The sequence below is a fragment of the Lactuca serriola genome, chromosome 3 (assembly GCF_051521515.1).
Source record: "Lactuca serriola cultivar US96UC23 chromosome 3, Lser_US96UC23_V15, whole genome shotgun sequence".
NCBI lineage: Eukaryota > Viridiplantae > Streptophyta > Magnoliopsida > Asterales > Asteraceae > Lactuca > Lactuca serriola.
The window spans coordinates 282,557,572-282,629,660 of record NC_136410.1 but is presented as its reverse complement, the minus strand read 5'-3'; the positions used below and the strand labels follow the sequence as shown (position 1 = coordinate 282,629,660).

The 72,089-nt window shown below is 38.7% G+C and overlaps 2 protein-coding genes and 1 long non-coding RNA gene across 3 annotated transcripts in view; 2 read left to right on the top strand and 1 right to left on the bottom strand.

Annotated features, from left to right (window-relative positions):
* The window catches only part of LOC145094924 (uncharacterized), a 1,636-nt gene extending 1,401 nt beyond the window's left edge, over positions 1 to 235 (bottom strand). Inside the window, exon 1 of the mRNA XM_079032899.1 lies at positions 1 to 235. This exon is cut by the window's left edge and continues 1,401 nt beyond it. Coding sequence (XP_078889025.1) covers positions 1 to 151 — 151 coding nt within the window. The 5' untranslated portion in view covers positions 152 to 235.
* A 21,729-nt stretch (positions 236 to 21,964) lies between these two features.
* On the top strand, positions 21,965 to 32,367 carry LOC145096270 (putative mitochondrial protein AtMg00820). Its single transcript, XM_079034024.1, has 2 exons — positions 21,965 to 22,082; positions 31,997 to 32,367. The coding sequence occupies exons 1-2, from the start codon at positions 21,965 to 21,967 to the stop codon at positions 32,365 to 32,367; spliced, it is 489 nt and encodes a 162-aa protein (XP_078890150.1).
* Positions 32,368 to 56,248: 23,881 nt separating this feature from the next.
* LOC145094024 (uncharacterized) lies at positions 56,249 to 63,752 on the top strand. The gene is made up of 2 exons (XR_013703184.1): positions 56,249 to 57,431; positions 59,456 to 63,752. It is a non-coding gene; the product is annotated as an uncharacterized LOC145094024 (long non-coding RNA).
* Positions 63,753 to 72,089: the final 8,337 nt, after the last annotated feature.

The following is a 72,089-nucleotide window of genomic DNA, read 5'->3' as shown; positions in this document are numbered from 1 at the left end:
CAACACCATGTGCCCTCATATGCCCTCCCAATGCTCTTCCACACAGGAAACCTTTTTTACAAATCCTGCAAAAATGCTTGAAATCTGGTTGTTGATCGTCAGAACAAGCCATGGATGGAACGATGGAGGAGATGAGGAAAGATTCGTGCATGATCTTTGTAGTTGAAGTTGTCCTAGTTTTTAGTAAGAGTAATGGTTTGTGGTATGAGAGAGAGAAAACGGAGTAGGAGTTGAGTGTGCATGACAAGTGGGAGGAGGGTAAGAGTTTCAGAGACTTTTTCTACGACTAGTTTAATGTTTTTCTGGTGGTAATAGTGGCGCGCCGCCAATGGACGGCGGAGAAAGTCGCAAATATCATAAAAATTATACAACCATCACTTTCCCTCCTCTCATATTTGTGCTAGATTTTAAACACCATTTAAACCAATCCATTTGTTGAAGTGGATAGAATTTTATTTTACTTTATTTATTTATTTTATATTTATTTATCTTTTGTTGGTGGAGATTATATATATATATATATATATATATATATATATATATATATATATATATATATTAGTTTATAACCCGTGAGAACTACGGTTACAAAATTAATTAAACTTTAATAGTAAAAACTCAAAGTTATTTATCATTTATTTTAAATAAACCATTAATGAAGTGATTATTTTTTTAGTTATATAAAATTATGATCATTGATTTAAATAAATATGTAAAATTATATCAATTTATAATTTGTATTAAATTTATTTTAATTTTTATTCTAATGTTATTAATTTAATGTAATTAGAGTGAGAAATTTAAAATTTGAAATTTGAAATGAAAAATTAATAGATTGACAAGTGGCATGCATTAATTAGGAGACATAATAGGGTGACAAATGGCAAAAAAAACTAAAATATGCATTAATTATGATGCTTAATATGGTGACACATGTCAAAAGGAGAATAAAACTATTCTTTTATTAGAATAGGGATATATATATATATATATATATATATATATATATATATATATATATATATATATATATATATATATATATATATAAATCTCCACCAACAAAAGATAAACATATATAAAATAAAATTCTATCCACTTCAAGAAATGGATATAAAGTTTGTTGAAGTTCATTACAAATACAATAAAATCATGTCATTCTTATGAACAATACCTAACCAGGGCTACTGTTCATCGGGTTGTTTTAACTAAACCAAGATTTCTTTAATTTGTACACAGATCCACCTCCATCATCAGCTTCTAAAACTCACACTAACACTTCTTGACATTTACTCCACCTTCTCCACCGCTCACCTTCTCCGTTGTGCTTCCTTAACCCTACACACTTTCAGATCGTTGCACCCCGTTCTCATTTGTCTACTCGAGCTTTAAAGTGACCGACGGTGATGAAAAAGAGGTGGAAGAAGCCACCAGTTTCTCCTTGTTTTTGTCGACACAGAGTCACCGTCAGCCGCCCATGGGTTGCCTTCCGCCCTTCTGTTGTACTTTATGACATCCCCATTTTCACGGCCAGAAAAGACCGATTTGTTTATGCTTTGTTTTATAAATCAGAGTGATCGTTTAAAGAAAACGGTTGCGGAATTTGTTCCCAAAATAAAATATGATAACCATTTATCAAAACGTTTCTCAAAGAGAATGTATTTTTATTAAATAATAAAACCTCGGGATGTCATGTTCCGATACAGACCAAAAGCATAAACAATAATAAATAGACCTTACAACAGTTATTCATAACTACTGGCCTATAATCCAAAATCTCTCGTCAAGTCCACCAACTTATACTCTTGTGCCATTACCTGTAATGCAAAGAAAACTGAGTGGGTCAGGCTTGGGAGCCTGGTGAGCATATAGGGTTTTCAACCCACAATAATACAATTATTATATTCAACCATCAAACAATCAACTCAATTATTCATCCCTATTATGTTTCTTAGGATTTTACCCTAGGAATTCAACTACTCGTCATTCCTTCATTCCTAAGGATTGACCTAAGGGATTTACACAAACTTCCATTGCTACATAAGGCGCATCTGCCAACATTATCCTTTAAGCGCCTCTGCCAGGATTACGTCATACACTATGAGGCGCGATTGCCAGGTTTATGACATTCTCTTTTAGGCGCATCCGCCGACATTATCTTATAAGCGCATCTGCCAAGATTACCCTATAAGCGCATCCGCTATTATTATGACAATCTTTATTTGGCGCATCTGCCGACAATATCCTATAAGCGCATCTGCTAGGATCACTCTATAAGCGCATCTGCTTTTATTATGACAATCTCTATTTGGCGCATCTGCCGACATTATCCTATAAGCGCATCTGCTAGGATTACGACATTCACTACTTGGTGCATCTACCGATATTATTCTACAGCACATCTGCCAGTCTTATGACATTCTTTAATTGGTGCATCTACCAATATCATTCTTAATCATCTTTCATACCTCATCATTTCATCACATACCAACTATCTCATCTACCCATGTTCTACCCAACATATTTGTAGATCTAGAATACACATACAGTTTATCTCATTTTAAAACTATATAAAACATTCATGCCATACTCATCTCAAATAAACAACAATATATAACACATAGCACGTATTTTATACCAAATACTTCATATTTATGTGTTAGAAGAAAAATAACTACACCCTCACACTTATAAACAACAATACTCTTAATACACTCAAACCAAACTCGTATTATTATTGTGTTTATGAAAGGTAGTATACACTCACTTGATCAGAAGATGATCGGACAGCACTACGACTTGCAGAAGTAGTAATCCTCAGCAGATCTGGAAGATCTCTTCAAAAATCGAACTTCTCGCGGGCAGAGCTTCGGCTCGGGAACCGCACTTCTCGGGATCTTCGGGATCTCGGGACTTGCTTCGGGGCTTGAGAACAATACCGGGGCTTCGGGGTATTTCTGGCACGCAAACCGATGCAAAATGGGAGAAAGAAGAGGAGAAATTGGCAAAACTATCGGCTGCCTTCGGATTCCTTTTATAGAGGCTGAGCCTCGCACGTACGCGGGGCGTACGCCAGTACGCGGGGCGTACTGGTCCGAAAAACGTCACTGCGTGCGTCATCCGAAGCCACTTGCTGCGAATGTCGACACTTCGGAGTACGCGGGGCGTACTCGAGTACGCGGCGCGTACCTCGGATCAGACCGGTGACTCCTTCGGATAATGTTTCCGAATTAAAGATTAAAAATAAATACAAATTATTTAATAATCTTCGGAAATTCATATCTTCTTCATACGAACTCCGTTTTCGACGTTCTTTATATCCACGCGAAGGTGAGACTACGATCTACAACTTTCGTTTAGACTCCGTCGGCTAATTTTGACTTTATTTTTATTAATTATTTTTAATAGGCCGCGACATAAACTTTCGTTATAAATTCATAACTTCTTCGTTTGACGTCCGTTCTCGCCTAACTTTTTATCGCTTCGATACCAACAATGAGATCTTCGATTCTCATTTAGATTGCTTCGGCTAAATACCGCTCTAACGTAAATTCACTTTTTACGTTGCATTGCGTCGTGCCGGTTCTGTCGCGAAACTTCAACGGGCCATAACTTCTTCGTTATAACTCGGATTTTGGCGTTCTTTATATGCACGGAAACCTTGTGACATATACTACAACTTGGTTAAGATTAATCCTTCTAGATAATCTTCCATCAAAAAGTCATTTTTGACGCTTATTGTTTCTAAATTGACTAGCCCTGATCTACAGGCGTTACATACTTTACGACTTTCGTTTTGTTGAAAATGGAATCTATTGGTGTTTGACTTCGTGTATACTCGACCGTCTAAACCGACCAACGGTCACATCCCTTCTCTAAAATCGAACAATGATGCCCTAGTAAGTGGTAGTTTATCGTTTTCCTACCCTAATTCGTCATATTTTATCTTCTATTCTACCCTAATTCCTCATATGTGATGTTGTTGGCAGTTCACAGTCAAACGATAACAATAACACTGTTAACATGCCGATTAGGTCATTCCGTGTTCATGTTGATATAATGTCTCCAACTGTATTTTTCACCAATCTCAACTCCACGTTTGCTTCACTTAGAAAAGAGCTATCCAAGAAAGGTGTATATTTTGCCATACGCCATAACTTTGGGAATGTAGATTCTATCTATGGTACATCCCAATGCAGGCGCTACCTCTCAGCAACCCAGTGTCTGTCTTGCTTCGAAGTGGGGGTTTCTATATTAACTGCACGATGCACTATACAGAATGGTGCTTATGGTATTGCTAATAACTGTTTCATTAGGTGAGTTCTTATTATGCTTTATTAATCTGACACTTTCAATCTTACTACTTCCACACCCATAAATTTCTTTTCAAACTAATATTAGCCAAACATCAAAGGTAACCAAGATTGAGAATTGAGATGCCAATTATAATGAAAATTTATTGCTTTTCTTTCAACTTTTTATGGTAAAGGTGGGTTTGATAGACATCGATATCATAGACTGATATTTAATGGAAAGCAGATTGACATTAAGGTTTCTTAATTAGGAATAAATTCTAAATCTGATAAATGCTCCCAAACCATACACACAAACAAATGCCTTGATTTTTGATGGCTATGGATACAAATTGGTGCCATAGCTAGGTAGGCTGTTAGTATAGGAACTTTGATAGTCTTGTGATAGTACTTGACACACAAAACTTCAATCCAAACTAGTGAAGGTAACTATGATATGCGGATCTGCTGATCTAATATGCAAGCTATCACTCATTTATATGGATTATTGATACAGGATAATCTACTAAAATGGTGTTCCTTTTTCAATATGTTTGAAAATGGGATTAAGACCATCAAAATAAAAAATTTCATTTTCGAAACAAATATATTATATTTTATTCAACTTTTGTCCCTTCTTGTATTTAGTTTACATATTAAAAATTAATTACTTTGTAGAGTATGTTAAATAAAAATATAAATTGTTTCTACATAATATATCACTACAAAGATCTTAAGGCTTTTAAATTAGGCCAACGTTGAATATAATATTTTTTAACAACTAACCATACATATCATATTAGAAACCACAGGCAAGGAGCTTCAAAAAGCACAAATACAATTCGTAAGAAAACAAAAAATAAAATCCAAAGAACCTAAGCAAATGTAACATCCCGACTCCCAGGTATTTCTTTTATTTATTTATTTGGGGTTTCATGAGTGACTCAACGAGTTATGAGCCTAACTCGTTGAGTAGAGTCTGATTTGGTCATGTAGGTTTAATGACCGACTCGATGAGTCTGAGAGCTGACTCACTGACTAGGCGCTGTGAGGTGAAACACTAAATCCCCGGGTTTGGGGCCTATAAAAGAGAACTTATGTCCTCATTTCTGCCTCAACAGCTGACCAACACCCCTGAGTGAAACCCTAAATGTGTGTAGTGAGATAAGAGAGTTACAGAGTTAATCTTTGAGTATTCTAGTGCATATTTTGAAGAGAAGAGGAGATTATCTAGCAAGGAACAAGGAGGAACTGTTGGATTTAGTGCTATATCGACCAAGAGCTTATGTGGAAGGTAAAAAGCCTACACCTTTCTCATCTTATGGGATAGATCTCATGAATATGGAAGATTAGGGCTTTTACCACCTTTTATTGAGACATTGAGTGCATTGAGTCTAACAGGAGGTCTAGACTTCATATCTGGACCTTGTGAGATCCATAGAGTCCAAAGGTCCTAGCTTTATGTAGCCATATAAGAGTATTTGTACTTAAACACCCTTGTTAGAGTTTTATTGGCATTTTGGAAAAAATATGTCACGCATTAACGTAAAGATCAAAGCTTTACATGACATTCGAGCCTTGGGAGCTTAGATCTAGAGTGTGGAGTAGTAGATATGCCTTGAAACGTCTGAATGAGAATTCAGACTGAAGGGACTCGCCAAGTCAACGAGCTGACTCGACGAGTCGGCTAAGGTTTTCCCCGATGAGTCTGGACATGGGTAACTCGGCGAGTTGACGTGACAAATTGACGAATTGAGTTGGGTTTTCGCAAGGTTCTGAAGGAACAAAGGGGACTCGACGAGTCACATAGATGCACTCGGTGAGTCGGGTCAACATGGACAGTTGACGCGAGTGTTGACTTTTGTTGACTTTAGGGTTTGGTCAAGGCAGGGAGTATGGGATCCGTGGAGTGGTAAAATGGTCTTTTACCAATTCCATGAGTATGAGAGAGAGATTTACGTAGTTTATTTTGAGTCGTGATTTAAGTGTTGATTAGAGATTATTATCTTATATGTTAGGCGGAGGCTAGTTCGAGATTCGTGTACGAGATTATTAATTACTTGATTACGAGGTGAGTCTTCTCACTATACTTACCGTGAGTGGTATCTATGTGTGACCGAATGGTCTTAAGTGTTATATTGAGTATTTTGATATATCATGCATTATGTCTTTGTGATTTATGCTGAGTATTATTAGTATGAGCTTGTTGAGTTAGGAAAGGAGGGTCCACCCGAGTTGTAGGACCGGAGGGTCTCCACTGAGACACATTGACCAGAGGGTCGTATTGATTTATCCTTGAGTGGCTAATGTGATGTGTGTGGTATTTTGGGGAACTCACAAAGCTTTTTTGCTTATCGTGTTTTGTGTTATGTGTTTCAGGTACCTCTCAGGATCACGGGAAGGCATCGACTTAATTGTACACACAGTTGAGTTGGAGATATGTTTTTGGAGGATCCTGGATTCGTGTTATAAACAGTTTTGGAACATGTGTTTTAATAACTTGATGTTTGTGGAATCTGTGGTTTTGAAATGAGATAATTGGGTTTTTAAATGAAAATTTTTGTTTGAAAATTTACGGCGTTACAAGTTGGTATTAGAGCCTTGGTTTGAGGGATTTAGATGTACCTCCGGGTGTGTATGGACTCAAACTGAGGATTTGAGAAAAAATTTCAAAAGAAATGATTTTTTTTTTCTAAAACGAGAAAGAGTTTTAAGAGAAAACGAGTTGGAGCAGTGTGTACAATCAACCAGAGACCGAACGATGATTTCCTAAAATACCCTTACTTATTTATGTTATGAGATATTTATAAGATATTAGGAATGCATGCTAGAGAATAGGCTAGGTATTTCATATTCTAGGGCTAGAGTTGCCTGATTTGTGATGCCTTAGCCTACGAGATGCTATTGATCAGTGTTGTCTGTTATTTGTCCTGAGCATGTGTTGAGTTCTGAGTTGAGAATTAATTTAGGAGAGATACTTAGATGAGCATGCGAGTAGCATACTGAGAGAGTAGTCTGGTATTTGTGAGATATAGAGCACTTGTGAATTAGAATCCTAGGAAAAGGATGTGGAAGGTAGTATTGGGCCTGTACTATTGAAAGCACCAGATCGGTATGCCATGCAAGTAAGAATCCTTAGGATGCTAAGGAACAAGTAGGGATGAGTGGTCGAGTGTGATTATGCTCGAGCGAGTCTCTGATGATTTTTGTGTTGTGTTATAGAGACATCATGGTGGGTACTTGCCACAACCCCGAGAGCAGTGGGACTAGCGATGATGAGATTCGCAGGATGATTCATGATGAGGTGGTCGCAACCATTCGAGAGGCGATTCCTGAGATGTTTGGTTCTATTAAGACCACCCTGATCGAGACATTTGATGAGCGATATGTTGCTATTACTGAGGCGGCTGCTGCGGCAGCCACCGCAGCTGACGCTGCTGCAAGGCCACATGGAGGTGACTCGTTGTTGTATCGGGAGTTCAGCAACACGAAGCCACCAGAGTTTGATGGGACACAAGATCCGATTGCTGCTATAAGGTGGATCTCTGATATTGAGGGATGTTTTTACACATGTTCTTGCCCAAAACATTTGAGGGTCCGGTTCATATTGAACCAGCTTTGCTTGGGAGCGAAGGACTGGTGGAAGTTTGTGACAGCCAGTTTTACTCTTGCAGAGAATACTGTAGTGACTTGGGAGAGGTTTACTTTGATGTACCGAGATGAGTATGTTCCCCCGGTGGAGAGGTAACGGTTGGCCCAGGAGTTTCTGTCTCTCAAGCAAAAGACATAGTCGGTGACTGAGATTACACGGATGTTTCACAAGAGGGTGTTGTTCTGCCCTGAGCATGTGTCGACTAAGCAGGCACACATGAGCCGATATTTGAGCATTCCGAGGAGGGATATTCGAGAGTTCGTGGCGAACTTGTCTTATCGGACATTTTTTGAGCTTCAGGAAAATGGCAGGAGGAGGGAGATCGAGTTGGAGACTTAGGCTAGGGAGGAGGCAGAGTCTCAGGGGAGAGACCGGAGGCCGGTGCAGTCGCAACCGACAGCAAAGTGGGCTAAGCCCGCTGATACGAGGACCGAGGGCCAGAAGGGCCACACTTGTGGAAAGTGTGGCAAGAGTCACGAGGGGTCGTGCCAAGCGGGGATTTGCTATATATGTTGTAAAGAGGGGCATATGGCAAAGGATTGCCCAAGGGGTTTGCAGTTTGCTTCAACTGCAAGCAGACCGACCATTGGAAGGCCAGGTGCCCCCAACTTCTTCCGGGATCAGCACATATATCTGCACCTTCTGCTTTGCATGCTACTGATAGTTAGCCGGTGAAGGCCGAGGTTCCGAGGGCTCGTGGGAGAGCTTTTCAGCTGACAGCGGAGGAGGTCTGTGCAACACCTGATGTCATGGATGGTATGTATTTCCTTATTTATTTATTTTTAGATTTATTGTGTGCATTCTGTGTTGCATTTAGGTACATTTCTTGTGAGTTATGTACCTTCTTTGGTGTTATTTGACTCGGGTGCGAGTCGATCCTTTATGTCTTTAGCTTTTATTCGTCACATCAGTATCCGACGTGAGACATTGACTCGACCTCCGAGGGTCTCTATAGCTGACTAACATGCGGTTTTTGCTACTGATGTATTTTGAGGATGTGTGTTGGAGATTTTTGGTGTCGATTTTCCGATTGACCTAGTACCCATTGCGATGGGTGATGTATGTGTCATCGTGGGCGTGGATTGGTTGAGCCGTTTTGGAGTAGTGATCGACTGTGAGCGTCAGTTGGTGACTATACGAGACCCCAATGGGGGAGTGCTTACAGTGTCTGGCAAGGGTGCCAGATCTGGTCAGCCTTTTGCTCTGTTGCCAGGGCGAGGTAGAGTTTACAGTAGGGTTGTATAGGATTCTTGGCCTACGTGATGGATACACGGGTTGTTTTAGAGAGGCTGAGTTCTATCTTCGAGGTCCCGATAGCGTGCGACTTTCCGGATGTATTCCCCGAGGAGTTACCACGTGTGCCTCCCGAGAGGCAGGTGGAGTTTTGAATTGATTTAGTTTCGGGCTCAGCGCCAATTGCGAAGGCACCTTATCGCCTTGCGCCACCAGAGATGCAGGAGGTATCGTCACAGCTCCTTGAGCTGCTGGGGAAGAGATTTATCAAAAAGAGTAGCTCGCCGTGGGGAGCAACTGTGACATCCCCAAAATCACGGCCAGAAAAGACCGGTTTGTTTATGCTTTGTTTAAAAATCAGAGTTACATTTTAAATGAAAGTGTTGCGGAATTTGTCCCAAAACAAATATATGATAAAGATTTATCAAAAGCATTTCCATAGAAATGTATTTCATTAAAAGACTTGGGATGTCATGTTCGTACAGATCAAAAGCATAAACAGTACAATATAAGCCTTACTACATTATTTCATATCTACAGGCCTATATCCGTCCCTCGTCCAAAACATCACACCTATGCTCATGCGCCACTACCTGTAATACAAGAAACTGAGTGGGTCAGGCTTGGGAGCCTGGTGAGCACATAGGGTTTTCAACCCACAATAAATAAGTTTATTAATTTCATCAATCAACAATAACCCGATTACCCGTTCCCGTTATCCTCACTTTACGTCCCTAAACACCTATCATAAGGGACCTAGCCTAAGGATCATCATCGGGACGGACACTACTGCTAAGGGGATTCCTTAACAATAAATGTCTTAAAGGCAACCATGTGGGGGATGGAGTACACCGGTGAACACATCGTTCACAAACACCTACAGGTTGTGAGCCTGCTAGTGTTCCACTAGACTGTCTAGAAGAGTCCGTGGTCGTCATCCATACTCCGCTAGATGACAGAAACAACAACATCAACATCGAGGCCTCTCATCATTTTATCACACATCACCTATTACATCTACCCATGTTTTACCCCAACATTTTCGTAGATATAAAATACATATACAGTTTAAATCATTGAAAACATGTATAACAATGTTCATCCGGCATAGATAGCAAGTATTCAGATAATATGCACACATAGCACGTAATTTATATAAAATACTTCATATCTATGTGTAAGTTGAAAGGGACCATGCACTCACTTGATTAGGTGGTGACTCAGCACTCGGACAGCGCTTCGATACTCTCAAAACGATATTCCTTCGATAAAACCTAGTACCAACACCACTAGGGTTTAGTCTAACGATAACCGCGATTAATTAATATTCTAGCTATTATTATTATTATATAAGCGTTAAACGGTACTTATATAACCCATAATAATAGCCCAAGTACTTATTATAAGGTCCTAATAACATTACTATATTAAAACGTAAGCTAAACTAAAGATCGGTTAGGCGTAGCTCACTTACAGCGGGTTTTCTCGAAAACCGGGCTTCGCTGGAGCCGCGTTCCCGAGCCGAAAGGCTCTTTCTCGGGACTCCAGGATCCTCGGGGCTTCCTTCGGGTGCTAGGGGGTTTACCTAGGCTTTAGGGGGCTTAAGGAGGCTTAGAGAGAGAGTGTAGAGAGAGAAAGAAGAGGGTTGAGGTGTGAAGAGAAGTGAATGCCCGACACCTCTATTTATAGTGCAAAAATCTGATGGACTCGCCGAGTAAGGGGGACCTACTCGCCGAGTTGGTCCATGTGGTGACCTTCTGGTGGTGCCACGTGTCCAATTCTGGTGGTTCCACGCCACCCCCTATCGCGTATCAGCCTTCGAACTTAGAAAAATCATAACTTTCGCATACGAGCTCCGTTTTCGACGTTCTTTATATCCACGCATAGGTAAAATCAAGATCTACAACTTTCATTTAGACTCTGTCGGCTAATTCTCGACCGATCTCTAATTTAGCAGTAGGAGGCATTTAGACTGTTAAATGACCGCGAAGAATTCGTAACTCCTTCATACGAACTCCGTTTTCGTCCATCTTTTTACCATTGAGTTCCTATTAATGAGATATTCAACTCTCATTTAGGTCGCGTAAGCCAAAAACCGCTCGAACTAAAATTCGAGTTTCGGGTCGTGCACTACTAAGCCGAATTTTAGAAAAATCATAACTTCCTCATACGAAGTCAGATTTGGGCGTTCTTTTTATCGACGTTCTTAGTTTAACATATTCTACAACTTTCGTTTAGGTTGCTAAGGCTAGATCTCACTCTATCGTAAATTCACTATTTACGCTTCCCAATGCCGTGCCGGTTTTGCCGTAAAACTTCGACGGGCCATAACTTCTTCGTTGTAACTCGGATTTCGGCGTTCTTTATATGTACGAAAACCTTGAGACATATTCTACAACTTTATGTAGAGATATAGGGCTTATCTCACAGTTTAATTTTGACGCTTATTTTTATATATACATTGATAATTAAATAATAAACACATAAACACACATAATTCACATAATACTCAAATATTTCATCTTTTATTACTTCAAAAAGAGTTACAAGAGTTGACCTAGACTATTACATTGACAAAAATGCTTACCCCTGAAAACCCGGGTGTTACAATTCTCTCCCCCTTAGGATGATTCCGTCCCGGAATCATGCATCAGCAAACAGATGTGGATAGCGACTCATCATGTCATCCTCTGTTTCCCAAGTGAGATTCGGCCCATTCGAATGTTTCCATCGGACTAGCACTAAGTCGACCATCTTACGTCGTAACTTCTTAGTCTTACGGTCAACAATTGCCTCAGGCTCTTCGATCAGCTTTTTGTTCTCATCCATCCTTAACTCTGAGATTGGAATTATGTCGGGAACATCTCCCGTGAATTTCCTCAGATAACACACATGGAAGGTGTTATGAATACCATTGAGTTCTTCGGGCAATTCTAGCTTGTAAGCTTGGTTCCCAATCTTCTGAAGAACTTTGAACGGTCCAATAAACCTTGGACTCAACTTTCCTCGTTTCCCAAATCGTATAAGTCCCTTCCACGGTGAGACTTTAAGCAAAACGGAATCCCCAACTTCGAAGGTTATCGGTCGTCTTTTCTTGTCAGCATAGCTCTTCTGACGATCCTGAGCTGCTAACATTCTTTCCCTAATCACCTTCAACTTCTCAGCAGTCTCATGGACTATCTCGGGGTCCATAAACTGCTTCTCTCCGGCTTCAAGCCAACAAGACGGCGTACGACACTTCTGTCCATACAAGGCTTGATAAGGTGCCATCTTGATGCTCGAGTGAAAAATATTGTTGTAGGAGAATTCTACCAGAGGTAAGTGCTCGTCCCAATTCCCTTGGAACTCGAGGGTACATGCTCTCAGCATATCTTCCAGTGTCTGAATCGTTCTTTCGCTCTGGCCATCGGTTTGCGGATGGTAAGCAGTACTCAAACATAACTTTGTACCCAACTCCTCTTGTAGACTCCTCCAAAACCTTGACGTGAAACGACTATCACGATCTGATACAATCATAAGAGGGACACCGTGAAGTCTTACAATTTCCTTCACGTAAGCATTTCCGAGCTTATCCATAGACCACTTCTCGTTGGCTGCTATGAAGTGTGCACTCTTGGTGAAACGATCCACGACTACCCAAATCATGTCGTGACCGTTCTTCGTCTTGGGCAGTTTAGTCACAAAATCCATGGTGATGTCTTCCCATTTACCCATGGGTATAGGTAAAGGTTCTAAACTCCCATACGGTTTCTAATGTTGTGCCTTAACGCTCGCACATGTTACGCACTCGGCCACATACTTCGCAACATCGAGCTTCATCGTCGGCCACCAGTAGTAGGGTTTTAGGTCCCTATACATTTTAGTGCTACCGGGATGAATCGAGTACATGGTCTTGTGTGCTTCTTCCATCAGAAGATCTCTTATTCCTCCCGTCTTAGGTACCCAAATTCGATCTTGGAATACCTTCAGTCCTCGACTGTTTGTACCAAACACTAACGTTCTTCCTAAACGTTCTTCCTTTCGGTCATTTTTCTCTAAAGCTTCTTCTTGAGCTTTCCTGATACTTTCCACAATCATCGAGACGACTTTAATTCTTAACGCTCTTGGCCTTTTCCTTTCAAGATTGACTTTCCGACTGAGAGCATCAGCAACAATATTTGCTTTACCTAGGTGGTAAAGTATCTCACAGTCGTAGTCCTTGAGAAGTTCTAGCCAGCATCGTTGCCTCATGTTCAACTCCTTCTGATTAAAGAGATACTGGAGACTCTTATGATCAGTGAAGAGCTTGCACTTCGTGCCGTAGAGGTAATGCCTCCATATCTTTAAGGAAAAAACTACCGCTGCCAACTCCAGATCATGAGTGGGGTAGTTTTTTTCGTGCTCTTTCAATTGTCGAGATGCGTATGCTATCACCTTTTCTCTTTGGGTCAGAACACAACCCAACCCGACTCCAGAAGCATCACTATAAACCGCGAAATCTTCGACTCCATCGGGTAGAGAAAGTATCGGTGCTTCACATAACTTCTTCTTTAGCTTCTCGAATGCCTCATCGTGTTTCTCACTCCACGTATACGTAGCTCCTTTATGAGTCAAAGCTGTTAATGGAGCAGCTATCGAAGAAAAGCCTTGGATAAATCATCGATAATATCCGGCTAATCCTAGAAAGCTTCGAATCTCCGTGGGACTCTTTGGACGTTCCCACTTCATCACAGCCTCGATCTTTGCAGGGTCAACCATTATTCCCTCCTGGTTAACAACATGACCCAAGAATTGAACTTCCCGTATCCAAAAGTCGCATTTGGAGAACTTTGCAAAAAGCTTCTCCTTCTTCAACACTTCTAATACTTCCCGTAGATGCTTGCCATGCTCCTCTTGGCTTTTCGAGTAGATGAGAATGTCGTCGATGAACACTATCACAAATTTATCGAGGAATGGTTTACAAACCCTATTCATCAAATCCATGAATGCTGCAGGAGCATTGGTTAGCCCAAATGACATAACCAAGAACTCATAATGTCCATATCTCGTTCTGAATGCAGTCTTCTCAATATCATGCTTTCTCACCTTTAGCTGATGATATCCTGACCTAAGATCGATCTTTGAGAAGTAGCTCGAACCTTGCAGCTGATCGAATAGGTCATCAATCCTCGACAATGGATACTTGTTCTTCACCGTTGCCTTGTTCAGCTCTCGGTAGTCTATACACATTCTCATACTTCCGTCCTTCTTCTTCACGAATAACACCGGAGCTCCCCAGGGTGATGAACTAGGTCAAATGAAACCGTTGTCCAACAGCTCCTGAAGTTGCGTCATGAGCTCCTTCATCTCCGCCGGTGCTAATCGGTAAGGTGCTTTTGCTATCGGTGTCGTTCCTGGTAACAAGTCTATACGAAACTCCATTTGTCTATCAAGTGGTAATCCGGGAAGATCTTCGGGAAAGACTTCCGGATAATCACACATAACCGGTATATTCTGCACCTCTTTCTTCTCCTTCTTGGCATCGATTACGAATGCCAAGTATGATGCACATCCCTTTGACAAACATTTCTTGGCTTTAATCAGGGAGATGATTCCAGAATTCACTCTGCGTTTGTCCCCGTACACCATAAATGATTCTTTTCCGGGTGGGTTTACCTTTACTATCTTCTTTCGGCATTGAATCTCAGCATCGTTGGCGCTAAGCCAATCCATACCCAAAACGATGTCGAAACCGTTTAACTCTATGGGTAATAGCTCTTCGTGGAATTCGTTTCCGTTTAGGTCAATGACGATGTTCCTAATACGATTACTAACAGGTACGAATTTGCCACTGGCAACTTCTACAATCAGGGCATCATCTAGTTTTTCTACAGGCAATGCTAATTTCCCACCAAATTTATGCGACACAAAGGAGTAGTTGGCTCCAGAATCAAATAGTATATTTGCAGGCAAACCATTTACAAGAAAGGTACCTGAAGCGACGTCTGCTGCCTCCTTTGCAGCCTCGAGCGTCATCTGGAAGGCTCTCGCCTTCGGCTTCGGTGGTATGTTGGGTCTTCCCGTCTCCTTCTTCTCCGGGCAATCCCTTGAAATGTGCCCCTCCTCGTTGCACTCATAAGAGAACTTCTTAGTGAACGTGCATTCATTGGCATAGTGCCCAAGCTTTCCGCATTTGTAACAAGTGACCCCTCCGTCACACTTCCCAGAGTGCTTTTTCTTGCACTTGTCACACCACTTCGCTTCTGATCCTCCTCCTCTCGAACCAGACTTCGAGAATCTACCCTTCTTACCGGACCTTGAGGATCCGTCAAATTTCCTTTTCTCGCCAACCTCGACTTTGCTGGCAGCTCCTCCGTTAATCATATCCTCCACAGACTTGGTAGCCCAGATAGCTGCCTCCAAAGTAGGTGCCTGACGCACTGGCACCGCGTACTCCCATGGTAATCCCTTTGCGTACTTATCAATTTTCGTCAGCTCATCCGGAACAAGACGCAAGGCAAATTCCATCTTTTCAGTGAAGTTGTTCGTGTATTCATCGATTGACATGCTCCCCTTCTTTAGGGTTAGAAACTGGTTCTCTAGCTCGAGCAGGTTTTGAGCTGAGCAGTACTTTCGTTTGAATTGTACCAGAAATTCTGCCCATGTCAGTTCCAGGGGTTTGTTGGGGCTTAAAGTCTTCCCCAAAGTATTCCACCAACGTACAGCGCCTCCTCGAAACTGACGCACTGCAAACGTGGTCTGTAGCTTCCCTCTGCAACCGCATGTCATGAAAGCTAACTCCATCTCCGAGATCCAATCCATGACTCCGATTGGATCTTCCTTTCCCGTGAAAGTCGATGGCTTGCAAGTCTGAAAATCCTTGTACTTGCATCCATTTCTCTCGAATCCGTCATCTTGGTTATTTTCTTGAACTATTGGTTGGTTGACTTGACCAACAGTTCCACTGTAGTCTCCTTCCTCAGTCTGCCCTTCGTTCAACTCGGGCTGTTCGATTTGAATAGTGCCTTCCTCTCGATTTTGCTGGAGCAAACGTCTAGTTTCCTCCATTTGACGATCCAACATAGCCTGGATCATCGCTTGCACTCCGGCCATCGTGACTGGCTCAGGTGCAACTTCTTCTACAACAGGTATTTGTTGAACCACTGGGGGTTGGTTCCTATCTTCATTCGCGTTCACGTTTCCGCTACGGGTCCTTGCCATCTTGATCTATACACCAAATAAGGTGAATTTAGATCTTTATTTAGGATAGACGTTTAAATCGTCCTTATCACTCCGAAACGTTTACATGCTAGTTCTAATATCGTAGTCGTACGTTTAGAATCCAAAACACATAAGGTTTCCAGATCCGGTCGGCAAAAGACCATAGATCCGAACAAATAACAGCATATCATGCACAAAGCATTTAGCACATAAGGGCATTTTAGGCAGAGTTCCTAAAATAAGCTAGTGCTCACACCTCACAATCATCGCTTAGCATTCTAAGTTTAAGTCTAGAAATCCTACAAATTCCTAGTTCGCTTAAACTAATGCTCTGATACCAACTGTGACATCCCCAAAATCACGGCCAGAAAAAGACCGGTTTGTTTATGCTTTGTTTAAAAATCAGAGTTACATTTTAAATGAAAGTGTTGCGGAATTTGTCCCAAAACAAATATATGATAAAGATTTATCAAAAGCATTTCCATAGAAATGTATTTCATTAAAAGACTTGGGATGTCATGTTCGTACAGATCAAAAGCATAAACAGTACAATATAAGCCTTACTACATTATTTCATATCTACAGGCCTATATCCGTCCCTCGTCCAAAACATCACACCTATGCTCATGCGCCACTACCTGTAATACAAGAAACTGAGTGGGTCAGGCTTGGGAGCCTGGTGAGCACATAGGGTTTTCAACCCACAATAAATAAGTTTATTAATTTCATCAATCAACAATAACCCGATTACCCGTTCCCGTTATCCTCACTTTACGTCCCTAAACACCTATCATAAGGGACCTAGCCTAAGGATCATCATCGGGACGGACACTACTGCTAAGGGGATTCCTTAACAATAAATGTCTTAAAGGCAACCATGTGGGGGATGGAGTACACCGGTGAACACATCGTTCACAAACACCTACAGGTTGCGAGCCTGCTAGTGTTCCACTAGACTGTCTAGAAGAGTCCGTGGTCGTCATCCATACTCCGCTAGATGACAGAAACAACAACATCAACATCGAGACCTCTCATCATTTTATCACACATCACCTATTACATCTACCCATGTTTTACCCCAACATTTTCGTAGATATAAAATACATATACAGTTTAAATCATTGAAAACATGTATAACAATGTTCATCCGGCATAGATAGCAAGTATTCAGATAATATGCACACATAGCACGTAATTTATATAAAATACTTCATATCTATGTGTAAGTTGAAAGGGACCATGCACTCACCTGATTAGGTGGCGACTCAGCACTCGGACAGCGCTTCGATACTCTCAAAACGATATTCCTTCGATAAAACCTAGTACCAACACCACTAGGGTTTAGTCTAACGATAACCGCGATGAATTAATATTCTAGCTATTATTATTATTATATAAGCGTTAAACGGTACTTATATAACCCATAATAATAGCCCAAGTACTTATTATAAGGTCCTAATAACATTACTATATTAAAACGTAAGCTAAACTAAAGATAGGTTAGGCGTAGCTCACTTACAGCGGGTTTTCTCAAAAACCGGGCTTCGCTGGAGCCGCGTTCTCGAGCCGAAAAGCTCTTTCTCGGGACTCCAAGAGCCTCGGGGCTTCCTTCGGGTGCTAGGGGGTTTACCTAGGCTTTAGGGGGCTTAAGGAGGCTTAGAGAGAGAGTGTAGAGAGAGAAAGAAGAGGGTTGAGGTGTGAAGAGAAGTGAATGCCCGACACCTCTATTTATAGTGCAAAAATCTGATGGACTCGCCGAGTAGGGGGGACCTACTCGCCGAGTTGGTCCATGTGGTGACCTTCTGGTGGTGCCACGTGTCCAATTCTGGTGGTTCCACGCCACCCCCTATCGCGTATCAGCCTTCGAACTTAGAAAAATCATAACATTCGCATACGAGCTCCGTTTTCGACGTTCTTTATATCCACGCGTAGGTAAAATCAAGATCTACAACTTTCATTTAGACTCCGTCGACTAATTCATGACCGATCTCAAATTTAACAGTAGGAGGCATTTAGACTGTTAAATGACCGCGAAGAATTCGTAACTCCTTCATACGAACTCCGTTTTCGTCCATCTTTTTACCGTTGAGTTCCTATTAATGAGATATTCAACTCTCATTTAGGTCACGTAAGCCAAAAACCGCTCGAACTAAAATTCGAGTTTCGGGCCGTGCACTGCCAAGCCGAATCTTAGAAAAATCATAACTTCCTCATACGAAGTCAGATTTGGGCGTTCTTTTTATCGACATTCTTAGTTTAACATATTCTACAACTTTCGTTTAGATTTCTAAGGCTAAATCTCACTCTATCGTAAATTCACTATTTACGCTTCCCGGTGCCGTGCCGGTTTTGCCGTAAAACTTCGACGGGCCATAACTTCTTCGTTGTAACTCGGATTTCGGCGTTCTTTATATGTACGAAAACCTTGAGACATATTCTACAACTTTATGTAGAGATATAGGGCTTATCTCACAGTTTAATTTTGACGCTTATTTTTATATATATATTTATAATTAAATAATAAACACATAAACACACATAATTCACATAATACTCAAATATTTCATCTTTTATTACTTCAAAAAGAGTTACAAGAGTTGACCTAGACTATTACATTGACAAAAATGCTTAGCCCTGAAAACCCGGGCGTTACAGCACCGATCCTTTTTGTCAAGAAAAAGGATGGTTCACACCGGATGTGTATAGATTACCGGGAGTTGAACAAGGTGACGGTCAAGAACCGTTATTCACTTCCGAGGATCGATGATTTATTCGATCAGTTGCAAGGGGCATCTTGGTTTTCCAAGATTGATTTTACATATGGATATCACCAGAGGAGAGTATGCAGGGAGGATATTCAAAAGTCGGCCTTTAGAACTCATTATGGGCATTACGAGTTTGTGGTGATTCCTTTCGGGCTCACCAACGCACCGGCATTGTTCATGGATCTCATGAACCGAGTGTGTAGGTCTATGTTGGATCGGTCGGTGATCGTGTTCATCGACGACAACTTGGTGTATTCGAGGTCCAGAGAGCAGCATGAAGAGCATCGACAAGAGGTTCTTGGGGTTTTGAGGTCAGAGAGGCTTTGCGTCAAATTCTCCAAGTGTGATTTCTAGTTACGAGAGGTCCAGTTCTTGGGACACCTCGTTAGTCAGAATGGGATCTTGGTCGATCCGGCCATGATTGAGGCAGTTATGCGATGGGAGGTGCCAAGATCCCTATCCGAGATCAGGAGTTTTCTGGGGTTGGCCGTTTACAATCGGAGATTTATCAAGGATTTCTCCAAGATTGCAGTTCCTCTCACCCGATTGACCCAGAAGGGTGTTACTTTTGTCTGGGGGCCCGATCAGCAAGTATCATTTAAGACTCTTCGCTAGAGGTTGTACGAATCTCCAGTGTTATCCCTTCCATAGGGAGTAGAGGACTTCGTGGTCTATTGCGATGCGTTTATTTCAGGGATGGGTGTGGTGTTGATGCAGAGGGGTCACGTGATAGCATATGCATTGAGACAGTTAAAGCCTCACGAGACGAGGTATCCCAACCATGATTTGGTGTTGGGGGCGGTGGTGTTCGCCCTCAAGATTTGGCGCCACTATCTTTATGGCGTCCGGTGTACCATTTATGCAGACCATAAGAGCCTGAAGTACCTGATGGATCAACTCAACTTGAATATGAGATAAAGCAGATGGTTGGATGTAGTGAAGGACTATGACTGTGAGATCTTATACCACCCAGGCAAGGCTAATGTGGTAGCCGATGCCTTGAGTCACAGTGCCGAGAGCGCTCTGATCCGAGATATGTGTATGAGGATGACAGTGATGACTCCATTCTTAGAGACCATCCAAAAGGATCAAGTGGTGGCTGTGAGACCGGAGAACCATAAGAGAGAGCATGTGATTGGGCAGGTTTTCGAGTTTGTGACAGACAGTCGTCAGCTTATGACTTTCCATGGGCGGATTTGGGTGTCGTATACAGGTGGAGCTTGTCGTATATTGTTGGAGGAGGCACATAGATTGAGATTCTCGATCCACCCAGGGGCCACTAAGATGTATTTGGACCTGAAGAGAGATTATTGGTGGCCCTGTATGAAGAGGGACGTGTCATGGGTTGTAGAGAGGTGCTTGAGCTGTCGATGGGTTAAGGCGGAGCACCAGCGTCCACATGGTCCTTTGTAGCCTTTAGAGATCCCTCAGTGGAAGTCAGAGCATATTTCTATGGAATTTATCACCAAGTTGCTAAGAATTGCGCGTGGGGTTGATGCGATGTGGGTGATTATGGATCGACTGACGAAGAGTGCTCACTTCCTCGCTATCAGTGAGAGCTCTTCTGCAAAGACACTGGCCGAGATTTATGTGAGGGAAGTGGTAGCTCGACATGGAGTGCCAACCTCGATAGTGTCATACCGAGATATGCACTTTACTTCTAGGTTCTGGAAGAAATTTCATGAGGAATTGGGTAACCGGTTGCATTTCAGCACCCCGTACCATCCGCAAACAGATGAACAGAGTGAGCGGATGATTCAGACGCTTGAGGACATTCTACGTGCATGTGTTATGGACTTCGGGGGAAGTTGGGACACTTATTTTCCCTTGGTTGAGTTTTCTTACAACAACAACCATCATTCGAGTATTGGTATGCCTCCCTTTGAGCTTCTATATGGGAAGAGGTGTCGGACTCCCATTTGCTGGGGAGAGGTAGGGTAGCGAGTGATGGGTGGCACTAACATAGTGCTAAAGACGAATGAGCAGATTCAGCAAGTCAGGCAGAGGTTACTGACAACCCATAGTCGCCAAAAGCGTTATACAAATCAGCGACGATCCGAGCTAGAGTTCCAGGTTGGAGATTTTTTCCTCCTAAAGGTATCCCCATGGACATGGGTGATTCGATTCAGGAAACGGAGCAAGCTGGGGCTCGGATACATTTTTCCTTTCAGAGTGATCGCTGGAGTAGGTAGAGTGGCCTACTTGTTAGAGCTAACATCAAAGTTGATCCAGTTCATAACACTTTCCATGTGTCTCAGTTGAGGAAGTGTGTAGCCGATGAGATGGTAGTGGTACCCTTAGAGGACATTCAGGTGGATGCGAGCCTGAATTATATCGAGAGGCCAATTGCGATTTTGGATCGGAAGGTGAAGCTTTTGAGAAACAATGAGGTGCCCCTGGTTCAGGTCCATTGGCAACATTAGAGGGGATCCGAGTATACTTGGGAGCCGGAGTCTGAGATGGGCGAGTAGTATCCAGAGTTGTTTCCGGAGCCTCACTTCGAGGGCGAAGTCTGATGATTCTAGTGGGGGAGAATTGTAACATCCCGACTCCCATGTATTTCTTTTATTTATTTATTTATTTATTTATTTATTTGGAGTTTCATGAGTGAGTCAACGAGTTATGAGTCTAACTCGTCGAGTAGAGTCTGATTTGGTCATGTGGGTTTAATGACCGACTCGACGAGTCAGAGAGCTGATTCGCTGAGTAGGTGCTGTGAGGTGAAACCCTATATCTCTGGGGTTGGGGCCTATTTAAGATAACTTACAACCTCATTTCTACCTCATCAGCTGCTTAACACCCCTGAGTGAAACCCTAAATGTGTGTAGTGAGCTAAGAGAGTTATGGGGCTAATCTTTGAGTATTCTATTGCATCTTTTGAGGAAAAGAGGAGATTATCCAGCAAGGAACGAGGAGGAACTGTTGGATCTAGTGCTATATCGACCAGAGCTTCTGTGGAAGGTAAAAATCCTACACCTTTCTCATCTTATGGGTTAGATCTCATGATTATGGAAGATTATGGCTTTTACCACCATTTATTGGGATATTGAGTGCATTGAGTCTAACAGGAGGTCTAGACTTAAGATATGGACCTTGTGAGGTCCATAGAGTCCAAAGGTCCCACCTTTATGGAGCCATATAAGAGTATTTGTACTAAAACACCCTTGTTAGAGTTGTATTGGCATTTTAGAGGAAAATATGACATGCATGAACGTAAAGATCGAAGCTTTACGTGACATTCGAGCCTTGGGAGCCTAGATCTAGAGTGTGGAGTAGTAGATCTGCCTTGAAACGACTGAATGAGAATTCAGACTGAAGGGACTCGCCGAGTCAACGAGTCGGCTAGGGTTTTCCCCGATGAGTCTGTACATGGGTAACTCAACAAGTTGATGAGACAACTCGACGAGTTGAGTTGGGTTTTCGCGAGGTTTTGAAGGAACAAGGGGGACTCGGCGAGTCACATAGATGCACTCGGCGAGTCGAGTCAGCATGGACAATTGACACGAGTGTTGACTTTAGGGTTTGGTCAAGGCAGGGAGTATGGGGACCGTGGAGGGGTAAAATGGTCTTTTACCCATTCCATAAGTTTGAGAGAGAGATTTACCTAGTTTATTTCAAGTTGTGATTTAAGTGTTGATTAGAGATTATTATCTTATGTGTTAGGTGGAGGCTAGTTCGAGATTCGTGTATGAGATTATTAGTTACTTGATTATGAGGTGAGTTTTCTCACTATACTTACCATGAGTGGTATCTATGTGTGACCGGAGGGTCTTATGTGTTATATTGAGTATTTTGATATATCATGCATTATGTCTTTGTGATTTATGCTGAGTATTATTAGTATGAGCTTGTTGAGTTAGGACAGGAGGGTCCACCCGAGTTGTAGGACAGGAGGGTCTCCACTGATACACATTGGCCAAAGGGTCGTATTGAGTTAGCCTCGAGTGGCTAATGTGATGTGTGTGGTATTTTGGGGAAGTCACTAAGCTTTGTGCTTACCTTGTTATGTGTTATGTGTTTTAGGTACCTCTTAGGATAACGGCAAAGCACCGACTTGATTGTACACACGCTTCAGTTGGAGATATGTTTTTGGAGGATCCTGGATTTGTGTTAGAAACAGTTTTGGAACATGTGTTTTGATAACTTGATGTTTGTGGAATATGTGGTTTTGAAATGAGATAATTGGGTTTTTAAATGAAAAATTTTATTTTTAAAATTTTTGGTGTTACAACAAAGGTCAAAGAGAAACATGGAGTACTATAGTCTAGCTAAAGACTTAACCTAAGCTAAAGATCCTCAAACCTAACTTAAAAAAAAATAACTCAAATTACCTTGGTGACAACTTATCTGTGGTACTGATTTACATATACATAATACATATATTCTAGACTTTAGGAGTTTTTTATTGTCATAATGCTAAACTCTAATTAATCATGTGTCACAATGCGTTGTGATTCATTGGTATAGTTAGATCTTGAAATCGTTCCATGCTATAGCACCGAGTGATGTCTGTCCTGTTATTGTATATGTAAACGCACTTATGTAAACGTATTTATGTAAACGTACTCATATAAGCATAATCATCTAAACGTAATCATGTAAACGTATTTATGTAAACGTACTCATGTAAACGTATCTATGTAATTGTATAGTAGTGTACTGTAATGTTCTGCGTGTGCTAGCCGTAACGTGTATTCTCTCTCTATCTAGCATGTATAGTAATGTATTGAGTGTACTAGCTGTAATGTGTGTTCTCGCTCTATCTAGCATGTATAGACTCATGAATGAACTGACTCGTGGTATGATTTCGCATTCTAGTAATATAACTAGTACGTATCAACATGGAAGTATACCCTTGCTACCCAAGGGTATTTGAACTGACTGGAAGAACCTTTATGACTATGTATGTACACATGATTTATATAACTAATATTTATACGACCTTCGGACGGATACCCGATACCTTACCAGACCACATCCCAACGGGGAAAAGGAAATAAAGCGACTAGCCTTCCTAAGTCCTTTAAACATTTCTTATATAACTATACATACATAGGCATGCAATTGACAATATCAAAGCATAAAATAAGTTTTGTAAAGCCTTTGAACATGATTACTATCCAAGAAAAGATCGACTTGATGTCAATCTATGAAACGGGTTGAAAGCATTTGTTTGATAAAACAGTTTAAGTATAAAGAAACATTTGTTTGAAACACAATTGTAAATGAGTTTGAAGTGAAACATATAGTGTATAATGAACAGTTTAATAAGGAGTTTTAAACATATAAAACGTTTATGAAACTCATTTGAATACAACTGTTTGGTAAAACGGCAAATGAGTAGTAAATCATTTGAATGCTGCTTATTAATCACATCTGATTGATATAATAACTAGCATGATTCTACTTGTATCCCCCCATAAAACATTTAAAAACATTTAAAACATTGATTAAGGGGTATGAACTCACCTGTAGTGAGTGGTACGGATGAACTGAAGATGTAGGATTGCTAGGTGTCAAGTGAAGTCTTGAACACACTCTATGATCCTAGTTAACATATAATATCACATATATGTATCCAATTAGTCTTTAAACAATTAATAAACAAGTCAAGACACCCTAGGACATGCTAAACACCTTTTACAAGTGTTATAAGTCTCAAGGATTGCATCTAAGTGTTGTAGGGAAAGGCTAGTGTGTTTGGGGTTCAAGGAACACTCCATTAGGGAGTTTACAGTTTTGTGGTCACTAGCAAAAGGGTTTATGGTTGTAAACCCTTGGGTTTACGATTGTAAGCTCACCCCCTTTGTGACCATTTGTTGTTTGAAGCTTTAAGAGTCCCTAGAAGCTTTTCTACTTGATGTATGTGACCATGGAAGGAACTTAGGGCACCATTCCACTCCTAAATGGATTTTAGGGTCCTATTACCATTTTCCTTTGAGTTTACTACCGTAAACTCCTAAGGTTTATCGAATTTGGGGGTTTTCAAGTCCTTAGCTCATCATGGTAATAGTCTAGGTTAGGTTCTAGGCATAAGGAATAAATATGGGACATTTATACACCATTTTGGGGTGTTTACGGTTGTGGGAGATCCCCAAACTGTAAACACATATAAATGAGGGTTTTCTTGTTCTTTTAGGTGATAAACACTTCAAGAAATGATCTAGGCAAGTCCCTAAGGCATTGTGAAGCATCTAGGCACCCTAAGGTACCCCTTTGCACCTTACTTGGTGTTTACGGTTTTGGGAGGCTCCCAAAACCATGAAAACCTTGTTCTTGGTGTTCTTGGGACATTTCCTTGATATTAAGATGTATAGCAAGCTTTAAATGACTCTAGTATAGAAGTACTTACTTTGTGGAAGCTTGAAACGAACTAAAAGTCCAAGAACACTAGTGTGTGTTCTTGGTGTTTTGGAAATCTAATCAAAAACACAAAAATGGATGGATGAAAATATGTATAATCACTAGTAGTTATGATACATCAACTAATCAAGCCAAGAAGTACTTAAGTTTTCGGGAAATCGGTTGAAAATCGGGATGATAGTTGAGAGTGTTTTGGAGTTTACTCTTTAGAATGAAAATGAGAAGTGATGCACTTTGGGGAGTAAACTCATGCTTAAGGCATGAGTTTACGGTTTTTGAAGAAATTTTTGGCCCAAACATAAAAGTTTGGCCGTGAACTTCTAAGCTACGTGGTATTCGCGGTTTTGAAATTTCAAGACTCGAGACGGCACATTCTTTCACCCGATCGTTTAAAGAATAATTATTATAATAGTCAAACGAACTTTAAATTTGTTAAAAACAAATAGAAATGAAATTGACTTATAATATGAAGTGATTGACTTTTAGGGTTTGACCGAATGAAAATTTCAGGTTCTCACACAGGATTACCTCCGCAACGTCAAGTCGAGTTCCAATTCGACTTAGTTCCAGAGGCTACCCCCATAGCCAAATCGCCCTATCGTCTAGCACCTGCAGAGATGCAAGAACTGTCCGGTCAACTTAACGAACTGCTCAGCAAGGGATTTATAAGACCAAGCTTCTCACCCTTGGGAGCTCTAGTCTTGTTCGTAAAGAAGAAAGACGGATCGTTTCGTATGTGCATCGACTACATGGAGCTCAACAAGCTGACCATCAAAAGTCGTTATCCGTTGCCTCGTATCGACGATTTATTTGACCAACTTCAAGGGGCGAACTTCTTTTCAAAAATCGACTTGAGATCTGGATATCACAAACTACGAGTGCTAGGGGAGGATGTTCCAAAGATAGCCTTCCGAACTCGTTATGGGCACTATGAATTTGTTGTGATGCCTTTCGGATTGACAATGCGCCCGCTGTATTCATGGACTTAATGAATAGGGTGTGTCGTCCTTACTTGGATCAGTTCGACATCGTCTTCATCGATGACATACTTATCTACTCTTGTAGTAAGGAGGAGCATAGTCAACATCTGCGACAAGTCCTTGAAACATTATGTTCGGAGAAGCTCTACGCGAAGTTCTCAAAATGCAAATTTTGGATTCGATGAGTCGAATTCTTAGGGCATGTGGTTAGCGAATACGGTATACACGTGGACCCTTCCAAAATTAAAGCCATTGATAACTGGTCAGCACCGAAGATGCCTACAGAAATTTGTCAATTTCTAGGCCTCGCTGGCTACTATCGTAGGTTCATTCAGAACTTCTCCCACATAGCAAAACCTCTTACAACACTGACCCAGAAGGGCGTGGCCTTTGACTAGGAAGAGAAACAGGAAAGAGCATTTCAAACGCTCAAACACGCCTTGTGCACCGCACCAATACTATCCCTTCCCGAAGGAATAGAAGACTTCGTTGTCTATTGCGACGCGTCAAATCAAGGACTCGGATGTGCTCTGATGCAGCGAGGTAAGGTCATTGCCTATGCCTTGAGACAACTGAAGACACATGAGGTCAACTACACGACCCACGATCTTGAGCTAGGAGCAGTTGTGTTTGCTCTGAAGATCTGGAGACATTAATTGTACGGAACGAAAAGCACTATCTTTACAGACCACAAGAGCTTACAACACATATTCGACCAGAAGCAGCTCAACATGAGACAACAATGGTGGGTCGAGCAACTCAGTGATTACGAATGCGAAATTCGTTATCATCCGGGTAAAGCCAATGTAGTAGCTGACGCCCTGATTCGGAAGGAATATTTTGGTCATAGAGTCAAATAATTGACTATGACTATCCATTCACACTTGTCCACACAAATTAAGGCAGCTTAGCTTGACGCTTTGAAGCCTAAAAAAGTGGCGGGTGAATCCCTAAGAGGGACGGATAAGAACTTGGAGGTTAAGGGTGGCAGAGCTTACTATTTCATGGACCGGATCTGGACCCCAAAACTCGGTGGTTTCAGAGACTTGGTCATGAATGAGGCGCACCACACTCGTTATTCCGTGCACCTGGGTTCAGATAAGATGTATCTGGATCTCAAAAATCTTTATTGGTGGCCTAACATGAAAGCAGAGATTGCTACCTTCGTGAGTAAATGCCTTACTTGCACAAAGGTCAAGGTCGAATACCAGAAACCCTCCGGTCTACTACAATAGCCTGAGATACCGGAATGGAAGTGGGAGCGGATAACTATGGATTTCATAACCAATTTGCCCAAGACGACGGGTGGACTTGATTCCATATGGGTCATCGTCGATAGACTGACCAAGTCTGCACACTTCCTGCCGATCAAAGAAACAGACAAGATGGAGAAACTTACAAGAACTTACATTAGGGAGATTGTAAGACTGCACATTATTCCCTTATCCATTATCTCGGACAGAGATAATAGATTGACTTCGAGGTTCTGGCAGTCCTTACAAAGTTCCCTAGGAACTAGGCTGGACATGAGTACAGCCTACCGTCCACAGACCGACGGGCAAAGTGAGAGAGCTATCCAAACCTTGGAAGATATGTTGCGAGCCTGTGTGATAGACTTCGGGAAATCATAGGATACTCATTTACCCCTTGTCGAATTTTCCTACAACAACAGTTATCACACGAGCATAAAGGCTGCTCCATTCGAGGCCCTCTATGGCCGAAATTGCAGATCCCCTTTGTGCTGGGCTGAGGTGGGTGATACCCAGTTAGCTAAAGGACGAGTTCCTAAAAGCACTCTCATAGGTCCGGAAATCATACGGGAAACGATGGAGAAGATCGTTCAGATCCGCGAACGATTGAAAGCTTCCAGAGACCGATAGAAAAGCTATGCTGATAAACGTAGGAAACTGTTGGAATTCCAGGTGGGTGACCATATTCTATTGAAGGTCTCATCCTGGAAGGGCTTGATACGCTTCGGAAAGCTTGGAAAGCTAAATCCAAGGTACATTGGGCCTTTTGAGATTCTCGCAAGAATCGGCCCTGTAGCTTACAAACTTAACTTACCGCGCGAACTTAGTAACGTACATTGTACCTTCCACATATCGAACTTGAAAAAGTGTCTGTCCGACGAGACTCTTGTTATTCCACTCGACGAGATCGAGATCAACGAGAGCCTCAACTTCGTGGAGGAACCAGTAGAGATCATGGACCGAGAGGTCAAGCAAACGAAACAAAGTCGTATCCCGATAGTGAAGGTTCGCTGGAACGCCAAGCGAGGACCGAAATTCACTTGGGAGCGCGAGGATCAGATGAATCTGAAATATCCTCATCTATTCGCTTAGTTATTTGTAAATACTTTATTGGCTTAGACTTTAATTTCGGGACGAAATTCCCTTTAACAGGGGATGATGTGACAATCCGAAATTTTCATTTGGTCAAACCCTAAAAGTCAATCACTTCATATTATAAGTCAATTTCAGTTCTATTTGTTTTTTTTAACAAATTTAAGGTTCGTTTGACTATTATAATATTTATTCTTTGAACGAACGGGTGAAAGGATGTGCCGTCTCGGGTCTTGAAATTTCAAAACCGCGAATACCACATAGCTTAGAAGTTCACGGCCAAACTTTTATGTTTGGTCCATAAACTACCCCAAAAACCGTAAACTCATGCTTCAGCATGAGTTTACTCCTCAAATCACATCACTTCTCATTTTCACCCTAAAGAGTAAACTCCAAACACTCTCAATTATCATCCTGGTTTTCACCCGATTTCCCGAAAACGTAAGCACTTCTTGGCTTGATTAGTTGATGTATCATAACTACTAGTGATTATACATCTTTTCATCCATCAATTTTTGTGTTTTGATTAGATTTCCAAAACACCAAGAATACACACTAGTGTTCTTGGACTTTTAGTTCATTTCAAGCTTCCACAAAGTAAGTACTTCTATCCTAGAGTCATTTAAAGCTTGCTATACATCTTAATATCAAGGAAAAGTCCCAAGAACACCACGAACAAGGTGTTCACGGTTTTGGGAGGCTCCCAAAACCGTAAACACCAAGTAAGGTGCAAAGGGGTACCTTAGGGTGCCTAGATGCTTCACAATGCCTTAGGGACTTGTCTAGATCCATCCTTGATGAGTTTATCACACAAAAAGCACAAAAAACTCACATTTATGTGTGTTTATGGTTTGGGGATCTCCCAAAACCGTAAACACCCCAAAAGGTGTATAAATGTCCCATACTCCTTCCTTTTGCCTAGAATCTAACGTAGGCTATTACCTTGAAGTGTTTAGGACTTGAAAACATAAAAATACCTTAGTCCATAAGAGTTTACGGTAGTAAACTCATGGAGAAATGGTCCATGGATCATAAACTCCATTTAGGAATGTATAGATGCCACAAAACACTTCCTAAGGCTTAAACATGAAGTAGGAATGCTTGGATTAGCTTAGAAGGCTTCAAACAACAAATGGTCACAAAGAGGGTGATCTTACGACCGTAAACCCAAGGATTTACGACCGTAAACCCTTTTGGTTATGACCACAAAACCGTAAACTCCCTAATGGAGTGTTCCTTGAATCCCAATCACACTAGCCTTTCCCTACAACACTTAGATGCAATCCTTGAGACTTATAACACTTGTAAAAGGTGTTTAGCATGTCCTAGGGTGTCTTGACTTGTTTATTATATGTTTAAAGACTAATTGGATACATATATGTGATATTATATGTTAACTAGGATCATTGAGTGTGTTCAAGATTTCACTTGACACCTAGCAATCCTACATCTTCAGTTCATCCGTACCACTCACTACAGGTGAGTTCATACCCCTAATCAATGTTTTAAATGTTTTTAAATTCTTTTATGGGTGGGAATACAAGTCGAATACTTATAGTTATTACATCAATCACATGTGATTAATAACAACAAAGCCAGTGATTTTCTTACTGTTCAAACTGTTTATCAAACTGTTTTGCTTCAAACTGTTTTACAAATTCTTATACTTATCAAATATGTTTACTTAAGCTCTGTTATACTCATTATCAAATGCATGCCTATGTATGTATACTTATATAAGCAATGTTTAAAAGGCTTAGGAAGGCCAGCTCACTTTATTTCCTTTTCCCCGTTGGGATGTGGTCTGGTAAGGTATCGGGTATCCGTCCGAAGGTCGTTTAAATATTAGTTATATATCATGTGTACATATATAGTCATAAAGGTTCTTCCAGTCCATTTAATACCCTTGGGTAGCAAGGGTATACTTCCATGTTCATACGTACCAGTTACATCACTAGTAACTTACCATAGGTGTAGCACAAGAGGATAGCAATACTATTACTAGAACAATGAAACATACAATGATTCAGTTCATTCATGAGTCAGTACATTACTATACATGCTAGATAGAGAGAGAATATACATTACAGCTAGCACACGCAGAACATTTCAGTACATACAGGCTAGACAGAGAAAGAGTAAACTTTTCAGTTAGCACATTCATTACATGTATATTCATGCAGTTATGTGAACCATCAGACGGGTCATGGCACTTCCTGCCATGACCGTTTTTGTATCCCGAATCTCCTTAACTGGGGAGCGTATGAGTTTGCATATAGATCTATACTAGATTGACTATCCTACACCTTGCTGCTCGCTACAGTGGGACTTGCAAGTCTACGGGTGCCAAATGTCATTTCTTACGTTGTCTTACATCGTCGTTTTACTAGAGTCGGTAGCAGGATACAGGTCGATCACATGTTACTTTGAACACCTTTTGTTTTAAGGTAGTTAGTACAACGGTAGTCACTTATTACAAATACTACAGTACTATAATATTTTCCCATTACATTCACTTCGTGAATATTCACACGATGCACGGTAATGTAAAAACTATATTTTTGGTTAATGATAGTCGGAATTGGGAAAACACACACTCTAACAAGAGACACACGCACAGACACTAGATGCCGTGGTAGAAAGCTACAGTTAGTAGGAAACATAGGGCTTTCTAGGAGAGTTCAATCATTTTACAAAACATTATACAAAACATCTTACAGAACATCTTACAAATGCCTTCATACAAACACAAACATTAATATACTTATGATTTCACCAGCTTTAAGCTGATACTCGCTTTCAAAATAACTTGTATTCTCAGGTGACCAATAGACAGGTGCAGGTGACAAGATTTTGAGAAGATGGAGTTCGTTCAAGACTCATATTTTATTTTGATATGTATATTTTTGTGTCTATATAACTTGACAGAACACACATGTATGAATTTATATTATTAATGCAATGGATGATGTTGTTGCTTGTTACTATTATTCATTGTTGTGATACTGTACATGACGTCCTCCGCCCCAGAACGTTTCCGCCGTTCATGGTTTTGGGGTGTGACAACTTGGTAATCCTAATTTTGGTGTGTTAACAAGAGGACAAGTTAGAGAAAGAAATGGAGTTCTTAATGTTCACCAAGAGTTTTTCATATTCAATGCTTTTATTTCTAAAATTGAACAAAAAATAGTCAAGACTGCATTTGAACATCCTGATTGGGTTGTTGCAGTGCAATTTGAATTAATTGAATTTGAAACTAACAAAGTTTGGAGGTTAATTCCTAAACTAGATGATGTTTTTGTGGTTGGTTTAAAATGGATTTTCAAAAACAAAGTTGATAAAGAAGGAAATGTGGTTCACAATAAGGCAAGGTTAGCTGTAAAAGGTTATTTTAAACAAGAAGGAATTTATTATGATGAAACTTTTGCTCATGTTGAAATATTCAAATCAATGCGGATTTTTCTTGTGTATGCAACTCACAAGAACTTTAATGTGTACCAAATGGACGTGAAGTGTGCATTCCTTAATGGTGTACTCGAAAAGGATGACTATGTTGACTAACAACCTGGACTTGTGTATGATAAGTTTCCTAATCATTTTTATATCCTTGACAAAGTTGTTTATAGGTTAAAAGAAACACCTAATTCTTGGTATGCAACTTTGACTAATTTTTTGAAAATCACTAAATGTAAGAAAGGATCAATTGATCCCACGTTATTTCAAAAGAGAGTTAGAGATCATCTCATGTTTGTACACATTTATGTTGATATAATTTTTTTTCTACCGACCCTTCATTGTCAAAGGAAGTTGAAGAATTAAAGAAAATTCAGTTCGATATGAGTATGATGGGTAAGATTAACTACTTTTTGGGACTGAACATTTTCAAAAGCAAAGAAGGAATTTTTATAAATCAAGAAAATTATATGAACAGCTTGCTTGAGCGCTTTTGTATAACTACTTGTTCAGATGTTAAGGTTCCCATGACATGTGGCACACACATAAGTCCTTCGTTGGAGAATCCTACAAGTGATTTGAAGACATATAGAAGCATGATAGGTTCCTTGTTGTATTTATATTCAAGTCGACCTAATATTTTGTTTTCGGTTTGTAATTATGCCAGGTACCAACCAAACCTAAGAGAACCAAATATCATAGTTGCAAAATATATATTTCAATATTTACATCGCACTCCAACTTTAGGATTGTGGTATCTATAAAATACAAAAGATTCTTTATTTAAGCATTTTCAGATGCGGATTTAGTGGGTTTCCAATTGGATAGGAAGAGTACAATTGGAGGTTGTAAATTTATTGATGGGAAGCTTGTGAGTTGGTAGTCAAAGAAGCAAACAAGTGTATTGATATCTACAATGGAGGCTAAGTATATTGATGATGTTGTATGTACTCGCAAGTGATCTATATTCAAAGTCATTTGTGTGACTATGCGATTAACATGAACATAATCCTTTATTTTGTGATTCTCTAAGTGAAATTTGCATTTGTCATAATCCAATTAAATATTCTAAAACAAAACATATTGCACTTCGATACTATTTCATCAAAGATCATGTGACATCCCCAATTTCATGGCCAGAAAAGACCGATTTGTTTATGCTTTGTTTTTTTAAAATCAGAGTAATCGTTTAAAGAAAATTGTTGCGGAATTTGTCCCCAAAATAAAAAAAAAATATGATAAGAATTTATCAAAGCATTTCTTAAAGAAAAGTATTTTCATTATATAACAAAATCTCGGGATGTCATGTTCCGATACAGACACATAAGCATAAACATAACTTACATTTATTTACACTAATGATTTACATCTTCTTTATTCTCTCAGTGAAATATGTCTTCGTATTGATACCTATGATACAAAGAAAACTGAGTGGGTCAGGCTTGGGAGCCTGGTGATCATATAGGGTTTTCAACCCACAATAATACATTTATTATATTCAATTATCAACAATCAACCCAAATACCCATCCCCATTATCTTCTTTATTTATTAAGGTTTTACCCTAAGAATCGATTATACTTTCTTCATTCATTCCTAAGGGTTTACCTAAGGTACTGACACACAATCCATTTGCTACCACGGTTTATACAACAGGCACTACGTCGCATAGTCACCAGGGTTCATACAATTGGCACTACGTCTCATAGTCACCAGGGTTTACACAATAGGCACTACGTCTCATAGTCACCTGGGTTTACACCAAAAGGCACGAAGTCACATCGTCACCAAGGTTTATCAAATAGGCACGAAGTCGCATCGTCACCAAGGCTTACTCAATAGGTACGAAGTCGCATCGTCACCAACTATTCCATCTACCCATGTTCTACCCAACATTTTTGTAGATATAAATACAAACACAATTTAAATCATTTAACACCCGTATAAAAACATCAATTCCAAATCCATCTCAAATAGATAATTAATATATAACACATAGCACGTATTTTATAAAATACTTCATATTTATGTGTAAGATGAAAGTGACTATACACTCACTTGATCAGAAGATGATCGGGCAGCACTACGGCTTGCAGAAGTAATGTTTCTCCGTAGATTTGGAAGATCTTCACAAAAACCGGCTCCTCGCGGGCAGCGCTTCGGCTCGGGAATAACGCTCTTCGAAATCCTTGGGGCTTCGGATCTTGCTTCGGGGCTCGGAAATATTACCGGGGCTTCGGGGTATAAACGGCATGCAAAACGAGGCAAAAACTAGAGAGAAGAAAGAGTTTGAACAAGAGAAAATGGCTGATTTCGAGTTCTATTTATAGGATGAGGGTCTGGGATTACGCGGGGCGTACTCGAGTTACAGAGGGCGTACTTTGACGTCATTGCGTGCGTCGACTGGTGACACTCGAGTATTGGTCAGACAAGTTGCACCCCTTTGAGTACGCTGGGCGTACTCAAATTACGCAGGGCGTAATTTGACTCGTCGAACTTCTAAATTGTGTAACTTTTGCATACGAACTCCGTTTTCGACTTTCTTTATATCCACGCGTAGGTGAGACTACGCTCTACAACTTTCGTTTAGACTCCGTTGGCTAATTTTGACTTTATTTTTATTATATTATTTTTAGTAGGCCGGGACTAGAAAACTCCGTTATAAATTCATAGCTTCTTCATCTGACGTCCGTTTTCGCCTATCTTTTTATCGTTTCACTACAATTGACAAGATATTCGATTCTCGTTAAGATTGTTTTGGCTAAAAACCGCTCGATCTCAAATCGAGTATTCGGGCTGCATACTGCTAAGCTGAAACTTAGAAAAATCATAACTTCCTCATACGAAGTCAGATTTGGACGTTCTTTTTATGCACGCTCACGCTTTAACGAACTCTACAAATTTCGTTTAGATCACTAAGGCTAAATATCGCTCTAACATAAATTCACTTTTTACGTCGCGCTGTGTCGTGCTGGTTCTGTCGCGAAACTTCGACAGGTCATAACTTCTTCGTTATAACTCAGATTTTGGCGTTCTTTATATGCACGAAAACCTTGTAACATATACTATAACTTAGTTAAGATTATTCATTCTAAATAATCTTTCATCAAAAATTCATTTTTGACGCCTATCGTCTCTAAATTGACTAGCCCTGATCTACGGGCGTTACAATTATCTCCCCTTAGGATGATTACGTCCCGGAATCATCAATGAAAATAGAACTTGTATAATGATTCCATACGCTATCTCTTCATCCTAGGTAATAACCGTAAATTCTATGTTTCCTCGAAAGAGTATTTAACTCTATGGATTTCTTGATCGCAAACGATGCTCAATCTTGCCTCTGCTTATCGTACTATGTTGTACTTTCAATCGCAACCTTCGAGTTACCAAATAAGTAGTTATTATGGACTCCTTCTTCTTCTCAGGATAAATACTTTCCTTTATCTATTGTAACAAACCGATGGGTCGTGCTCTACTGACCTCTCATCGAATGATGTAATGCTTAGACTCGGGTCTCTTAGAGTTAAATTCCAAAATGGAATATACCTTCCTTCATATTCTAATGTGATATAATCACATTTCAGCATGTAGCATTTCTGCCTACAAACTTCTTTTAACAACGAGCGCGACACTATCAATCGCATTAACTTCAACCTTCTGACTTAAGTCAGATGTTACATCTAACTTGGTCCTCTAGACCACGTAACATACTCCTCGTAGTCGAACTCAAATTTAAACATGACCACTAGGGTCAGAACAAGAACCATCTTACTAGTCATTACCGAAACAATGGTAATGACATACCAGAATAAAATGGAATCAATCACTAACTTCTTGGTAACCTTGTGACTTTCCCTGATCCAAGTGCGAGTCCTGTGCTTCTGGTAGTATATGCATCTACTACCTTTCACACCTACCCATACTCGTCCCAAGTATTGTCTCTCAGTCGAACCAAGTCACTATACAAAAATCACACAATCATTTAACACATCAGGTATTAAAACCATAAATATCACATAAATATCAAAACCAAGGTTTACATTATAACTTGAAATGATTACACAAAAGTTCAAGTTCTCCCTATACTATGCCTTTAATTGGCTACATCATAAGTTGATCCTTGGATATAAATTCCTCATCCTTGATTCGCTTCGTCGAGGATCATGTGGAATGCCCTTGGCTGTGGCAGTGCGTTTTTCTTTAGGCAGTCTCTAGAAATATGCCCTTCCTCGTTATATCCGTAGCACACCTTTTTGTTGGATGTGCACTTGTTGGCGTAATGCCCCGTCTTCCCACATTTGTAGCAAGTCATATCCTCGCTACACTTCCCGAAATGTTTCTTTTTACACTTCTCGCACCACTTAGCTTCATCTCTTCCTCCAGATTTCGAGAATTTGGTTTCTTTGTTGATTATTGAAGACCCTTCATGTTTCATCTTCTCTCCAACTTCAGCTCTCTCCAGACCCTTTTCTTTTATTTGGGTTTCAACATTTTTGGCTGCCCAGATGGTGGCTTTCAAAGTGGTTGCTTGCTTGACTATCAGACCAAAGTCCGCTGGTAATCCATTGGCAAACTTGTTGACCTTGGAAAGTTCAGTTGGAAGTAGGTATGGAATAAGCTTTGATGAGTTTAAAACAACCTTTAATCTATGAAGATCGATTAGATCTTGAACAAGTATGTAAATATAAAACTGTAAGAACGCAATAATAAGAACAAGACAAGATAGAATCAAACGAGTCGAATGATTAAACAAAATCCTCAGAAGAGCTCGATTAAGAACATCAACTGTAGAGGATTGGTAGGTTACAAGAACGATTAAAGAAACCTGTTGTGCTCTAGATGAATCGCTATTTCGTTAATCTCTAAATCGTTAACCTAATATGCATGCAAGCATAAACTTATATACAAAACATAAAAGGCTCTCGGTTGGACAGGCCCAAACCGGAAAACAAAATAACTTATACTATCGAGCCCAAAAGACGCAATCTTCAAAATAATCTTCAGCCCAACAATCTCCCCCTTTGCGTCAATCTGAAGCGAGACCTTTACCGGTTACTTGGGCCAGCAGCTGAAGCAGGTACCTTCTTCTTCACGGTGCTAAACAGACATTTGGTGATGGAGAGAATGGTCTGTCTAAACCGGATGTACCAATTGATCATGTCGTTGAAGTACTTGATGTCATCAGCTGAGTTCTCTTTACACCGTTTGATAATCGATAACACATGCTCCAAACAAGCTGTGGTGTAAAGGTGTTTGTCCGCTAAAGCAAAGAGACATTTCTGTCCTTTTGCTCTAGTGAACATAACCGAGTTGCGTCTCGGGTCGATCTTGCCCATTTGCATTTGGTTGAGATCACTGGCCGATCCCACAGGAGCAATCTTCGGTTTCTTCTTGAAGACTGTGGCGACCTCCTGATCCATAAGGGCAACCTCCATGATGTAGCAGGCTAACATCCTTTTGACATGGTCTATAATGGGACCATATTCGGCTTCATTAGTCAAAAGGATATTATACAGGACAATCCAATCATGAGGATTTAGATTCGGTAGATCTGCTAGGGAGGTACTGGGGACGAGCAGCCGCCAGATAGTTCACAATCTTCTGGGCGTTTATAATGGGACCATATCCCCGAATCAACTTGAACCGAACGTTTATAAAACGACCTTCGGTGTAAGGTTTCAGCACCCGAACGTTCACAATCTTCTGGGCGCTCCAAGTGAGGTACTGGGGACGAGCAGCCGCCAGATAGAAGTCAATGAGCTCCCTGTCAAGCTCAGCGTTCGGGTGAGGGACTTCAAATATGTTAGAGAAGGCGTGGAAGATGAACGCCTTTCGAGTCAGCGGCATGTCGAACTGCGAATCGACAGTGTTGTTGCAGTCGAACAAGATAACCGGCTCGAGCCATAATATGCTGGGAGTTTCTATGGCCTCTTTAATCATACGCTCCCTGGTCCAGGCAGGGAAGAGAGTCTTCCGGCTTTCAAGGAGATCGTGGGCTTCCTTTTACTTGCGTTCGGCTTCTTCAGCCTCTCGCGCCACACGACTGGCATCATCATCAGCATTGCGACTGTTCTTTCGTTTTAACATGTCAGCAATGGTCTCCTTGTCTTCATCTTCATCTTCTTCCTCAGCTATGTTTTTGCCTTTGTTCTTCACACCCGAACCCGAAGCTTGACCAGTCGGAGGTGGTTCGGTTGTGTGAGTAGCTTTGGAGGAAGGAGGTGGTTTCGATCCAGTCTTCTCATCTCCCCCTTGTTTCGGAATGGACACGAAACTCGGTAGGCCTTCGATTTTGCTGAGAAGGTCCATGGCCGGAGAGAGTTTTTCAGCGAGGGTACGCCTCACCGAATGGTTAAGAATGGGATCGTGTGCTTCCAGGATGTTGGATAATGCTGCGTGGACATCCGAAACACACGTTTTGATCACCTCCCTTTCGGATCGAAGAGCTTCCATTTCTTGTTGGGAGTTGGAAAGTTGCGTGCTCTTGACCTTGAGGGCGGTTGTTTTGCTCGCCAGAACGTCCATCAAAGAATTCTCAGCTGCTAGATCCTCTTGTAGCTTAGCGAGGCGGGCATCGATGGAGGCACGAAGTGCCGAGTTGTCGTCGCTGATATTTTGTCGTAGTGTAGCGAACGAAGTCAACTCCGTTGAGACGAACTTGGCCAATTGCTGAACAATTGGTTCCAAAGTTGTCTTGGTGGCGTCGGCGCTTTCCTGCAAGGACTTCAGCAGGACGGAAGCATCGGAGAATAGTTTATCGACTTTTTCGGTCGCGGCCTCACAGGCTCTGGTGGAGGCGTCAATCGCAGCAGTTGCTGAGGCCACCGAATCATGTTGAGCCCTGGAGAAGGCGTCAACAATTTTCTGAAGGGCAGCTTCAGAGAGAGAGGACTGCTGGTTGGAAGAGGAGGCAAGAAGTAGGTCAACCTTCTCGTTAAGCTCTTTGAGATGCTTCTTCGTCACTGGAGCATCATCCTCCTCGTCACTCTGAACTTGAAACGGACTGTAGTAGACCGAATCAAAGTTCATGTTTTCACCACCAAGGTAAGGGTTTTCGCCATCAAAGGCATTTGCAGGAGATGGAGGGGGTGGTGAAGTTAGGGGTGTTGTGGGTTTGGTAGGTTCAGGTTGAGTGGGTGTTGGTTTAAATTTGGGTGGTGGTTGAGTATGGGTAGTTTCGGTTGTATGGGTTTCGGTTTGTGGTGGTTCGGTTACGGGGGGTGTTTCGGTTACTGGTGGTGTTTCGGTTGCAGTGGTGAAAATGGGTGGAGGTATAGGGAAAGATGTTGGGGGAATAGTGGGGTTTATGGTCGGAATGGAAGTAGGAATGGTTGGTGGAGGTGAAGGAACTGGGGAATTATGAAGTTCCATCTCTGGGGTAGGGGACCGAGGTGGTGTGTTGCCTCGTTGAGGAGATTCGTCTCCTTGAGAGCCGTCAGAACCCGAACTCTCACCCTCAGAGTCACTGGAAGAAGAGGGAATTACAAGCTTTCGCTTCTATTGAGTCTTCCTCCTCTTCGGCTGTGGGGACTGTGCAGCCTTCGGTTGTTTCCTCTTTTTGGGAGAAGGTCCCTTTGGAGCTTTGGACGCTTGCTTCCCTTTTTCTGCCTTTTTGCTTTTGCCCACCGGTTTGTCTGCATCGTGAATCGACCTAAGCATATCCGGTGTCAGTTCCCTAGGACCAGTTGGCCTAAACTCCTTGATCGTCCGAATTAATCTACTGTCAGATGGCACGTCGCCATACATTGTCTCCGGGATGGAGCCAATGAAGGAAAATTTCGATGCATCTGAGACAATGATCTTCTTGGTATGGAACGTACCAACAGAAGACATCGATGCATCGTCAGTAGTGGGAACATCAAACTTGTCCATGGCCCATCTTGTAATCAAGATCCAGAACCGGGCCAACGACACCTCAGAGTGTCGGGATGATGAAGATAGGCTCTGGATGAGTTGTTGCCATAGGACCAACCCATAGTCCAGGTTAATCCCGTTGTAGACCCCGTACATTATTGACAGGAAGAGACGACTTGCACCGTCGGATCCTGAGCTCCTTTCCGACAAGCCCTTGAAAAGGACTGTAAATAGGCCATTCCACTGTGGCGGCAGGCAAGACTTCTTAAACTTAGCGACAGAGGTGAGAACCTCTGTGTATCCCATGTTGTAAAACATGTTATACAGATGGCCAACTGGAATCGTCTCCGGATGGACTCTTGAAGGATCAACGGCAAACCCCAACATGGTGCAGAAACGTTGACGAGAAACTGAGGTCTTGTGTTCTGCAAGTTCGAAAAACACCCGGTCGACTGCCTTGTCGTAGTAGGCAGTCGCGAAAACCTGCGATAGGGCCACCATTGGCACAGATTCAATTCTTGAGAGAGCCGGAGCAAGTTGGGAGTACTTCAAACATTCTATGACCGGCGACATGTACGAGTCGTACGCCAATGGGTTAAGATCAATAACCAGACATTGTTGTGGGCGGATAGGGAGGATCTGTGAAGTAGCATGAACGGAAGAGGATTCAGCCATTTTTGCAGGTATGAAAAAGATGATGAACAGGAAACTGTTTGGGAGTATTTGCTCTTTGAAAATTTTGGAGGCAGTAAAGAGGTAAAAGGTGGTGTAGACGACTTTTTATAGTGGGTGATAGGAGAGAGAAAAATCGTTTCAAATCTCTTATGGAAATACGAAACGGGTTCTTGAGTGACAGATGGATGACAGTTGAGGCATGCGATGATCACGTAGGAGAGAGAGTGTCAGGTTCCTAGGATCACGCCGCCCAACAGGTGCCGTTTCAGAGAGAAAACCGTTTCCATTTCCACACGCGCCTTTAATGCCAGAATGAGGACGCTTGGATTTCGCACACGCGTCCACAAGTGTCAGTAAAAGCACGGCCGTTTCAAATTCACACGCGCCCACTTTTACTGTCGTTTGAATTTCAATCCTTTTAACCCCCGCCGAGTCAGCAACCTTTCGTCTTATCCTTTTAAACGGCATTTTTAGAAGTAAGTAACCACGTGGATTGTTTTTGACCACAACTTCATAATTAACCACCAAGTAATAATACAGCCTGTAAATAATTAGCAACGGAATTTGTGAAAATCAAAGATTTTCGTGCAAAGAGTGTAAAAGAAAAAGAAATAAAGCAACTCTTTTAAGGATATTCTGTGATGTCAATAATGACACGAAACTAATGATCCCGGGCACGAATCTCTTCCTTCAAGGTCAAGAGAGACCTTAAAGTGTTAGTGTGGATTCCCGTTGAATTACGATCAAACACTTATTAGGAAATGTTGAAAGGTTTTCTTTTAAGTAGGCTTAATAGGGGTGGCTTTCGCTTTGATTCATCAATTCTATGCTTGAAATAAGAAAGAAAGTGAACAAAGTACTTGTGAGACCGGTGTAGCCTGTTGAACAAGTAGGAAGGAATTCATTTTAGATTGGCTTGGAAAAATATAAAATCTCAGAAGAAAATTAAAAACTGGATCCCAAGGGAAGAAATGTTATGGTGTTTAACAATTTCATAGGAATCACACAAAAGAAAATTTGAGATTTCATTAGGGTACTTTCGTCGATCCTTTAGTGAAAACTTGAGCAATTTAATTGTTCACCGTCAATTCATTAGGTGTTGAATTTTGGGTTTCACTCAGCTCGTAGTGACACGAAACTAAGATCATAAACACAGATGTTGTGTAACCATAAACCTCAGTGGTAATTGCTGAAAGTCTCAAGGGTTACGATGATGAAACGAATGTAATGGAGAAGTAAAATGGAAACCGAACCCGAACGTTCGGTTGGTTTCGGTTGGGAAAAAGTTGAAACACCGAACCCGAGCGTTCGGTTGGTTTCGGTTCTAGAAAATTTTGAAAAACCGAACCCGAACCTTCGGTTGGTTTCGGTTTAGGAAAATTTTGAAAAACCGAACCCAAACCTTCGGTTGGTTTCGGTTTAACAAAATTTTGAAAAACCGAACCCGAACCTTCGGTAGGTTTCGGTTTTGAAAATTTTTGAGAAACCAAGGAATTTAGACATGCAAGTGAAAAATATTTGTAACACAAAGAAAAACAAAATTGTACAAGAAATATATAACAGAGAAAAACTACCTTTGAAGTAATGAGCGAGTCAGATGGTTGAACCGAACCCGAACGTTCGGTTGGTTTCGCTTCTTACGTTTGAGGTTGAGAGGTAGTGTGAGGTACTGACTCTGATTCCATCATACCTAGCCCTTGCAATATTTTATTGAATGATGCTTCAGGAAGAGCTTTGGTAAAGACGTCAGCCAGTTGATCAGTGGTTCATACGAAGTGAACTTCGACGTTTCCATCTTCCACATGATCTTTGATGAAGTGATACCTCAGTGCTATGTGTTTGGTTTTAGAGTGTTGCACTGGGTTATGACAGATCCTAATTGCACTTTCAGAGTCACAATATAGTGGGATCTTCTTCATATTGAGCCTATAGTCTCGAAGTTGACTCTGGATCCAAATCACTTGTGATGTGCAGGATGCAGCGGCAATGTATTCCGCTTCGGCAGTAGACAATGACACACACGTTTGTTTCTTGGACTGCCAGCTGACCAACTTCCCATCAAGGAATTGACAGCCACCCATAGTGCTTTTTCGGTCGAGTCCACATCCTCCAAGGTCAGCATCAGAATAAGCTTGAACGAAGAAGCCTGAGTTGGACGGATACCATAGACCTAAGGAGGTGGTTCGCTTGAGATAGCGTAAGATGTTCTTTACTGCAAGCATGTGGGGTTCGCATGGGTTTGCCTGAAATCGAGCACAATAACACACAGAAAACATGATATCAGGTCTGCTAGCAGTTAGATACATCAGTGAGCCTATCATTTGACGATAGAGCGTGATCTCGACAGCCGGTTTGTCTAGAGATGGAGTAAGCTTGGTACCGAATGCCATTGGGATTTTGACTTTTGAGTCTCCCATCATGCCAAACTTTGCTAAGAGAGTCTTCGTGTAAGCTTCCTGATTAATAAAGATGCCTTCGGGTCCCTGTCTTATGTTTAAACCAAGGAAAAAGTTAATAGGACCCATTGAGCTCATTTCAAACTTAGTCTCCATCAGCTTTCTGAATTCAGCTGTTAAGCTGGGATTCGTGGAGCCAAAGATGATGTCATCGACATAAATTTGAACTATCATAAGGTGGTTACCTTCCTTTTTGCGAAAGAAGGTTGGGTCAACCGAACCTTGTTTAAATTTAGACATCTTTAAAAGTTTTGTAAGCGTTTCATACCAGGCTCTCGGAGCTTGTTTGAGGCCGTACACAGCTTTATCCAGAATATAGCAATGATTTGGATACTTTTCGTTCACGAACCCAGGAGGTTGCTCCACATACACAGTTTCTTCGAGTTCTCCATTGAGAAATGCACACTTGACGTCTATTTGGAAAACCTCAAAGTTTTTGTGAGCAGCATAAGCCAGAAATATTCTAATAGATTCTAGCCTAGCTACTGGAGCGAAAGTCTCTTCATAGTCTATCCCTTCTTCCTGACAGTATCCCTTTACCACCAAACGAGCTTTGTTCGTTATAACATTACCTTCCTTGTCCATTTTGTTCCAAAAAACCCATTTGAGACCAACGACCGAAGCATCTGTAGGAGTTGGAATGAGGCGCCAGACTTTGTTCCTTTCAAACTCATTTAGTTCGTCTTGCATTGCTTGAACCCAATCAGAGTGATTGAGGGCAGTGTTAACTGTCTTCGGTTCAACTTTTGATACGAATGAGTTAAACATACAAAACTCAACCTTTGAAAATAAGGATGTCTGTTTTGCCTTCAGTTGTGATCGGGTTAGAACCTTTTCAGATACATCACCAACTACTTGAAAGATAGGATGATCTCTGGTCCATTTGGTAAGAGGAGGATAATTCGGATCAAAGGTTGGGTCTAATTCAGCATTGATCATTTCTTCTGGCTCAGATTGGCTATCGTAATCAAGTGTTATATCATCATGCTTCCCCTCAATTGATGAGTTTTAAGAAACATGAGGTTCAGGGGTTTCTTGTGGTGCTGGAATTTCATGCGTTGAAGCACCTTCGTTTGGAGAGGCATCTTCGGTTGGAGAAGCACCTTCGGTTGGTGAAGGACCTTCGGTTGAAGTTGTAGAACTTGGCTCCCCCTGGACTTGTGAGCTTGGCTCCCCCTGGACATTTGAGCTTGGCTCCCCCTCGATTGAAGCATTGTTGGATGGAGAGTCATCAGTGGTCGATCCTCCTTTATGCATTCTCCTTGCAGCATCTTCGACAATCCGCTTCATATGATCAACTTTGTTGTCTGCTGCACCTGCTTCGGAGAATGAAGCTTTCTCCGGTTCGTCAAAGAGCTCCAGAAATTTCTCGTATAAATTGGCGATCGAGACTGTGACTTGGCCAGTTTGAGGAAAGATTTCCCCAGCGGTGTCTTCTTTGGCCTGTAGCTTCTTGACATAGCTATCGTCAAAGGTCACATAGTATGTCTCTTCAATCCTTCTCGAACGCTTGTTTAGGACCCTGTACGCCTTGGATGTGAGCGAGTAACCCAGAAAAATTCCCTCGTCGGCTTTAACATCAAACTTGTTGCGGTGTTCTTTAGAGTTAAAGATGAAACACCTTGAGCTGAACACATGGAAAAACTTCACATTGGGCTTTCTGTTGTTTAGTATCTCATAAGGTGTGAGCTTGAATCGCTTGTTGAGATAAGACCTGTTCTGTGTAAAACAAGCAGCAGAAATAGCGTCAGCCCAAAAATAAAGAGGTAAGGAAGCGAAACTTAGCATAGTTCGGGCAGCTTCACACAAAGATCGGTTTCGTCTTTTGACTATTCCGTTTTGTTGTGGTGTGTAGGGAGCTGAGAAATTGTGACTAATTCCCTTATCTGCAAGAAACTCTTCAAACTCCCTGTTCTTGAATTCAAGACCATTGTCGCTCCTGATGTTGCGAACAACCTGCTTGAGCTGTACTTCAATTTGCTTGATAAACACTTTCAGCTTTTGAGTCGCTTCAGATTTGAGCTTTAGAAAGAACACCCATGTAAATCGTGAAAAGTCATCAACAATAACAAGAATATACTTGCTACCACCGATGCTTTCGATAGATGAAGGACCACACAAATCGATATGAAGTAATTCGAGTGGTTCAACAACTTTTGTGTTGATTACAGATGGGTGACTTTGACGACTCTGCTTCCCCATTTCGCATGCAGCACACAAATGCTCTCTGTCAAACTTGAGCAATGGAAGACCCCTAACATGACCTCCAATGACAAGTCGGTTGATATCTTTAAAGTTGAGATGAGAGAGTCTTCGGTGCCACAACCAGCTTTTGTCGGATTGAGCTTTTGATAACAAGCATATAGCTGGGTTTCCTTTGATGGGTTTAAGGTTTAAGGGAAACATTTCACCCTTTCGCTCTGACTTGAGAATTACTTTCTTTGTCTTTTTCTCTATGATTTCAGAACCTTCATCATCGAATGAGACTTTGAGACCTGTACCTCCAACAAGCTGAGATACACTAATGAGGTTGTGTTGGAGTCCTTCCACATAAGCCACCTTCCTTATAGTAAAGTCCCCATTGGTTATCATCCCGTATCCCTTTATGGTGCCGAAAGAATTATTTCCAAACTTGACGTTGCCACCATTTGCAAGAGATCTGTATTCCCTGAGCTCCTCTTTCCTCCCTGTCATGTGACGTGAGCAGCCACTATCGATGTACCATTCTTCGTCGAACTGCTCGTCACTTATAACCTGCAAAAATTAAGCAGATTTAGGAACCCAAAGTTTCTTGGGTCCATGTGAGCTTTTCATGGGAACAGGAACAGTAAGAGAGATGTCAACTAGATATGTTCGTTTTATAAGAGTTGTTTCATCTTTCTTTTTAATGGTAAAAACTTTTATTTTGTTAGGATTAGGTGCGTTTGATTTGGACTCTGGTTTGGATTCATTAACCTTCTGTTTGCCCTTTTGTTCAGCTGACAAATGAGATTTTTGAGAACAAACAGAATTAGCTTTAGAGCAAGATGGAGATGAATTGGTGAAAGTAGAAGAATTAGAAGAACGAGAAGAATTAGAATGAGTGGATTTGGATTGAGAGGACTTCCTGGCTGGAGATTCTAAGTGACCCTTTTGCTTTTGATCATTGGAGGAACTGACCTGAGAGTCTTGTTCTCTTTTGACTTCAGAACCGAACCTTTGCGTTTGGTTGGAGTTGTTCTCAGAACCGAACTTTTGGTTTCGGTTAAAGTCTTTTTCAGAACCGAACCTTTGCTTTCGGTTGTTGTGACTTTCAGGCTTTCCTACAGGATTGTTTTCATACTTCAGATTTTTGTCTTGGTGTGTGAAGTATGCATTCTGGGATTGCCAGAATTGTTTCCTTTCAGAAAGGTTCTTCCTGTATCTTTGGTTCCTTTCTCTCTTCCTATTCCTCATCTGCTTAGGTTGATGATGAACATTCGCTTTCGTTTTCTGAGTCTCCTTGGCTGGTTCTTTTTGAGTTGTAGGAGTTTTACTTTGAGCCGAGGGAGCAGAGGGAATATCTGAAGAAGTTCCACTTTGAGCTGAGGGAGAGAGAATGTCTCCTTTTGCCGAACGATCATCCCCCTGAGGAATATCTTTCGTACCACTGGTGCTTGGCTCATCGAAATTATCCGGTTTATTCAAGGGTTCAGGTATGTATCTTCCTTTACTCATTCAGGAGGTTCTTTCAGATAAGCCAACAGTTTCGTTTGCATTATCTATTGGAGCTTCCCAGAAGTACTCATCGTAGCCATCAGCATTGTCTTCGTTTACAATAGCTGTGAGTTCAGCTGTTTGATGTTCGGTTACTCCAGTCACCTTGTATACTTGATTCGGAGTGGTCCTGACCTTTTGATACACAACTGCTTTCTCAACTAAAATCGGGGACTTTTGTTGGGACAATCGAGCGAACTCCACTGAATTTTCAGAAATAAGATTCTTGTGGTTTTCAGGTTCGCTTCTAATAAATTCTGAGCAGTCAACCATGTCCTCTACAGAAATTTCACTCATGTTTTCATCCTCGTTAAGCTCAGATGCATTTTCAATAGCAATTTTGTTTTCTGAGCTTACGTTGGCGTTTAAAGAGTCAAATTTTTGCATGGTTTCGGTTCTCAGTTTAAGTCTGTCATTTTCATCCAAAAGATTTTTAAGCATGTCCTTGTGGTCCTTGGATTTAATGAAGGACTCAATTTTGTCCAGTCCATACATGTAGGTCGGATTGACATCATCAGACGATATCACACTCTCACAATTGTAGGCTTCGGCATCGATTTCATCCTCCTTAAACTCTAGGAAGGGCAAAATCATGCGATGGATCTTTTGGCCTATTTCACAATCCAAGTGAAGCTGAGTAATATTAGAGTATAAACGTTTAGCAATTAAACAAAAAACATTCCGCTGTTTTAACAATTTTAAATTGTCTCTTTGCAAATAAATGTTTTCGTCTTTAACTTTAACTAATTCCGACTCCTTTAACTCGATCCACATTCTCCGCTCCTCACTCTTCGACGCCACCCTGCTTAATTGATCAGTTAGGTTAGTATTGGTGACTCGAGTTTGAGTTAAGCTACTATCTAGATGAGAAATTCTTGTATTAACGTTTTTTAGTTCTTTCTCATATGAGGATGGTGGTACTTTAGATGAAATAAAAACCGATTGTACCTTCTTTATCAGTTCATCGAGCTCATTGAACTGCTGGCTGAGTGGTTTGGCCGTAAAGCACATGTCCTCCTGCACCTTCGGTCCATCGCTTCCACCATCGGTGTTGTATCCCCTCATTTGAGATGCGTCAGTCACCATGAAGCATCTTCCTCCACTGCTTTCCTCCTTGGCAACATAAGCCTTTCCATGGGTAGGCTTCCTCACTTCATCGTCTTCTGAGTCGGTAGACCAAACTTCTGTGCTACCGAATTCGTCATCATTAACCGAACCCTGCACAATAAGAGAATTAATAGAAGGGTTAGCGGTAGACTTCTTCTTTCTCAACTCATCCGATCTTTTCTGCAACACAGCTTCCTCATCATTTCCATCATCCTTTTCAGCCATCTTCTTAAGGACACAGTCCTTAGCATAATGGTTTTTCCCACCACAGTAGAAACAGCTTACTCCGGAATCGCCATCCACCTTCGGTTCCTTCTTGGGCTCCTCAACCTTCGGTTCATTGTTCACCTTTTTAGAGCTGTAACTCCCCTGCCAGTTTCGGTTTTTATTGCTGGGGAATCTCTTCTTTATGAACCTTTTGGGATTGGACACCATCATGGCATAATCGTCAGACGTGAGGTCATACTCCTCCAAGTTGAGGTCTTCATCCTCCATCACAGCTTTATTTTTTGATAGGAGGGCCAACGAACCAAGACTTGAAACGACGTTCTTCTCTTGCAGCACAATCTTCTCTTGGGACTTGAGAATGCCCACCAGTTTCGCCAAAGAGTATGATTTAAACTGCTCATGGGCTTTGACTGTGGAAACCACTGCTCTCCATTCAGACCTCAGTCCATTCAAGAAAGTAACCTTCTGTTCGATAAGCTTCCTTTCAATATCATGTTTGATCATCTTGCTGAGAAGATGATTGAAGCGATCGAACGTCTGGGTCACCGTTTCTTCGGCCCCTTGCCTAAATTCTCCAAACTCAGATAAAAGCAAAGTTTGGATAGAATGTTCAAGATCCTCGTTTGTAGAATACAGTTCACGAAGTCTATCCCAAACTTCCTTTGCCGTCGTGCATGAGCTGACCAACCTGAATGTGTCGGACTGAAGGGCGAATCTGATCAACCTTAACGCCTTAATATTGCACTGGAATTTGTCCTTTTCATCTTGTGCAATATCCTTCACATCCTTTAGCAGATCATTGTACTCCTTTTGTGTCTTTATAATCCTGGACGTTGCAGAATGAGAAAACGGCCCATTGATGATGGCTTCCCATATGAGGTACCCATTATCCTCCGATCCAATCACGTAGTCTTCAAAGTGATGCGCCCATACTTCATAGTCATGGGTGTACAAGATTGGAATCTTTGTCGTCGAACCGATGCTGTTGGAACTATTAATAGGGTTTGATTGCGTCGCGTCCATTATGATCGTAAAAACCTGTTCAAAGATCAGACTTGTAATAAAGCAGATTAGGGCAAAACAATAAATATCAAGATACGTCAATAAAGAGATGACGGCTCAATAAATATCGATAGTTGCGGAAAAACCCTAATGGAAATCTTTTTCACAGAAAAGATGTGTATTGATTACACAGCCTCCTGCTCTGATACCAATTGATGAGTTTAAAACAACCTTTAATCTATGAAGATCGATTAGATCTTGAACAAGTATGTAAATATAAAACTGTAAGAACGCAATAATAAGAACAAGACAAGATAGAATCAAACGAGTCGAATGATTAAACAAAATCCTCAGAAGAGCTCGATTAAGAACATCAACTGTAGAGGATTGGTAGGTTACAAGAACGATTAAAGAAACCTGTTGTGCTCTAGATGAATCGCTATTTCGTTAATCTCTAAATCGTTAACCTAATATGCATGCAAGCATAAACTTATATACAAAACATAAAAGGCTCTCGGTTGGACAGGCCCAAACTGGAAAACAAAATAACTTATACTATCGAGCCCAAAAGATGCAATCTTCAAAATAATCTTCAGCCCAACAAGCTTCATCTTTTCCGTAAAGCTTGTGGCGTATTCTGTGATGCTCAATTTTCCCTTCTTCAGATTCTGGAACTCATTGTTGATTTCCAGGAGATCCTGCTCAGAGCAATATTGCATTTCCAATTGTACCACGAACTCTTCCCAAGACATCTTGCTAGCTTCCCCCTTGGGAATCGAACCGGCCAGTAACTTCCACCAGCTCAGTACTCCAGATTTTAATAGAGGAATTGCAAAAGCGGTCTTGTGTCTGTTACTACACTCGCAATTTTCAAACATTGTCTCCATCTCGGAGATCCAGTCCATGACTTGCACCGGCGTCGGGCTCCCAGATAGACACGGTGGTTTGGATGCCATGAAATCCTTGTATTTACATCCTCTTCCATCATTTCCTCCATCACAATTGTTTTGTCTAACAATTGGTGGGTTGGCTTGACCAACGGTACCACTGAAGTTTCCACCTTTTGATGGCCCTCCATTCACTTCGGGCTCTTCAACTTGGATTGAAAGTTCTTCACGATTTTGTTGAAGCAGACGTCTAGTTTCTTCCATCTGATGATCCAACATCGTCTGAATCATCAATTGTACACCAACCATTGTTATCGGCTCAGGTGCTGCTGCTACGACAGGTATTTGCTCAATCACGGGTGGTTGATTCCTGTTTTCATCAGCATTTCCAACTCCACTTCTTGTTCTCACCATTTTTTATCTACACACCGAATAAGGTGAAATTAGATCCTCATTCACGATAGATATTCAAATCGTCCTTATCACTTCGAAACGTTTATATGCTAGTTCTAATATCGTACCCATACGCTTAGAATCCTAAACACATAAGGTTTCCAGATCTGGTCTGCAACAGACCATAGATCCGAACAAATAATAGCATCAATATAGCTATCACACAAAACATTTTGCACATAAAAGCATTTTAGGCATCATTCCTAAAATAAACTAGTGCTTGTGTCAATTTAGGTGTACCACCTAACATATTTTAGACACACTCCTCACAATAATTACTTAGCATTCTAAGTTTAAGTCTAGAAATTTCCTACAAATTCCTAGTTCGCTTAAACTAATGCTCTGATACCAACTGTGACATCCCCAATTTCATGGCCATAAAAGACCGATTTGTTTATGCTTTGTTTTTTTAAAATCAGAGTAATCGTTTAAAGAAAATTGTTGCGGAATTTGTCCCCAAAATAAAAAAAAATATGATAAGAATTTATCAAAGCATTTCTTAAAGAAAAATATTTTCATTATATAACAAAATCTCGGGATGTCATGTTCCGATACAAACACATAAGCATAAACAGAACTTACATTTATTTACACTAATGATTTACATCTTCTTTATTCTCTCAGTGAAATATGTCTTCGTATTGATACCTGTGATACAAAGAAAACTGAGTGGGTCAGGCTTGGGAGTCTGGTGAGCATATAGGGTTTTCAACCCACAATAATACATTTATTATATTCAATTATCAACAATCAACCCAAATACCCATCCCCATTATCTTCTTTATTTATTAAGGTTTTACCCTAAGAATCAATTATACTTTCTTCATCATTCCTAAGGGTTTACCTAAGGAACTGGCACACAATCCATTTGCTACCACAGTTTATACAACAGGCACTACGTCGCATAAGTCACCAGGGTTCATACAATTGGCACTACGTCTCATAGTCACCAGGGTTTACACAATAGGCACTACGTCTCATAGTCACCTGGGTTTACACCAAAAGGCACGAAGTCACATCGTCACCAAAGTTTATCAAATAGGCACGAAGTCGCATCGTCACCAAGGCTTACTCAATAGGTACGAAGTCGCATCGTCACCAACTATTCCATCTACCCATGTTCTACCCAATATTTTTGTAGATATAAATACAAACACAATTTAAATCATTTAACACCCGTATAAAAACATCAATTTCAAATCCATCTCAAATAGATAATTAATATATAACACATAGCACGTATTTTATAAAATACTTCATATTTATGTGTAAGATGAAAGTGACTATACACTCACTTGATTAGAAGATGATCAGGCAACACTACGGCTTGCAGAAGTAATGTTTCTCCGTAGATCTAGAAGATCTTCATAAAAACCGGCTCCTCGCGGGCAGCGCTTCGGCTCGGGAATAACGCTCTTCGGGATCCTCGGGGCTTCGAATCTTGCTTCGAGGCTCGGGTTCTATTTATAGGCTGAGGGTCTGGGATTACGCGGGGCGTACTCAGTATGCGGGGCGTACTAGAGTTACGCAAGGCGTACCTTGACGTCATTGCGTGCATCGACTGGTGGCACTCGAGTATTGGTCAGACAAGTTGCACCCCTTTGAGTACGCTGGGCGTACTCAAATTACGCAGGGCGTAATTTGACTCGTCAAACTTCTAAATTGCGTAACTTTCGCATACGAAGTCCGTTTTCGACGTTCTTTATATCCACGCGTAGGTGAGACTATGCTCTACAACTTTCGTTTAGACTCTGTTGGCTAATTTTGACTTTATTTTTATTATATTATTTTTAGTAGGCCGGGACTGGAAAACTCCGTTATAAATTCATAGCTTCTTCATCCGACGTCCGTTTTCGCCTATCTTTTTATCGTTTCACTACAATTGACGAGATCTTCGATTCTCGTTTAGATTGTCTTGGCTAAAAACAGCTCGATCTCAAATCGAGTATTCGGGTTGCATACTGCTAAGCTGAAACTTAGAAAAATCATAACTTCCTCATACGAAGTCAGATTTGGACGTTCTTTTTATGCACGCTCACGGTTTAATGAACTCTACAAATTTCATTTAGATCACTAAGGCTAAATATCGCTCTAACATAAATTCACTTTTTACGTCGCACTGTGTCGTGCTGGTTCTGTCGCGAAACTTCGACAGGTCATAACTTCTTCGTTATTACTCGGATTTCGGCGTTATTTATATGCACGAAAACCTTGTAACATATACTATAACTTAGTTAAGATTATTCATTCTAAATAATCTTTCATCAAAAATTCATTTTTGACGCCTATCGTCTCTAAATTGACTAGCCCTGATCTACGGGCGTTACAGATCATGTTGAGGATAGGAATATCAAAGTTCATTTTGTTAAAACCACAGATCAACTGGCAGATATTTTTACTAAACCACTTGATGAAAAATATTTTTTGAGAATCTTAAATGGATTAGGAATGATGGAAGCTTGTTATGTTCCAACCTCTAACTAATTTGTCTTTTCTTTAATAATCGAAGGTTTGCACTAAACCTTCCTATTGATACAATTTCATTTAGAGATTACTGTTCATGTTTAGAGCTTCAGTACTCTTCATTTTCGACATTTGCTCTGAATTGATCATCGATTGTTGCTAACAAGACAAGGAGTAGCGAAGGTAAATTTTATGTTCTAGCGAAGGAGTAGCGAAGGCCTACCAAAGGATCTTTTGAAGAACTAGCAAAGTCATAATTGAAGGACTAGCATAGGTATTATTTTGTTTGTTTTCATTGAAAAATTCTAAAATCCAGAAAGATTTTCTTTATTTTTGTCTTTTATTCCTAAAATCAAAAAGCCAAAAGATTTTCTTTATTTTTTTCTTTTATTTCTAAAATTCAAAAATCTCAAAAATATTTTTTTACTTTTGATTTTTTTTATTTTAGTATCTTGTTGGATATTTCATTGTAACACATGTTGTACATAAGCATGAACAAGCGAAGCTCAAAATGGATAAGGTATTATTCGATACTCATTGAGTAGTTAAGTGTCCCAGGAAGCATGTTGCAACATGTTGTCTAAAGCCTCTCTGACTCATTATTTGCAAAGCCTTAATGAAAATTTTCTTCCCGGTAGGCTGTATTAACGACAGTTCTCGAGCTACCATTCTCTTCTCAGTTTAAGTTAAGAGATGATTGCATTTTCATATTTTTCGCAGAGGTACAATGAATTCTTTTATCCAATATTTTTCACTCAAAATTTCTTACACATTGCACACATAATGAAACATGTCACAAGAAATCTCTAGTAAAAAACAACTAGGATGTAGGTATGCCAAAATTTTGTGTTTATGATCTCAAATAATTTCTCCATGATGAGAGTGAGACCCAACAAACATTTCACCTTTAAGAAATTGACAGTGAACAATTTATTGTTAAAGAATTTTTACAAAGAATTGACGAACGAAGCCTCATGTTTCAATGTACCTTTTCAAATGTTCAAAATCTCATTTTCAGTTCTTATGTGTGATCTAAATGAAATGTACTAATCCCAAGTCATTTATTCCCAATAAGATCCAATTCATTATTTTCTATGAGATTAGATTTTCATTTGAACATTTACTTCGATCTTTATTCGCTTACAATTTTTCCAAGGCTTACTTTGATAATAATTACACTAATCACTCAATTATTTTCTTACAATGATTTCTTCTTATGTTAAGTTGCAAATTTGTTTAAAAATTAAGTGTACCTTTGATACTTGCTAAAAGAGCCCCTTCGATACTTGTTTATAAGTATTCAATTGTAATTCACGAGAAACCACACAAGCAATTTGATTTCTCTCTTGATATCGAAGGAGGAGTATCTTTGACCAGGATCTTACTACCTTTATATCAAAGTTACTTTGATATCACACTTTATCCAAAATTTCCTTATTTTGCTTCTATCTTTACATTTGGAACACATTGACACTGTAATCCTCGAGGTTTTGGGTATTACCAACCCATACCAAGATTTCGTAAGGTATGGAGTACGATTTCATTTAAAATTCCCAGAAGTGAATGAGGCCCAACCTTAACTATCGAAGACTAGTCATTCAAATCTGTCAAGGCTTCTTGATTATTCGATTTTGTTGGTGATATCGAGATGACCGTTGAGAAGAGACGTTACTGTTGCTTTATCTTGAATCAAGAAAAATACTCATTATGTGTATATGTGGAAGATTAGTATGGTTTCACTTTGGTTACCTACTTTCCACATGGCAGTTATTAAATTCGGGCTTGGTTTAATTTTGAATTTCTTGCTAGTTATAAAAGACAATTCGGCGGTTCAATTTAATCTTTTTGATTTCCTGAATTCATGTAGGAACCCTAACCCTATTTACTAATCATTTCCAAAATTCTCTTCTCGATCATCATGTCCACTGCTAATACAGTTGTTGATCACTTCAACATAACTGACAATGAAGTTTGTAACAATTGGTAAAAAAATGGTCGGTGTTCGGCGGTCAAACCACCGCGAACCGCTATGTATTAATGAAAAAGTGCATGTAATTTTATGTTTATAATGTATATTAAAGATATTATATTTATAATTACTTTTGTAACATCTCAAAACTTCTATCGTTGAAGATCGAATCGAAAATCACCAAAAAAAATTAAATTTATTTGTTACGTTAAAAAAAAATTTGCATTAAGTTTATTTGAGAGTTGTGGATAAGAAATTTGAATAGATTATGTTCTCTAAATTCCGTGAATATAAAGAACATCCAAAACAGAGATCGCATGAGAAAGTTACGCCTCTTTAATGTTATAAGAATTGATATTTATTTGATTTTCCTTAAAAGAACTGTGCACTGCTTCGTTTAAATTAGCTACGAGCCTCGTAAATTATTTCTGAGCACGTTTTTGAACTTAGACCATGTTTTATTATTTTATTCATTTTTATGACATTTTTAGTCTCGACCAAAATCAGATTCGTAAAATCTGTCGAATCCAAAACAATTAATCGTGAAACTTTAAACATCATTTCACGGAGTTCCGTATATCCAAACTAAAATCCTTTAGGATTTCATCTGGAATCACCATGATTGAGACAATAAACAAACACATTCATAAAAATTTTCATATGACCGGATCTATAAACACACAGACCGAGAAACGAGACAATGAGCGTGTTTGGTACAGAGTTTTTGGAAGCGTTTGAGAGCTTCTACTTTTAGTTTTTTTTTGATAAAACGCTTTAGTTTAAACAAAAAGCTTCGTTTGGCAGTACGAGCGTTTAGCTTTTAGTTTTAACAAAACGCCCCGACTCTAAAAGCTACTTCATGTAGCGTTTAACAAAACGCTCATGAGCTTTTGAAATAAATTTCCATAATTACTCTTAAAAATAAATTTATATATTTATTTATTTTTAATCAATTGTCCTTTTATGTAATTTTATATATTTCAAAAGCTTTCGGCTACTTTTGCCAAACATTCATATAAAAAATAAAAGATACAGCTTACCGCTACCAGCTACCCATTACCTGCTTCCAACTAACAACTATTTTTGCCAAAGACAACCAATATCACTATTTCACTAAAATACTACTTCGCATATGTTTAATTGTCAAAATATCTACCCAAAGGTCACCTTGACTTTTCAATAATTGAGTCCAGCTTCAAATGGAAGCTACCCAATTCCTTCGTCCATTATTGATCTGAACATCCCTCTCTCCATCTCCCATTTTTCTTTTCTTTTTCTTCTTCTTTCCTTCTTCAATTTCTGGCCAAATGAGAGGCTGTCGGCCACCATGGCAGTCCCTTTCCCTTGTGGACTCAAGCAATCAACAAACACCACTGGAGACTTGTTTCCGATCAGCACCAGCCAAACACCCATCTTAGTGAACTGCTTCTACCATCGAACACCGGAATGTCCCCGACGATGACCAAATCGAAGCTGAAGGTCACCGAACGTCGATCTCTCCACCTCCTTCTGATCGTCCTTCGCAGCTCCCTCCCCACCTTAGACGATGACAACGGCCCCAGCTGCCGCCTCCACTGCTTCTCCATCGATTGAAGCTGTTGAAAACACTTTTTTTAATCAATGACTACAACTGTTTCACACCCTCCTTTGAGTTTGCTAGCGGTGACGGGAGTAGTGAACCAAGAGGAGCTCGCTAGAGATCGTTTGCCCCTCTCCCTCCCTTCGCATTTTCTGATGCCGAATCAAAAAACGGAACCGACGAAGAAGCTGCCAGAGCAGCCCATCGCCACTGCGGTCGGCGACAGCAGCCACCTGCTGCTTTCATTTTCTTTCCTGGACCGTTGCCCGTCGATCAGTCACCATCGGACCTTCCCGATCGCTGCCTTCTTCGTTCATGTTCCTTTTTCCTTCTAGATCGGATGAAGACCGATACCTGTCCCTTTTTTGTTTGTATCAATTGCCCAAAAACAGTCCCCCACTTATATTAAATAATCAAAATCAGGCCTTTGACATAAATCTTTACAAGTCGTGTCCAGTTTGACTTAGTCATTACAAAAATGGTCCCTATATTGTTTTACAAAGATCAAAATTGTCCCTTTTGATTTAATTTATCACAAATCAGTCATTTTTGTTAGACAAATTACAAAACAATCATTTTTGCATATAAAGTATTTCAAAACAAGTCCTTTAGTTTAAAGTATTACAAAAATAGTCATGAGCTTTGTTTTAACTAAAAAAGACGTCGAGATGTGGTTTTTCACGTGAAGCTTCACCAAAACCGAGCCTAGATCGAGATCATGCAACGAATGTATCAAGCCTAGATCAAGATCACGCATCGAATGTGAGTTTCCTTATAGTTTTAATATATATATATATATATATATATATATATATATATATATATATATATATATATATATATATATATATATATATATATATATATATATGTGGGTGGGGGGATTTATGAGTATTCATCCGTTCGTTCATAAGAAAAATATTCATCATGCATCATTATAAATGTTATTATATATTACTTGTCATAATCATCATAAAATTTAATAGTCATAATAAACTCCACTATCACTATCATTTTTAAAACTATAAATTTTTATCGTAACTTTGATCCAAAACACAACTAAATTATTGTTCTTATAGAATTATAGTTATGAGTTTTTCAAGTTTAAATATTAATAAACAAGAACTAAATTTTTATTCGTAAAACACTGAAACAATCTAAAAAATTTCTTTTAGAATTAAAAATAGATTCTAAGATAGCAATATTCAATTGCATATCTAATATTGAAGCAATACATGTAATAGATAATAGTATAAATTGGAAACAAGAACAAATAAAAAATCTTGAAAATAAGATAACAAGATTAATTTGTTAAATATGTCTCAAAAATAGAAAAATCACTAATAATAACTACTCCGTTAATAAAAAGAAACTAAACATTTCATTTCAAAAATAAAAAATACACAAAACTTGTTAATATGGAAACTTTACAAGAAAAAGTAGAAACATTAACTAAATTATTTGCTGCATTAGAAATTTCATCCGAAATTCAAGAAATTAATACAGAAATAGAAAATAATTCAGATAACAATTACGCAGAAGTAATATATGATTTTTCATCCGATGATGAAAACCCTTATTCAAATCCATATAGAAATTCACAAAATAATTTTGGATTAAAACGAAAACAATCATATGTTGAATATGATTATCAAAGTCAATATATTTATGGACCACCTTCATTAAAAGAAAATTTTTTATATAGACAAAGAATGGTTAAAAATAAACAAAATAAATAGGAAAAAATACCTCCACAATACATACCTAAATTATTTACATTTCCAACAAATTCAGATATTCTCTTTATTGATTGTGATCATAATCCCGAAGCAAAAATTCAAGAATGGAGTAATAAAATGAGATTACAAATTCAGTTAACTGAAGAATTAAGAAATTTACACCCAACACTTTTTCTTAATTTTATCATTCATAAAACACAAGGTAATATATATCGTTTTCTCTCATCTCTTGATGAAACTGAAACAATGATGATAGCTACTATTGATGCTATGGAAACATTTAAAAATGGATTAAGTCGTCTTATTCAGGAATTCAAAGGAAAACAAATCGAAGATAGAGTATCATAGGAAGCTTTTCAATTAGAATCGTTATGCCTTTTAACTACTCTACGAATATGTAATATGTGTTATCTAGACCCATTTATATGCGAATATTCTGAACATTATTATAATTTAGATTCCACTAGAAAAAAAGATAACATTAGACATGTTTTATGAAAAATTACCATCATTAGTAAGTCAAAGTGTAATAAAAGATTTCCAAGAAGCATTACAACAAAATAAAATTGCAGATACTTTAGGAGCACAGATAAGTATATTAAAAGCATGGATGTCGAAATAATGTTTAAAATAAAAAACAACACAAGATGCAAAAATTGATTTATATTGTGACACCCTTTCTAATAAAGTTAATCAATATGGTTGTAAAGATAATAAAAAACAACGATATAAAAATAATATTTGGAAAAAACAAACTTATTAACCTAGATATAAACAATATTATAAACAAGGTGAAAGAAAATATTTTCGAAATAGAAAACAATATAAACAAAAATATCAATCTAAAACAAATTATTGCCCATCAAATAAAAAAGATTGTAAATGTTAGATATGCCAAGAGAACGGACACAAAGCTTATGAATGTCCAAAAAAGACTAAAAATGAAAAAGAAAAAAAATCTATTAAAAATTGCATATGATCTCGGATATGAATCTATAGAAGATTCAAATATAGATATTTATGCATATACAACTGATTCTGATTCAGATGCAGATAAATAATCCTATGGAGAAAGCATTATTGGGATTAGAACGTGAGGGAATGCTCATATCTAACTCATCTGAAGTATACATTGCCAAAGCATACAATGGTATGAAAATACCATCCGAAGTATACTGTGACATCCCCAAAATCACGGCCAGAAAAGACCGGTTTGTTTATGCTTTATAAAAATCAGAGTACTTCATTTCATAAAAATGTTGCGGAATTTGTTCCCAGAAAAACATGGTAAATACGTTATTAAAACATTTTCGAATAAACGTATTTATTTCATTTTAAAACGTTTGGGATGTCATCGTTAATACAGAAACATAAGCATAAACAGAACTTACAATTATTTACACTAGTGATCTACATCTCTTTAAATCTCTCAGTGTATTGTGACTTCATATCAACACCTGTGATATAAATAAACTGAGTGGATCAGGTTGGGAAACCTAGTGAGCACATAGAGTTTTCAACCCACAATAATATAATTATTATTTTTAAACATCAAACAATCAACCCAATTACCCATTCCTGTTATCCTCACATTACGTCCCTAAAACATCTAACACAAGGGACCTAGTCAAAAGACTATCATTGGGATGGAGTATATCTGGTGAGCACACAGTTCGAATAAACACACAGTTCGAATAAACACACAGTTCGGTTAAACACACAGTTCGACTAAACACCTACAGGTTGCGAGCCTGCTAGTGTTCCACTGGACTGTCTAGAATAGTCCGTGGTCGTCATCTATACTCCGCTAGATGACTAGATCATCAAGAACAACTATAACGAGGCATATCATTATTTCATTTTATCACACAGCAACTAATACATCTACCCATGTTTTACCCAACACATTTTGTAGATATAAAATACATATACACTTTAAATCATTGAAAACATGTATAAAACGTTTATCCAGCATAGATAGCAAGTATACAGATAATATACACACACAACACGTAATTTATATAAAATACTTCATATCTATGTGTAAGCTGAAAGTAACTATGCACTCACTTGAGTAGGTGGTGACTCAGCACTCGGACAACGCTTCGATACTCTCAAAACGATATTCCTTCGATAAAACCTAGTACCGATACCACTAGGGTTTAGTTTAACGATAACCGCGACAAATTAATTAGTCTGACTATTATTAAGCGTTAATAACGCTCAATATAACTCATAATAATAGCCCAAATAATTATTTTAAGGACCTAATAACATTCCTATAATTATTTGAAAGGTATATTAAAAATTGCGTAAGCGTAGCATACTTACAGCGAATTTTATCGAAAACCGAAACTTAATTGGAGCAGCGTTTCGAAACTGAAAAACTCCTTTTTCTCGGGACTCCGGGAGCCTCGGGGTTCCCTAGGGTGCTAAGGGGTTTTTCTAGGGTTTAGGGGGGTTTAGATGAGCTAGAGAGAGAAACTAGTGAGAGAAAGAAGTGAAAAATGGTGTGAGAAATGAAGAACCCTCGCTGCCTTTTTATAGGTGCGCGCCCTCGGTCGTATGCTGGACGTACAGCAACACTACGCGGGGCGTAGTTCGGATAAGGGTGCCACCTCGGACCAGCTGTCTCGCATTCATCGGAAGGATAAGGCCGAAGGGTACGCTGGGCGTACCGAACTCGGACGCGGGGCGTAGGGCGAAGCGACGCGTCCTTCATCCGAAGCGAGCCGTGATCAGCAAGCGACAGTTAGGATTGAGCCACGTCATCAGTCTCCCACAGATTTCGCAATTTCCACTCCCGACTTCTAAAAATCATAACTTTCACATACGAGCTCCGTTTTCGACGTTCTTTATATCCACGCGAAGGTGGGAACGTACTCTACAACTTTCATTTAGACTTCGTTGGCTAATTTTGGCTCGATTTTAATTTTTATATTATCAACGGGCCGAGACACGATTGGTCCGTTAAATCCTCATAACTTCTTCATCCGACATCCGTTTTCGCCCATCTTTTTCTCGTTACGCTACTCTCAACGAGGTCTTCGATTCTCGTTTAGGTCGTGTCGGCTAAAAACCGCTCGATCTAATATTCGAATTTCGGGCTGTACACTGCTAGTCCGAAACTTCGAAAAATCATAACTTCTTCATACGAAGTAAGATTTGGGCGTTCTTTTTATCGATGTTCTTAGTTTTACATATTCTATGACTTTCGTTTAGATTGCTAAGGCTAAATCTCGCTCTATCGTAAATTCACTATTTACGCTTCCCGGTATCGTGTCGGTTCCGTCGCGAAACTTCAACGGGTCATAACTTCTTCGTTATAACTCGGATTTCGGCGTTCTTTATATGTACGAAAACCTTGTAACATAATCTACAACTTGGTTAAAATTATTTATTCTAAATAATCTTTTGTCGAAAAGTCGTTTTCGACCCCCATTGCCTCTAATTTGACTAGCCCGGATTTGCGGGCGTTACATATACAGTGGTATGAAAATACCACCAAAAGCATACAAAAATGAAATATACAGTGATATAAATATATAACCAAAACATACATTGATATGAAAATTCTCATATCAACATTTGAAATATTAAAAGCAAACAAATATGAGCAATCCTTCCGGTACCCAAAAGGCACAAGTATTCAGACAGCAGACATATTGAAATGGAAGCAATCATGAAGCAAATACAACACCAGCTCAAACAGAAGCAGGAGCAAAAAGCATCATTAATTAAACAACTTGAACTAGTCAATCGTGAAGAAGAGCAACTATAACAGACACTACAAATTTTATCATCTTATTCAGCACCTAAAGAAGAAGCAGCTAGTAGCTCAACAACAAAGCAACAAAAAGAACACATTCAAGAAATATCATCCGATGATAGTCAACCACAAACAATACATAAAACAGAAAAACAACCTACGCCACCAAACCAAGAAGAATATCCACTACTTCAAGCCGATCATAAAAACATAAAGAAATGGTATGTGATTTTCAATTGAGAAAACAAAGGAATATATGACAATTGGGGAATTGCCAACTCATATATTCTTTGAAAAATGTCATACAAAAAAGTTACAAAACAAAAAATGAAGCAGAAGCTGCATACAGAGAAGCATACAAAGAAGTCATAAAAAGATAATGTCGAATGTTCAAAAACAATTCTCCTTGCACCACAAAAACCCATATCCAGCTATTTCCACCACACAGAAACCTGTATCCATCCCAAAATCTCTTAATCAACTATATGCCAAAATTGCCCTTGAAGCCATTCCATCAACCAAAGAAAAAGAAGCCATGAAAAAACCAACTACCCAAAAATTTGCTAAACTATGGGATAGTCTAGTCTCATACACAGAAGTTCATTATTTAATGGGTAATCGAAACTTTTGAACAACCGTTCGAAAAGTTTTCCCATCAATTAGCAGAATTATCTAATGATCTAAAGAAACAACTTTGTAAACATATCATGAAATTGTTGCAATCGTATGATTGCAATACGACAAACATATGTTTACATTTTAAACCCCTAGACTATGGAGGGTCTTACACTTTATGTTAAATGAGGGTCTTACGCTTTATGAGGGTCTTACCGACACTACATTATTTCAGACAATAATTATACAATGAGGGTCTTACGCTTTATGTCGTATTGCAATAGATAGGGCTTTGCTATTTAGAAATAAACAAACATGTATTTACATTTTAGACCCCTAGACCCTCCATAGTCTAGGGGTCGGAAATGTAAATATATGTTTGTCGTATTGAAATCATAGGCTCGAAAGAGTCGGTTACAATTATTTTTGCAATCGTATGATTGCAATACGACAAACATATATTTACATTTTAGACCCCTAGACTATGGAGGGTCTTACACTTTATGTTACATCCTACCGACACTACATTATTGCATATACAGACAATAATAATATAACGACAAATAAAAAATAATTACAATCCCTTCTACACTAAAAGGATAAGTGTCTTCAATAATGATTTTTTACATCATTGCTTGCGTCATTCCTCCCGCCACCGAAAGGACAAATTTTTCTGAATGATGTGTGCTTCGGTCATGCCTGACGTTAGTCTTCCATGAATAGTGTTTTTTCCTTATCTGAGTTGTTTTATGATGGCTTGTATTCTCTGGTTAATGTATCTGCTATATGATTGTTGGTGCTTTTGATATACTTGAGGTATGGATGAAACTGATGTAATTGTAATTGTCAACGGATTAAACGTCCACGACAATAATCTTCTTGTAATTTATATCGCCAAATGCCAAGTAGATACTAATAATGATTGATGAATTTTCTATTTCTTGAGACATATTTAACAAATTAATCTTGTTATTTTATCTTCTAGATTTTTTATTTGTTCTTGTTTATTAATATTTACAAAACTCATGATTAAAACTTTATAAAAACAAAATGATAATGTTCTTCAAAGTTACGTTTAAAGTTTTTAGAAATAAATACAGTGGGATAGTGATATTAAATTTGTAATACGAAAAGTTGAAAAACTTTTATGGAATATGAAATGAATTTAACTTCTTGATACTCATAATTGCATTAAACCTTCTTACAACAATTGTTTCAATTGTTGGTGGATAGGATTGAGTTATGACGATGAATATGAATATGTATTATCATATATTTAAAAAGAGGAATATTCATTATCATGTTTATGATGCTGCATATGCATATATTCATATGAACGAAAGATTGAGTATGCATAATAATAATAAGAACGTTACTTAGCTTTGATACCAAAATTAAAGACATGACGGTATTAATAAAGATTAAGAGAAGATTATACCTGAATGATGCGTTGGATTATATTGATGATGAATTATGTTGAATAATTGGATGATTATGTGGATAGTTTGGATAGGGCTCTGGTATTCAGAAATAGACAAACTATTTCAACAGAGGAAGAATTTTGAGATTCAACTCAAGTCTTAAACACTCAAATAACTCTTCTTTATTTCTTATGGGCAAATGCCCTATATATAGGCTCGAAGGAGCAGGTTACAATTATTGTTGCAATCATATTATTGCAATACGACAAACATGTATTTACATTTTAGACCCCTAGACTAATAATGACACTTGTCCTTTCAGTGTGGAAGTGTAATTATTTGTTATTTGTCGTTGTATAATTATTGTCTGAAATAATGTAGTGTCGGTAGGATGTACCATAAAGTATAAGACCCTCCATAGTCTAGGGGTCAAAAATGTAAATATATGTTTGTGGTATTTCAATCATACGATTCCAACAATATTTGTAACCGGCTCTTTCGAGCCTATATATAGGGTCTTTGCCCATATGAAAATAAACAAGAGTTATTTGAGTGTTTAAGACTTGAGTTGAATCTCAAAGTTCTTCCTCTGTTGAAATAGTTTGTCTAATTCTGAATAGCAGAGCCCTATCCACATAATCATGGAATTATTCAACATAATTCATTATCAAGATAATCCAACGCATCATTCAAGTATAATCTTCTCTTAATCTTTATTAATTCCGTCATGTCGTTAATTTTAGTATCAGAGCTAAGTAACGTTCTTATTATTATTTTGCATATTCAATCTTTCGGTCATATGAATATATGCATAAGCAGCATCATAAACATGATAATGAATATTCATCTTTTTAAATATATGATAATACATATTCATATTCATCGTCATAACTCAATCCTATCCACCAACAATTTAAACATTTATCGTAAGAAGGCTTTTAAAGCAATTATGACTATGTACCAAGAAGCAAAATTCACATTTCATGTTTCAAAAAGTTTTTAAATTTTCTTATAAAAATTTTGGTATCATTTATAAACATCTGTTCATTATGTATCATCGTAAATATTACTATGAATATTCATCGTCACAAGTCTTCATTAATATTCATTTATCATCATAAATTCAATATTAAAACCAATCTACCTATAATTTAAACTATTTCATTAAAAGATCTTAAAAGAAACAATTACTATTTTGTACCAACAAGTCAGAAACATTTGTCAAAAACTTTTTAGTTCTCCGTATGAAAAGTTTGGTTTCATCACCATCATTATAAATATAAGAGTAATAACTAAACCCCACCATAACCTTGTTATTAAAATTTATAACTTTTAGTTGTAACTTTAAAAGAAAAACTAAACTATCATTTTGTTCTAATCATGAGTTTTTCAAGTTTAAATATTAATAAACAAGAATTAAATTTTTTTCGTGAAACATTAAAACAATCTAATTTTTTTTATTAAACTTAAAGCTAGATTCTGATATATCGATAATCAATTATATATCTAACATTAAAGCAATACATATAATAAATAATAGTATAAATTGGAAACAAGAACAAATAAAAAACCTTGAAGATAAAATAACACAACTAATCTGTTAAATATGTCGCGAGAAATAGAAAATCACTAATAATAACTACTTCGTTAGTAAAAAGAAACTACATATTTCATTTCTAAAAATTCACACAACTTATTAATATGGAAACTTTGCAAGAAAAAGTTGAAACATTAACTAAATTATTTGCAGAATTAGAAATTTCATCCGAAATTCAAGAAAATAATACAGAAACAGAAAATAATTCAGATAATAATGACGCAAAAGTAATATATGATTTTTCTTCAGATGACGAAAATCCTTATTCAAATCCATATAGAAATTCACAAACCAATTTTGGATTAAAACGAAAACAATCATATGTTGAAGATGATTATCAAAGTCAATATATTTATGGACCAACTTCATTAGAAGAAAATTTTTCATATAGACAAGGAATGGTTAAAAATAAACAAAACAAATGGGAAAAAAAATACCTCCACAACACATACCCAAATTATTTACTTTCCTAACAAATTCATATATTCTTTTTATTGATTGTGATCAAAATCCCGAAGCAAAAATTCAAGCATGTAGTAATAAAATGGGTGTACAAATTTAGTTAACTGAAGAATTAAGAAATTTACAACCAACACATTTTCTTAATTATATCATTCATAAAACACAAGGTAATGCATATCGTTTTCTCTCATCTCTTGACGAAACTGAAACAATGATGATAGCTACTACTGATGCTATGGAAACACTTAAAAATGTAATAAATCGGCTTATTCAAAAATTTATAGGAAAACAAATAGAGGATAAAACATCTCAGGAAGCTTTTCAATTAGAATCATTATGACATTTAACAAACTTACGAATTTGTAACGTGTTATTTAGATCCATTTATATGTGAATATTCTGAACATTATTATAATCTAGATTTCACTAGAAAAAAGATAGCATTAGACATGTTTTACCAAAAATTACCATCATTAGTAAGTCAAAGTGTAATAAAAGATTTCCATGAAGCATTACAACAAATAAAATTGCAGATACTTTAGGAGCACGAATAAGTATATTAAAAGCATGGATGCAGAAAAAATGTCTAGAACAAAAAACAATACAAGATGCAAAAATTGATTTATGTTGTCACACCCTTTCTAATAAAGTTAATCAATATGGTTGTAAAGATAATAAAAAACAACAATATTAAAAGAAAACTTGGAAAAAACAAACTTATAAACCTAAATATAAACAATATTATAAACAAGGAGAAAGAAAATATTTTCGAAATAGAAAACAATATAAATAAAAATATCAATCTAAAACAAATTATTGCCCATAAAATAAAAAAAGATTGTAAATGTTGGATATGTCAAGAAGACGAACATAAAGCGTATGAATGTTCAAAAAAGACAAAAAGGGAAAAAGAAACAAATTTATTAAAATTTTGCATATGATCTAGGATATGAACCTATAGAAGATTCAGATATAGATTCAAACATAGATATTTATGCATATACAACTGATTTTGATTCAGATGCAGATAAATAATCCTATGAACAAAGCATTATTGGGATTAGAACGTGAGGGAAACCTCATATCTAACCCATCCAAAAGTATACATTGCGAAAGCATACATTGGTATGAAAATACCATCCGAAGTAAACAATGATAAAGTATACAGTGATATGAAAATATCACCAAAGCATACATTGATATGAAAATTTTCATATCATCATTTGAAATATTCAAAGCAAACAAATATAAGCAATCATTCATGTACTGAAGAGGCATAAACATTTAGACATCAGACACATCGGTATGGAAGCAATCATGAAGCATATACAACAACAGCTGAAACAAAAGCAGGAGCAAAAAGTGTCACTAATGAAACAACTTGAAGTAGTCAATCGAGAACTCGAAGTAGTCAATCGTGAAGAAGAACAACTAAAACAAACATTACAAATTTTATCAGCCTATTCAGCACCCAAAGAAGAAACAGATAGCAACTCAACAACAAAGCAACCAAATGAAGAAATTCAAGAAATATCATTCGACGATAGTCCACCACATACAATACCTAAAATAGAAAAACAACCCCTCACATCCAATCCAGAGGAGTATCCACCACTTCAAGCAGATCATAAAAGCATAAATAAATGGTATGTGATATTCAACGGAGAAAACAAAGGAATCTACGACGATTGGGGAATCGCTAATTCATATATTTTTGGAAAAAATGTCATTCATAAAAACAACAAAAAAATGAAGCAGAAGCTGCATACAACGAAGCATACAAAGCAATAATAAGAGATAATGTCGAATGTTCAAAAACAGTCCTTCTTGCACCTCAAAAACCCATATCTATTTCCACTACACAAAAACCTGTATCCATCCCAAAATCTCTTAATCAACTATATGCCAAATTTTCCCTTGAGCCATTCCATCAACCAAAGAAAAAGAAGCCATGAAAAAACCAACTACCCAAAAATTTGCTATACTATGGGATACTCTCGTCTCATACATAGAAGTTCATTATTTAATGGGTTTCTACCCAGTAGCCAGGCGCCCAGGCCCCAAAGCAGTCTTCCTAGCCGATTTATCTGATCTTATGACTTTATGAGATTATTTTATTCATGGATTTATCGATACCATCTACTTAGAAGGAACCAATCTCCACTGCATCAGCGAATTTCCATCAGCTGTACAAACAGTAATAAGAAATTATAAAACACGCTTCGCCAAACAAGAATGAGGATTATTCATAAAAATGCATTCTAGTTATCCAATCTTTGATGAAGATTCACAACTACTTGTCCCAAGCATTACCTTCGCAAACATGGGAATCAGCAATGGTTCGAAACCTACAAAAGGTGATCTAACCCATGAAATACCAACACAGGATCATCTAGTTTTCGCACTTGCCGGTGTCTATTTAGCATCATCCCACATAGGCAATGGTAAAGATTAAAAGTCAAGAGTTAGAGTAAATTATGCCAGTAAAAACTTTGTTATATATTCTCTAATAGACAATTAAATAACCCCAGAAACATTAAAGGCAATTGAAACTTTTGAACAACCGTTCGAAAAGTTTTCCCATAAATTAGCAGAATTTTTTGATGATCTAAAGAAACAGCTTTGTAAACATATCATGCATGCACCACGACACAATTGCAGTCATTGTAAAGAAAATATCAAAGAAACACCCTTCATGGAAGACTAACGTCATCCATCACCAAATCACACATCATTCAGAAAAATCTGTCCTTTCGGTGGCGGGAGGAATGACGCAAGCAATGATGTAAAAAGCAATTATTGAAGACAATTTTCCTTTCAGTGTGGAAGGGATTGTAATTATTTGTTAGTTGCCGTTGTATAATTATTGACTAAAATAATGTAGTGTCGGTAAGATGTAACATAAAGTGTAAGACACTCCATAGTCTAGGGGTCTAAAATGTAAATATATGTTTGTCGTATTGCAATCATACGATTGCAACAATAATTGTAACCGGCTCTTTCGAGCCTATATATAGGGCCTTTGCCCATATAAAATAAACAAGAGTTATTTGAGTGTTTAAGACTTGAGTTGAATCTCAAAGTTCTTCCTCTGTTGAAATAGTTTGTCTAATTTTGAATAGCAGAGCCCTATCCAAACTATCCACATAATCTTCCAATTATTCAACATAATCCATTATCAAGATAATCCAACGCATCATTCATGTATAATCTTCTCTTAATCTTTATTAATTCCGTCATGTCGTTAATTTTGAAAAAAAAAAGATTAACAACATGACGGAATTAATAAAGATTAAAAGAAGATTATACCTGAATGATGCGTTGGATTATATTGATGATGGATTATGTTGAATAATTGGATGATTATGTGGATAGTTTGGATAGGGCTCTGCTATTCAAAAATAGACAAACTATTTCAACAAAGGAAGAACTTTGAGATTCAACTCAAGTGTTAAACACTCAAATAACTCTTGTTTATTTCATATGGGAAAATGCCCTATATATAGGCTCGAAAGAGCCGGTTACAATTATTGTTGCAATGGTATGATTGCAATAAGACTAACATATATTTACATTTTTGACCCCTTGACTATGGAGGGTCTTACACTTTATGTTACATCCTACCGACACTATATTATTTCAGTCAATAATTATACAACGACAAATAACAAATAATTACAATCCCTTCCACACTGAAAGGACAAGTGTCTTCAATAATGGCTTTTTACGTCATTGCTTGCGTCATTCCTCCCGCCACCGAATAATGTGTGCTTTGGTCATGGCTGACGTTAGTCTTCCATGAAGGGTGTTTCTTTGATATTTTCTTTACAGTGACTGCAATTGTGTCATGGTGCATGCATGATATGTTTACAAAGCTGTTTCTTTAGATCAGATAATTTTGCTAATTGATGGGAAAACTTTTCGAACGGTTGTTCAAAAGTTTCAATTGCCTTTAATGCTTCTGGGGTTATTTCACTGTCTGTTAGAGAATATATAACGAAGTTTTTACTGGCATAATTTACTCTGACTCTTGACTTTTGATCTTTACCGTTGCCTATGCGGGATGATGCTAAATAGACACCGGCTAGTGCGAAAACTAGATGATCCTGTGTTGGTATTTCATGGGTTAGATCATCTTTTGTAGGTTTCGAACCATTGTTGATTCCCATGTTTGCGAAGGTAATGCTTGGGACAAGTAGTTATGAATCTTCATCAAAGATTTGATAACTAGAATGCATTTTTATGAATAATCCTCGTTCATGTTTGGCGAAGGGTGTTTTATAATTTCTTATTACGGTTTGTACAGCTGATGGAAATTCGCTAATGCAGTGGAGATTGGTGCCTTCTAAGTAGATGATATCGATAAATTCATGAATAAAATAATCCCATAAAGTCATAGGATCAGATAAATCGGCTAGGAAGACTGCTTTGGGGCCTGGGCGCCTAGCTACTGGGTAGAAACCCATTAAATAATGAACTTCTGTGTATGAGACGAGACTATCCCATAGTTTAGCAAATTTTTGGGTGGTTGGTTTTTTCATGGCTTCTTTTTGTTTGGTTGATGGAATGGCTTCAAGGGAAATTTTGGCATGTAGTTGATTAAGAGATTTTGGGATGGATATAGGTTTTTGTGTGGTGGAAATAGATATGGGTTTTTGAGGTGCAAGAAGGACTGTTTTTGAACATTCGACATTATCTCTAATTATTGCTTTGTATGCTTCGTTGTATGCAGCTTCTGCTTCATTTTTTGTTTTGTAGCTTTTATGAATGACATTTTTTCCAAGAATATACGAATTGGTGATTCCCCAATCGTCGTAGATTCCTTTGTTTTCTCCGTTGAATATCACATACCATTTCTTTATGTTTTTATGATCTGCTTGAAGTGGTGGATATTCCTCTGGATTGGATGTGAGGGGTTGTTTCTCTATTTTAGGTATTGTATGTGGTGGACTATCGTCGGATGATATTTCTTAAATTTCTTCATTTGGTTGCTTTGTTTTTGAGTTGCTAGCTGCTTCTTCTTTGGGTGCTAAATAGGCTGATAAAATTTGTAATGTTGGTTTTACCTGTTCTTCTTCACGATTGACTACTTCAAGTTCTCGATTGACTACTTCAAGTTGTTTCATTAGTGATGCTTTTTGCTCCCGCTTTTGTTTGAGTTGTTGTTGTATTTGCTTCATGATTGCTTTCATACCGATATGTCTGATGTCTAAATGTTTATGCCTCTTGAGTACCTGAATGATTGCTTATATTTGTTTGCTTTTAATATTTCAAATGATGATATGAAAATTTTCATATCAATGTATGCTTTTGTGATATTTTCATATCACTGTATACTTTATCGTTGTTTATTTTGGATGGTATTTTCATACCAATGTATGCTTTAGCAAAGTATACTTTTGGATGAGTTAGATATGAGGTTTCCGTCATGTTCTAATCCTAATAATGCTTTCTCCGTAGGATTATTTATCTGCATCTGAATTAGAATCAGTTGTATATGCATAAATATCTATATCTGAATCTTCTATAGGTTCATATCCTAGATCATATGCAAATTTTAATAAATTTGTTTCTTTTTCCCTTTTTGTCTTTTTTGGACATTAATAAGCTTTATGTCCGTCTTCTTGACATATCCAACATTTACAATCTTCTTTATTTGATGGACAATAATTTGTTTTAGATTGATATTTTTGTTTATATTGTTTTCTATTTCGAAAATGTTTTCTTTCTCCTTGTTTATAATATTGTTTATATTTAGGTTTATAAGTTTGTTTTTTCCAAGTTTTCTTTTTATATTGTTGTTTTTTATTATCTTTA

Coding starts and splice junctions, on each gene's coding strand:
- LOC145096270 (XM_079034024.1), top strand. CDS start 21,965: ATGGGGCTAATCTTTGAGTATTCTATTGCATCTTTTGAGGAAAAGAGG. Junction 22,083..31,996: donor GACCAGAGCTTCTGTGGAAG/GTAAAAATCCTA, acceptor AACAAAAAATAG/TCAAGACTGCATTTGAACAT.